Consider the following 72089-nt stretch of genomic DNA (forward strand, 5'->3'; position numbering starts at 1 on the left):
ACTGAATTACTGGCAAAAGAAATTCTATAAATTTAAACGATGTGTCATTTTTATTTTTTAAAAAACAAACAAATACATTAATCACGATTGACAATATGGAACAAGTATGGCTGGAAAGAATATAAATTGGTGTAAAAAAAGTTTTCAAGAGGGCAATTTTGCTATAATTACGAGTTTAAAAAAAAACAACTAAAATATCCATAGTGTTTGACTCAGACATTCCACCTGTAGAAATTTATTTAGCATGTAGAAAAATATAACAACTTTAATGGAACAGCCTAAAAATATAAAATTTAAGGAATGGTTAAATTGATTATAACACAGTGCTCTATTTCCATTCCAGTCTATTTAAAATATTCTTTCCGTGTTTTCGAGTTCGGAAAGGAAGAACTACATTTCCCAGACGCCCTCGTTGTTAAGGTTTGAGGTCAGTTTGGGCCCCATCAGTCAGGGACCCAAATCCCTAGACGCGGGACCCGCGGCAGCCCGGGCTTCGGTACGGTGAATGCAGGCGGATCCTTCAGTGTCCAGCCCGCCACAACCTTGCGTCGGTAATTCTGCTTCGGATTCTCCGGATTAGCTGCGTGATTCCAGCGAGTGGAAGCTGTTTGGGAAGTTCACTTCCTGCCGTTCCTGCAGTCTCGAAGAGCTTAAACTATCTAACACCCACTCAAAATTCATTTCTCCTTAAACTAGACAAAACAGTCTATTGGACCATATACAATAGCACATCCATACAATGGAATATGACATTAATTTTTAAAATCATATGATCAAAATTAATATTTAATCATATAGGATTAAATTCTGTAACTTTTTTTACTGGGTATCTTATTTTATGCTGATTTATAATTTAATCGTTATACCAAAAACTTTTTTTTACAGGGTCTCTGTCTTATAGAGAAAAACAACAGAGCATATGTAAATAGTTCAAGGTAGTGGTAGGGAAAATTAAAAGTGAGTTTTTTTACAATAGAGTACTAAAAAAAGTCTTCTTCTGCTTTTCATCTTAGCTATTCTGTTGCTATACCCCCTAATTTCCCTCAAAATCACATGCTTTTAGATGTAATCCAGTTTCCAAATAAAGTAGTATTCCTTTAGTATTCAAGCAAATTTGACTCAAACCTATATAAATGGTAGATGTCCTGGTTTCAATTGCTCAAGTAATTCTTGGGAAAGAGAAGGAAATTAGAAGGGTGATTTCAATTTTTTTTCTGAACAATTAAATCTGGGGGGTTTCTGCTTGTAGCTATTCTTTACAAGAGAGGAAAGGAACAGTACATAATTTTTTACCCTTCTGATAGGATTTATACCACTTCCCTTAGCTATGTTAAAATAATTAAACCAGGAGACCCGTAGACTGAGGTGGCCTGTGTAAGCAAACCACAACCGAAGCCTGTAAATGCTTCAAGGTTACCATATCAAAACCTAAGTACAACCAATCTACGAACAGCCAGCTAGGCTTCAAACTATAGCCAACCAAATAATTTCCTTTCCTTGCCTTGTCTCTTGTTAAAGAGGAAACCACAGGCCCAAAATGGCATCATTCATGCTAAAAGCCCATGATACCAAGCCTAGATTTAATACCTGATCTAACTGCAATTTCAAACTCTCCCAGAAACAATCTTAATCAGCCAGTCTGGAATTTTCTGATCAAACTCCAATAATCTGTTACATGGGCCCCCTAAATCCCCCATAGTTAAGAGGCCATTGGCATGATTAAAATCCCTTCTCCAATTCCCTTCCCCCCAAAGAAAACATGTCCTGAGCCCAAAGGTAAGCCCTTTTATTCCCATTTTTTAATTTGTTTAAGCAATGGGAAGAAAATTTCAGAGCAGCAACAACGGTAGCAGCACATACTACCCAGGAATTTAATAAGCCAACACATGGAAAATGTGAAATAAAATTATTAATATATTTTTTAAAGATTTTATTTACTTATTTTTAGAGAGGAAAGAGAGGGAGATGGAGAGAGAGAGAAACATCAATGTGCGGTTGCTGGGGGTCATGGCCTGCAACCCAGGCATGTACCCTGACTGGGAATCGAACCTGCGACACTTTGGTTCGCAGCCCGAACTCAATCCACTGAGCTATGCCAGCCAGGGCCTAAATGGTTAATATTTTTAAAAAACAAAATTTAACTGAGTAAATTTGAAGATCTAATTGACTTTAATTGATTCATGATCCAGGTGGTATCCCATTTAGCAACTTAAAAGGGCAATCAGATGGGTTGTACAAAATGGGAAGTTTTTGTAGGAAGCTGGGTAGAGCAAGGGGGCTATTAGTGAAAGAAAAGAAATTATTTAGGGGCCAGGACATTTTTTTTTGAGGGAGGGAAGGATATTTATCATACAGATTGTCTCTTCTTTCTACGGGGAATAAAAAGATTCTACCAGCAGATTACCTTACTGGTGCTTGACCAGAAAGTTCCAGACTGATTAATCAAGATAACATTTCTGGGAGAGGATGAAACTGTAATTAGATCAAACATTAAATCTAAGGATTGGCATCGTGGGCCTTTACCATAAACGATGCCATTTTGGTTTTCTTCTTAACAGTACTAATGAAACTGGAAAAGACACCGGAGTTCGGGGTGCCTGTCACTACCAAACCCAATAAGCAGAGACAGGGATTGAACCTTTATGGGCACTTTATTCAGATGACCAGTGATCTGAGGAGATGGCAGGTTCATATGCTAACAGACCCTCTTTTCTTTCCAGGCCAGGGTTTTTATAGCAGGGGATAAACAAGGTGTCATGAGGGGGGGTTGAAATCCAGGGAAATGTTAATGGGATTAAAAAAATGATTTAAGCATTCTTGTCCTGGGCGGTGGTCTTAAACTGTGTCTTGCTTGGCGGTCATCTCGCCCTGGAGTACAGTAGCTCAGATATCATCCTGAGTTGCTTGCAGCCCTCCTGAGGAACAAAGGTGGAACTGCTTATGGTCTCCTGGAGTTAGGGCTGGTCATACCTTCAGTTCCTGGAGCAAAAGCTTTTACATGCATTGAATACTAAGCTTATTAGCTATTACTTAAACTAAAATGTTCCAACTTTTAAGTACCCTATCACTAACACAATGACCTCTGTCTGCTCTCTAGATAATAAGAGCTGTTAGAACTCTCTTAAAGCAATCCACTTTCTAGTCACACCCCAAAAGCCTGATCATTTGTTGTTAGTAAAGCTTTGTCTTATTCCTCTTCCATCTAAAAGGAAGCCATGGTAAAACTACTACCAATAACAACAACAACAATGACAATAGCATATTTTTTAGCACTTACTGTTATGTGCCAGATACAATACATGCTTTACTTGATAAATTTGCACATAACTCTCTGAGGTAGAAATTCTGACTCCCACAGACCCTCATGGACTAGAACACACAGAAGTGAGTGGTTAATCTGACCAACAGCCAGCAGCAGTCTAAATAAGAACAGAGGGCCTGGTTCCAGAGTCCTTAAAAAGAGATAAAAATCTGCAGTCAGAGCACCCACAAACCAAATTACTAAATGCACGGAGACTGACAGAGTTATCTTTTTAAAATGTAAGTCCGATTATATTATTCTCTTGAATCACTTGAGATGCTGGTTAAAATGGCAGGTTCCCGGGCCTATAACAAACCTGTGAACCTGGCTCTGGATTAAGACCAGGAATCTGCATTTTCAATACATGTTCCTGTTGGCTGCGAAATGACACCAGGCATTAGACTGTTGAAGTCAGACGAGACGTGGGTTCAGCAACCTCAGTTCTTGAATTCTGGCTAAGAAAGAAGTCAGAGTTAAAACTCATACTATAAGAGAATGTTTATTTTGTCAACATGAGAAACATTCAAACCTGTAAGAATTTTTATGAGTTTATTTGAGTCAAACTGATAATTGCCAGGAAGCAAAACCTCAACAGATTGAAAAAATGCTCCAGAAAAATGGCAGTTTTGTACTTTAGTTTATACATTACAAGCAAAATAGAAGATGTAAGTGGGTTACAAGAAATCCATTAGGGAGGCAGGAGAAAGCACAGTGGGTGGAGGACCTCTGGGGTGGATAAAAGGTAAAATGATAGACAGATACTTTTTTGACACAGGTGTGTGCAGGATAGTTAACAGTCTACAATTAACGTGATAACAATAACAATGCTCTCATTGTTATTGTCATCAGGAGGATTTGCAGCCTCCCTCAGGTACGGTGCTTGTGCTTTGAGGGATGGGGGTGGGGGGTTGGGAGGGAAATTTAACATTCCAAAGGTATGCTATTATAGATGCAAAATGATAATAAACGGCTCAATTAAGGTAAAGATTGACTTGTCAGGGAAGATTCTAGCCTACGACCTTACTGCCTGCTCTCACCTGCTTTTAGTTAGAAAGTTTTTAAATTCAGACCATTTTATATGGTTACTTTAGGTCTCTGAATTTGTAAGGCCATCATGCAGCTGCTCCCCACCCCCTACCCCCTACCCCCAACCCCCAGCCTGAGCTGTCAGGTTTTGTATGTGGTCCCCTTTCATCCACAATGAAAGTCACAGAGGCAGAATAAGTGAGCTATAGAAGAAATTAACTCAGGAAACAAGTTACAGAAGGGAAGAAAGGGCCCTTGAAGCTAAGGAGAAAGACAGAGCCAAGGGAAACATGGCTAATGAAGAGGGTGGAGAAAGAGCGTGGGCATGTGAGAGAGAGAGAGAGACAGAGAGAGAGAGAGAGAGACAGAGACAGAGACAGAGAGAGAGAGAGAGAGCGAGCAGGAGAAACAGCGCTCCTACCACGCTGGGTCATTTAGGCAATGCAGTTGGTGCTGAGGTCAGCCATGGTGTCTTTTGTATAGTTTTGCTGCTTCTCTGGGCTTGGAACTGGAACACAAATGAGGCCAGATGTATTTGATGCAGGTCAGAACTTCACTGTCTTGGGAGCTTAATGCTTAAAAGCTATTCTCCCACCCCTTTGTTTGGTCCCACCCCCAACCCCTGGAAAAAAAGGTCTAATCGTCAAGACAAGCAACATGCCAGGAGAAGAAAGGTCGTGGGGGCGGGGGGTGGGGGGGGTTAGGGGAAGAAGGTCTGAACCACAGGACCAGCAATTTGAAAGGTCAGGGGGTCTAAACTGCATGACTAGAAATATGCTAGGGGAGGAAAGGTCACCCTGGGGCTGAAGTTCTTGTTTTTCCAATTCTGCTGGTTGCTATGCACCCAGGACTTTCTGCTCTGTGACCTTCTGCACCTGGTCCATTTTCCTTGCTCTGCTCACGTCTGTCTGCCTACCATACTCCTTTAGGAATCTTAAGCACAGTACAAAATGTGGGTGAGAGAACGCCAAATGAAGAGAATCAAGTTTAAATTCGTTAGTTCAGCACAGAAACCAATGTCTTGAGCAGTGCTTGCCATGGAATAGATGTTAAATACTTCTGGAAGAAAAAAACAACGGAGACAGGGAGGGGAAGAAGAGGCAGGTAGATCAGACTACTTAAGGTTTGGATAAAATTAAAGTTTAAGATGGAGATAAGGTGTGCAGACTAAATACCCTACAGAAATCCTGCACATATTAATTTCAACCTTCAGTATGCTTTCTAACTTGTTTTTCTTCCTCCAAAAAGTTGAGTAGCCCTTGAAAAACAAATGCAATGATTAACTAAGTATAAAGTTAATTACCCAGCTTTTGAATGCCTTTCATGTTTCTCCTCTTTTTTTATCACACCTTTCTCTACTTGCAGTGGCATATGAGCTGATCTGGTCAAATGAGTCAGTTTAAATGGAAACATTGATTTACAGGAGCACAGCTTGTGTTGAGGTCTTTCTGAAGCGTGATAGTCACACATGCATATCTGTGTTCCAGTGAGCCCACAGAATTTCTACAGTGCTCCTGGAAATGTGTCCAGAAGCTTCTTCAGAGTCTGGCACAATTTAAATCCAAACTAGCCCAAGTGAAAATTCTCCTACTTATGTTTTTTCAAGGCTATTTTTAGATCAGTTTCAGACTCACAGCAAATTTGAGAGGCAAGTACAGAGACTTCCCATACACCCTTTGCCCCCACACATGCAACACCCCCAGCAAAATGGGACATTTGTTACAATTCATGAACCTTCATTGGCACATCATAATTACCCAAAGCTCATAGTTTATATATAGGTATGGACAAATGTATAGTAATGGCACATATCCATGATTATAATACCACGTAGAGTAGTTTCACTGCCCTAAAAAATCCTTTGTGGTCCACCTATTCATTCTAACCCCACCTCCAACTCCTGATTTTTTACTGTCTTTATAATTTTACCTTTACCAATATATTATATATTTGGAAACAGACAGTATGTGGCCTTTGCAGATTGACTTCTTTTACTTAGTGATTGCATTTAAGTTTCCTCCGAGTCTTCTCGTGGCTTAATATAGTTTATGTCCTGATAGCACTGATTAATATTCTACTATGAGGATGTACTACAGTTTATTAATCTATTCACTTGCTGAAGGATATCTTGGTTGCTTCCAAATTTTGGCAATCATTAATAAAGCTATGATAAATATCTATATGACGGTTTTTTATGTGGACATAAATTCTCAGCTCCTTCGAGTAAATATCAGGAAGTGTGGTTGTTGGATCATCTTTTAGTTTTGTAAGAAATGGCTAATCTGCCCTCCAAAGAGACTGCACAACTTTGCATCGTCACCAGTGTTAAAAGATAAACTCAGGCATTTAAAAGATGTTGAGTTTACTTGGACAAAAAAAGATTCAAAGGGGCAGCACCAAACCACATGTGAGTAGGAGCCCTCCACTGACAGGAGCCGTGGGAAAGGCTTACACAGTGTAGAGAAAGTGCAGCAGCAAAGACAGGGAATTAATTGTTTGATGGGCTATAGCTTAAATCCTAGTTGGCTGCTTATGACTGGTTTTCCTTGGGGGTTTTGATTTGGCAACCTTGAGAAATTCACAGGTTTAGGTTTTGGCTTGTTTACATAGGCCACCACGACATTAGAGTGTCCTCAGTTTAATGGCTGAGGACGGCATGGTTATCTGACTAAACAGGAGGCAAGGTTACCTGTCCAAGTCCAACGGCAAAAATGTATCCAGGCTTCCAGAAGAACTACCGTTGAAAACTAGAGTGCTGTTTAAGACAACTGAGATGTGCTTTCCTACTTCTTTTCCTTTTGCATTTCTTCACTCTTCTTCACTGGGAGATCAATCTTATCTGCTACTCAGTACACATTTTGGTCCAAAAGTGATTAGTTTCAAAGAGATGTTAGTTGTAGCTTCAGCCACACAGAGAAAATGATACCTGGTCGGATTCCATTTCTAAATTCTGGGATGAAGGACTTGGGACTGACTCTCATCAGCTGTGGCCAGGAGATACCATAACATTATACAAATATAGCTCCTGGAAGCTGGGGACCTGAGGGACAGCTAAGGCAGCGGTGTGCTGGAGCTCGCTCGTAGTGACTTATAAGACCCCATTGACAGAGTTTCAGAAATTTGCAAACTGGTGGTTAAACACTGTGATTACCAAAAATTAAATAAAGTTATAGTTAAATAAATTATATTAATACAAAAATAAAAATTTCAAAACTTATTTTGTCCTAATTCTTTCAACAAAAATTTAATATTATCTGTTTTTGAGGTTATATACACTTACATCTATTTTGAAATTATGTGTGATGAAAATACTACATAATCATATGTTACTGTACAATTTTCAACTCTGTTCAGTGAGGCAATGTCACATCAGTAACTTAAAATAGGTCATGGTGGGAGTATTTATACCACAGAAATTGGCAAGTACTACATAGGAGGTTTTTTCTTCTGGAGAGCTAAAGGAGTCAAAACACCCTCTTCCCTACCATCTACTACTATGGTAATAGGAGATAAGTTTCTTTTCAAACTAGCTATAACAATAAATTCCAATACAATTGTTTATTCTATAATTTTTGACATTCTAATCAAGTTATTTTAAAAAGCTGAGTGTATTCCCTGGTTACACACTCAGAAATTAATCGTCAATGAAACTTCAAAGACAAGCACTTACAAATGTTTTTCAAGTGATTGATATATAACATTTTTCTAATCTTATTAATAAAGGATTGAGGTTAAGTTCACAGGCCTTGGAATCAGAAAAGGCAAGTTCAAACTCTCATTCTGCATTATACTAGCCATGAGCTTCTATCTTGCAATCTGTAAAATGAGTATTAATTAAATAAAGCACTTTTCACAGTGCTTGGCATTTAAAAATGAGTAAATATTGACTAGTTACTTTAGGACCTTATCTGCTTCCTTTACCTCCAGTTTGCCTAACTCTCCCACTACACATATGCATGTACATAAAACCCCCACGCATGTATTACCCATAGCCTAAATGTAATGGTGCTGTTCTCAATTTAGATTTTAAAGTCAGAATCTTAAACATTTACCAAAAAGGCATATTTTATTTCATTTTCATGCTTGCATCAACAAATATTTGTAGAACAGCTATCACCTTGGTTGGTTCTAAGGGTGAATTGAACAATAGATAGTGTAAGGATCATATATTTCTAACTTTTCAAAAGATTTATACATTTTTTACCATTGTTTTATCATAAATACTTTATAGAAGTGTACCATTTGGGCACTGAAGTTATATCAATCACAATTCTGCTTCAAAAAACAGGAAGGTGGTTTTAAGAATAAGTTACTATTGCCCTGGTAGGTGTGGCTCAGTGGATTGTGCACTGGCCTTTGAACCAAATGGTCACCCATTTCGATTCCCAGTCAGGGCACATGCCTCAGCTGCAGGCCAGGTCCTCAGCAGGGGACATGGGAGACACAACCACACATTGATGTTTCTTTCCCTCTCTTTTTCCTCTCTCCCCCTCTGTCTAAAAATAAATAAATACTTTTTAATAAAGAAGTTACTGCTCATCAGAAGAGGACAGTGACTTTGGGCAGATAGACACCGGCTTGGACAGCCATGTAAACAGGCACCCATGAGAGCAGGGTATCTGAGGGGAGCAGACAGGCAGCCTCATGCAGCTACAGAGCAGGCAATGGGCACCTGAAGCAGGCTGGATGATACCTCTTTGAAAAATGCAAATAATTAAAGTTTTTTTAAATACAAGGTGTACATACTTATAGAAAATTGATTAAAATTAAAGTCAATTAAAGAAAAATAGAAAGAGCTTTTCTTCACAATTGAGGGTCATGTTGGACTCCTTATAGGGGGCAGTGAGGTGCCCAATTCACAACCTTTTAGGCAAGTGCCATGAAAAAATAAATATCTAGGAGCTAATTTAGGATGTAGAAATAGCTCCAGTTAGTTCACAATTTTGCTAAGTAAATAGCAACTCTAGCAAATACTTCTAGCAAATATTTTCTTAGTTCCTTCTCCTGGAATCACTCCATCATACAGTGAGTTAGCTTTGATTGATTTTTGAGTTTGGCTACCCTTTATGTCACTAACAACACTTTAGCCTTCTGCTCTTAACCCCATGACTAGTTTTTATGATCTCTGACTTCTCTTCCTCCTTCTCTTCATGTTTGCCTGCCTTACTATTTACTGGCTCTCTCACACGAGAGGGGATATAATTTGGTAGGCCAGTAACCATCCAAAACAGAGTGTTCTTAGAGAACAGAGCTCGTGTTTTAGGCCAGGTCATAGGTTTCCTAAACAGGAACCTGTCCCTAATCTAGTCCACTATGGCCAGGGCAGGCAGATCGTGTAAGTAACATGGGTCACATATATGGTACAGCTCAAAAGGAGCTGTGAGCACATGGCACGGACTACCTAGAGGAAATAGAGATTAATAAGAAACAGAAAACAGTACAAATGAAATTCTAGGCAGAAGTAACATGAGCAAGTTTGTAAATATGGTAGAGAATAGTACAGTGTATTTGGCAGAGAGCAGAGAGACAAATTTAATTCAATAAGATCATTTGATTAAGTGTAAGTAGGGCATAAAAATGAAAAGTTAGGTGGTACCAAATGTGGAAAATCTGTTTAAGGCTGGATCATTTATCTGGACAACCAAAGAGTTACTCATATATATTGAAGAGGAAAGTAACATGATTGTAGTACTTCAGGAAGACTACCCTGGTGGTTTTAGGCATGATAACCTGGACCAAGCAGGGAGATGATCAACCAGTTGGCAGGAAATCAATTAGGGGTGGTGGCAATGGAATTAGAAAGGAAAGGACAGTTAAAGCAAAAAGAACTAGTGACTGATTCTATTTCAGAGAAGATAATGATGTCTTATCAGAAGAAGCAAAAAGTGTGAGGTAACACTGGTTTGGAGGGTCTTTAAAAACCTGTCACTATTAGGATGATACCCATGTCTGGATTGAGCCTTACATTGATTCTTTAATTGAAGGAGACAAGTTTCAGGACAGAGACCTACAAACAGATTTTACTATCTTTTCATTCTCTATAAAAAAGACTAAGCATTGTCAGCACCCCTCTGCACCCCCCTCCCCGCCCCCACCACACACACACATTTACTCTAACCCCTTCCTCAATGAGAGTTTCTTGAGTTCAAGCACTCTGGAAGCCAAAGCTGGTATGCCTTGTATACCCCTGGTCAGACACAGAAGGCCAAGGCTGTCACCCAGCAAGTTTTGTGGACATGACCCACATGGCTGTTTCAAGGGTGTGGGAAGGTATTCTGTTCTTATGATAAGGAAGAAAATGCTTTCCTGAGTGATAACCTATTTTATTTTATTTTTCAATTATACCTCAATTTTATATTTCTTAATTTTAGGTATATTTTACTGATTATGCTATTACAGTTGTTCCAATTTTTCCCTCTTTACACCCTCCACCCAATACTCCCCTTCCTTCCAGCAATCCCCACCCTCCTTAGTTCCTTTAGTTCATGTCTGTTGGGAACCAACCTGCCTGGTTTCAGAAGCTGTAACCCCCACCAAGGCTAAGGCTGAGGGAGTGACCTTGGACCGTAAGCTACCAAGGAGACAAAAGCTTATCTCCCTGGCAGGAGCACTGCTTCTGCTGCTTTTACTTCATCCATAACTGGCCCCCAATGCTTGGTCGGTTAGCCAATGATGGGTAAGATTCCCAAAGGGGGGAACGACCTAAGACAGGCACGATCACATGAAAGGACCCAGGGAAGGACTTGGGGGGCTACAGCAAAAGGGGGTGATGGACCCTCGCCCCTCAGCTTTGACAAAGCCTGAGTCCTCATTCTGTCTGCAAGAAGTCTCCTAATCTCTTGGCTGCCTTACTTCCCCTGCCTGACTTAAGCCTGAAACAATGATAGAGGGTGGTGCAGCCCTGTGCTGGAAAGGGCAGGTTCCCCTGGTGATCAGGCCTAAGAAAGAATATATAAAGTCCTGTGAAACCTGCTTTGTTTAGAATTCTCTAAATTAAATGATAAGGGTCCAAGCAAGAAGTAAGTTTGTTCCTCAAAGTTTTACAGCTCTTTAGCTATCTGACCCTGACTCAAAATAGGCCCTCAGAGTTCTTTGTTATCTATTGTTTGATCCTTACTGCCTGACAATGATTAATGAGCTTTATCTGTATTCCTGTGCAAATGAACCCAATAAAAGCCCATTGAGGAACAGGCTTCTGGTCCTTCTCCTTTGAGAGATTGGCCACCTTTCCTCTCTAAGCAGATCATGTCTCGTTAGACTTATTTTCATCTGTGGCCACCAGGGTGGAGGGGGCCCTGCGGGCAGAGCCCCCCCCAACATGTCCATGGGTCATGCATATAATAAGTTCTTTGGCCATGTCCTATACTTTTGTCCTATACTTTTCTTAACCAATCATGCTCCTTAATCCCTGTAGGTTTTCCCCCATTCTCTCCCTTCCCTTTCCCTGCTGCTAAGACTCCAAATGATCTGCATATCTATGATTCTGTTCCTATTCTAGTTGTTTGCTTAGTTTGTTTTTGTTTCTGTTTTTTAGGTTCAGTTGTTGATAGCTGTGAGTTTGTTGTCATTTTAATGTTCATAGTTTTGATCTTCTTTTTCTTAAATAAGTCCCTTTAACATTTCAAAAAATAAGGGCGTGCTGATGATGACCTCCTTTAGCTTTGCCTTGTCTGGGAAGCACTTTATCTGTCCTTCCATTCTCCATGATAGGTTTTCTGGATACAGTAATCTTGAATGTAGGTCTTTGCCTTTTGTGACTTTGAGATAAGTCGGCTATCTCCATTTTGCTTAGTTCTTTTTTGGGCATTTTGTTCTGTTCTTTCATTTGGGCCATATTTCTTTGTCTCCTCAGTTTGGCAGCCTCCCTATGTTTGTTTCTGTGTATGAGATAGAGCTGCTTTGAGTCCTTGGCTTAGTGCCCCTGTTAAGTTGTATGGGGTGGACCCTTAGGTGTTCATCAGAGCAGGGCAACCTGCTTCACTGCTTTCTGGTTCTGTATGTGGGGGAGGGGTTGGAGAGGGGACAAGGCTTGCTCAGCACTAGCCCCATTTCCAGTCACTTCACCCCATTCCCATGCAACTGGCACCCCTATAACTGCTGCCCAGGTGGTGTTTCCCAGAGTGGATGAGTTTGCATTCATTTTATGACCACAAGGGCCCTGTAAACCATGTCTCCAGAGAGAATGGCAGTTTGTTCTCCTGCCCCAGCCCTCACTAGTTTTTACAGCCAGAAGTATGAGGCTTTATTTTCCCAGTGCTGGAACCCTGGGCTGTGTGGTCTCTCCTGGGGCTGTGACCACTCGCTACCAAGGTATCCCTCCTGGTTTTATCCACCACACATGAATATGAGACCACCTGTTCTGCCAGCAACCTTGCTGCCACCACCTCACTGCCATCTCACCACATCTTCTCTGCCCTCTCACCACATCCTCTCTGCCCCAGCTCTCCAGTTCTGCCCCTCCTACCCATCTGGATGAATATGGCTTCTTCAAATCCTTGGTTGTCAGATTTCCACACAGTTCGATTTTCTGGCAGTTCTGGGTGTTTTTTGTTTTGCAGTTAGTTATGATCCTTGTGGTTGTGCAAGGAGGTGAAGCATGCCTACCTATGCCTCCATCTTGACCAGAGGTCCAATGGCCTATTTTAGTTTTTATTTTTAGAGTAATAAAAAGGCCAGTAAATGTGCCAGTCAAAAAATAATGATTTTAAGACATCAAGGACTGGGTGGCTTCATACTCAATACTTCAGCAATGTTTACCATGGTATACAGGTTATCCTTGTATAATGCAAGGGTTGGGACACCAACTCCTGTATATGAAAATCCAGGTATAAATTTTGACTATCCCCAAAACTTAGTCGTTCCTCCCTGTCTGTGGAGAATTGGTTTCAGGAACCCCATGGATACTCAAATCTGTAGATGTTCAAGTCCCTTATATAAAAATGGCATAGAACAATGCGCACATTCCTCCTCTCCCCCCGCCCCAACATCTGCACACTTCCAACCATGGATCAAAAACAGTACAGGATTTTATTTTTAAAAAATCATGTATAAGTGGACTTAAGAAGTTCAACGCTATGTTGTTCAAGGATCAATGATTTCCATCAAGTTGTCTTTAAGATCTTGTAGACCTATATCAGGTGGGTTCTAGAGGTTTCATTCTCTAAGGTTTTCCTTTTCTAGTCTTCTGCTCACCACCTCATGGTTTCCCATCAATTGGCCTCGCCATTTCTGGTGAAACCAGAAAAGCCGATTTGCCCTTGAGAAGTATAGGTCCTTGATAGATGTTCTTCAGAAAGGGAGCAGTTACAGTACAAACAATCCATCTCTATTCTTTTAATTGTTTTTTAGTCCTATTGAAAATAAAAGATGTATACACTTAAGGTGGAAAATGTGATACATGTATACATTGTGAAATGATTACCACAATCAAGTTAATATAAATATCCATCACCTCACATAGCTACCACTATTTGGATGTAACAAAAGCACAAGACTTACTCTTAACAAATTTCAAGTATGTAATATGGTACCATGAACTATAGTCACCATGATGTAAATTAGATTCCAAGAACTTATTCATTGTATAAGTGGAAGTTTTAACTCTCTTGCTATTATTGCTTTCCATTACTATGCTGGACCATTTGGTACACTATTTTACAAAAAGACCTCATGCTTACCAGGCATGGGTGAAGATAGGAAAGGATGCAGTGTCAGGAACAGCAAAGCACGTCCAACCATGTTAGCTTACACATTAGCTTCCAATGGTACACTGCCGGGCGAACAGAGGAGAGGCTTGTATGTGAAGGCTAGTGTTAGTACACACAGACCCAGAGAAAAACCCCAAGACTGAAAATCTACCTCTGTAAGTGTATGGAAAGGAAAGACTAAAGAAAGAGGCAGGCCACTCCAGCCTAGCAATTAGCAAAATTTATTAATGAAAACTTACATACAAGATATATCTTGGGCAGCTGCAAAACAAAGTGGATATCCTCCATGCCCCTTGACATGCACCAAAGAACCATATAGGGTAAGAGTTGTGGGCAGTGGAGGGAATAGTCATGGGTACTAGTATGTGAATGCTGTCAGGTTAGGGAAATTACATGCTCGACCAAATCAGGACAATGGCCTATTCCAGCAACCAGTGCTCAGTCAGAGGCAGGGTCAGGGTGCTGATGTATGTCAGAATAAACATTGATCATGATCAGACCATCTCTAATGGGCATTTTCAGGAAGCAATCTCGATTCTGGACCAGGTCCAATTTGCAGGACAATCAGTGGTCACCTCATGGAACAGACTCTCCTTCACAGCAAACTGGGCTTTCTGAGTCTGGAGGTCCAGAAAAACATCTGAATGAAAGATGCACAGTCCTGTCTTGTGCTCTCCTCTCAACTACACATGCTCAATTAGGATATTCTCTTAAATTTTCCTCATGCTGTTCAGAATGAGCAGAAACAAAGCCTGAGGTGGAGATAGCCAAGAGACAAAGAATATGGGAGGGTCATTTTTTTTTGCTAGTTTGACCAACTTTTTATTTTATTTTATTTTTTTATTTTTCCTTTTTATTGACTTTCTTGGAGTGACATTGGATAACCAAATTATACAGGTTTCAGCCACACTATTCCATAGCACATCATCTGTATACTGTATTATATGTTCACCACCCCAAGTTGAGTCTCTCACAATTTATCCCCCCTTTAGCTTCCTCCATCTACCCCCACCCCTGGCAATCACCACCCTGTTGTCAATGTCCATGAGTTGTCTTCCCCTTTTTTTTTTTCATTTTTGCTTGATCTCACCATACCTACCCCCACACCCAGCCCCTCTGTCAGCCTGTGGTCTATGATTCTGTCTCTAGTTTGCTTGTTAGTTCATTTTGTTTGACCAACTATTTTAGATACAAGTGCATCATGCAATAATGAGTTCTATTTTAAACTTAGAGTAGTATTCCTCATGTGCAAGTTAAAAAAATAAAATATTCCCCAAAAAACACTGAAAACACTATAATTTTATGTGCTCTAATCTTATTATTTTGCCATGTGTTTCTGGTCTTTTTGGTCTTTAAATAAATAAAGCATATTGATGAAAAGTGAAGTCCCCTTTGTATGCCTTCTCAGTTCTATTCCTTTTTGCATGTAACATTATATCTTCTAAATCTAACCATGTTGGTGCATATGGCTTTAGTTCATTTTTAATGCTGTACTGCATAACTGTATATGAATATAACACAAATTATCTATGCAATTAATGTTGCATTTCATGCCTACATATGAAATACTTTATTGACTTATCTATTTGTCTTATATTACTAAGTACCACACTGTCATATTTACTATAGCTTTATAAGTCTTGAAGTCAGGTAGTGTTAGTTCTCCAAAATTGTTATTTCCCCATATTGGTTTGGCTATCACAGGTCCTTTCATTTCTCCACAAATTTCAATTTACCTTGTCAATTTCTGTAAGAAAGCCTATTGTGATTTTAATTGGAATTGCTTTGAATCTGTAGATCAGTTTAGGAAGAACTGACATCAATATTGAGTCCTCAATGCATGATGAGCATCTCTTTATTTAGGTCTTTGATCTCTCTCAGCATTGTTTCGTAGTTTTCAATATTCTTGTTTGTTTTTGTTATAAATGTTTTAAATTTTTATTTTCCAACTCTTTGTTGCTATATTTAGACATATAGCAACAATTGATTTTTACATATGACATTGTATATTAGTTATCTATTGCTGTGCAACGAAACACTCCCAAAGTTTAGTGGCTTAAAAACAACATAAATATTTATTATCTCTCACAGTTTCTACCTGTCAGAAATTGCAGAACCACCCAGTGAGGCAGCTCTGGCTCATGAAACCGAGCCAGCTGTTGATCAAGGCTAGTCTTATGAAGGTTGATCACCTTGAACTTGTGTAGATTGGACGTTTATACTTAATAGGTGCAGATCTGTGGTGAGACGAAGTTGTTTCTTAACCTTAACATACAAGACTCAGCCTTCAAATTTTGTTTTCCTTGTGAATCTTGCTGGGTGCTGGTTTTAGTCTTAGAGTAGGTCATGATTAAACTTTACGTTAGGCCAAAGTCCTTATTCTTAGGCTATGGCCTTTTTGGTATCTCCGGTAGATATCAGGGGTATTATGAGATATTGATGTGGTCTCTCCTCAGAAAGGCTAGATCTCTGAAGTTCCTACCATTGTTCTTTCCCTAGCTTTCTTTGTCCTCTAGTACACAGGTGGCAAACACAAGGCTCTAGGGCAAAATCTGGTCCTCTACCTTGTTTTATCCAGCCCAGCACCTGGTTTCTACCTGGCGGCAACTCTGAGCTCTCGCTTAACTATTAAGGAGTAGTTACATTTATACAGTCCTAAAATTACATTCGGCCCTTTAAGGCAACCTCGAGGCTGATGTGGCCCCTGGTGAAAATGAGTTTGACACCCCTGCTCTATTATGTCTGTTCTGATGTCAACCTAATAATGGCTGAAATCTGGTCATCTTTTTATGGTTCAACTTTGCACACGCATTACCGAGCAGCAAGTGGGGTCCTGCTGCCACCACCACCCTCCGGGCAAAATTCCAGAGGCAAAAGTTTGGTAATAAAGGAAAGGAGTCTTTGTTCAGAAGCTTCACAATTTTGGAAGCTTTCCACATGAATTAGTCACTTAAGCCCATTAATTAAGGCTAAATTCTTTAACACAGGAGTTATCCTATCATTCCCCCAGTTAGTTTTAATTACCTTATTTCTATAGGGTTAGTTTACAAACTGAAACAAAGTAAGATACAAAAGCTACACAATTTTGGAAGAGTTCTTGACCTCATGTAAAAAGGATTTGAAAACATGAGTCCAGGTGACTATGAGGGTACATTTATTAAAGCTGGAGACAGTGAAACATGGAAGGGCTTAGCATAGAAGAAGCAACAGGAAAGACTAGACTGGGCTGCCTTAGCTCACTGGGAAGTCAAAACAAAGGGGGCCTTGGGCACAGGTTCAGGGGGGTAAGCCTGGCACCACCTGCTGCTGCCCATTTCTCCCCTTGTTGCAAGTCTCACAGGGACCCTTAGAGTTTAGGAGATGTGTGCCTATGGGAGAAGAAGAGAGATAAGGAAATGGTTCTGACTGCTCCCCAGAGGAAGAACATGTGGGCTGGGTCCTTTGTCTGGAGGTTTTTATCTTTCTTTTGCAGGCCAGAATCTTAGGGGAGGTCACAGGACAAAGTTTCAGCAGAATACTCATCAGTTTTCCAAATGTGCTCTTTTATGGTGGTGGTCTCCACTGATTGGTCAGCGTCAGTGCAGGGGGTTGTTAGTCACTGCAGTTGGTCCTGGTGTGGCTCGCCTGGTTTCAGTGCTTGTCTGGGCCTGGAGCTAAAATACTACTGAGGCCTAAATACTGTCTCTAGGGAGGTTACCTTCTGTGTCTGTCTGTAAATAGTTTGGCCAGTTTGTTTGGCGATCTGTCTCAGTTTCCACATTCTACTTGCCAAGGATTGCTCCTAGCCTCTTGCTATCCTGTTTTATCAGACACTGACTCAGTGTTTGAAGCTTACTGATGTGTATAGGTGTATGGGTGTGTGTGTATTCATGTATATAAATTGGTATCCAAATAAAGTTCATAGTATTAGTTTCAGAGGGCTACTGTAACAAGGTACCAGAAAGTGGGTAGCTTGAAAACAATAGGCATTTATTGCTTTACAGTTCGAAAGAATAGAAGTCTGAAATTGAGGTGTTGACAGTACCATGTTCCTTCTGAAACTTGTAGGGAAGAACCCTTCTCCTTGCCTTGTGTAGCTTTTGGTTTTTGCTGTCAATCCTTTGTTTTCCTCGGCTGCATCACTTTAATCTCAGCCTCCACTGTCACTTGGCTATACTTTCCTGTATTCCTCTGTCTCCCTTATAAAGACACTAGTCATATCAGATTAAGGGTCTTTTCTGCTCTACTATGACTGTTATCTTAGTCATATCTAAAACGGTTCTATATCCAAACAAAGATACGTTCTGAGGTACTGCAGGTTAGGTCTTCAACACATTGTGTGGGATACAACTCAACCCATTATATTCATGTACTGCAATTGGTTTATAATTTTTATACTTCTCATAAATTTATTTTAATATGTATTTTTTACTCTCCCAGCTTTCTTTCCTTTCTTGCAATTTATTGATTTTTCTTTATTTTTATTGTTGACATTATTACATATATTCCCATCCCCCCTTGCCCACTCCTCAAAGCCTCTATACCCCTTTCCCTCTGGCCATCACCACACTGTTGCCTTTGTACATGGGTCATGCATACATGTTCTTTGGCTAATCCATTCACCTTCTTTAATTCAGTCCTGCATACCCCTTATCTCTGACAGCTGTCAGTCTGTTCCATGTATCTATGCCTCTGTTTCTATTTTGTCAGTTTATTTTCTTCATTAGATTCCACACATAAGTGAGATCATATGGTATTTATTTTTCTCTGACTGGTTTACTTCACTTAGTATAGTAATCTCTAGGTCCATCCATGCTGTCATAAAAGGTAAAATTTCCTTCATTTTTATGGCTGCATAGCATTCCATTGTGTAAATGCACCCCAGCTTTTTTTTAATTAAAAATTCAAAAAACCCTCACCTGAGGACATACTTATTGATCATAGAGACAGGAGAAGGAGAGAAAAGGAGAAACGTTGATGTGAGAGACAAACATCTATATGAGAAAGAAATATCAGTTGGTTGCCTCTTGCATGTGCCCCAACTGGAGACCAAACACACAGCCTAGGTACACTACATGGGATCAAATCCACAACATTTTTATTCAAGGGCCTATACTCCACTGCTGAGCCATACTGGCCAGGGCTGCACCACAGCTCTTTTATCCACTCATCTACTGATGGGTACTTGGGCTGTTTCCAGATCTTGGCTGTTGTAAGGAGTGTTGCTATAAACATAGAGGTGCATACATTTTTTTCAAACTGGTGTTTCAGGATTCTTAGGATATATCCCTAGGGGTAGTTACTGGGTCATAAGGGAGTTTCATTTTTAATTTTTTGAGGAAGCTCCATACTGTTTCCCATAATGGCCACACCAGTCCGCATTCCCTCCAACAATGCGCTAGGGTTTCCTTTTCTCCACAACCTCTCCAACACTTGTTGCTTGTTGCTTTGTTTATGATGGCCATTCTGACTGGTGTAAGGTGGTATCTCATTGTGGTTTTAATTTGCATCTCTCTGATGGCTATGATGCTGAGCATTTTTTCATATGTCTATTGGGCATCTGTATGTCCTCTTTGGGGAAGTGGCTATTGCAGTCCTTTGTTCATTTGTTAATTGCATTGTTTGTCTTCCTGGTGCCCAGTTGTATAAGTTCTTTACACATATTGGATATTAGCCCTTTATCAGATGTCTTATTGGCCAATATATTCTCTTATAGAGCAGGTTACCTTTTCATTTTGTTGATGGTTTCTGTTGCTGTGCAGAAGCTTTTTAGTTTGATGTAGTCCCATTTGTTTATTTGTGTTTTTTTAATTTCTCTTGCCCTAAGAGACATATCTGCAAAAAGATCCTACAAGAGATGTCTGAGACTTTACTGCTTATAATTTCTTCTATGATTTTTATAGCTTTATGCTGTACATTTAATTTGTTTTTAAAGACACTGGCTTGTTTTTTCCATAGTTTCTTATTGTATGGATTTTGCTAATGATATATTATGTGTCATTGTTCAACATATTCACTTGTGCTTTGACTGTGCCCCAGGGTCCAATAGCATGAACACTATTGGAATTTGAGTTGAATCATTCTTTCTAATTGAGATGGGGCTTTCTTTGTGGTATGTTTACCGGCATTCCTGACTTCTACACAGTGTGTGATAGTTATATTGTGTTGTGGCAACCATAATTTTCTCCAAACATTTCTGAATGTGCTCTGGAGACACAATTACCCTCTCTTGAGAACCACTGATTGAGATCCAGGTCTTGTTGAGATCCAGGTTTAATTTGGGGGCAAGATTTCTTTATAGATAGTGTTATGTACTTCTACCAGGAGGCACATAGCATCTGGTTGTCTTTTTGTTATATTAATTGGCAGCCATTAATAACCATTGCTTTGATCCATTTATTTAGTTAATGAATATAAAGTGATGATGTCCTGGTTCTATCATTTCTTCACCCTGGCCATGTTATTAGCCAGAATACTTTCATAAAAAGAAACTTCCCTTCGTCACCTACTTGCTTTTTTTCTTTAAAGATTTTATTTATTTATTTTTAGAGAGGGAAGGGAGGGAGAAAGAGAGAGAGAGAAACATCAATGTGCGGTTGCTGGAGGTCATGGCCTGCAACCCAGGCACGTGCCCTGACTGGGAATCGAATCTGCGACACTTTGGTTCGCAGCCCACGCTCAATCCACTGAGCTATACCAGACAGGGCCACCTACTTGCTTTTTAACCTTGAGATATAATTCTAACTTGAGAGACAAGGTAAATAATAATTTCTTTTTGTTTACCAATTTTCAAAATAATGAACTATTCCCTAGCATCATTCAAAGGGGGCTGAAAAAATTTTTTCAACTATTATAAATCCATGGAATAAAACATATTTGTTACGTTTCAATCTAATGCAGTTTTACCTTTACAGAAGCTCTAAATATCTCATATGTGCCCAGTGGGAGATAGTTTAGTTAGCAACTCTTCTGAGTCATTTGGTTCGCAATTTTGATTACTTCTTACCTGTATGACAAGACATTCTAAGTTCAGATTGTACATTTGCCTTTCCTACAGTGACATTCTGTAAGACTCTGGACTGTGTTTCCTTTGCTCCTCACTCTAAATAACCTTTACAGAGCAACAGAATTCAACTATCTATTTTTTTTTTCTGAATCTACACGCTTGATAGATATATACTTCAATCAGTAACATTCACCATGGATAAGGCAATTGAGAGGGGTGGTGAAGGCCAAGACTCATTGAAAAGGGCATGAGCTCATCAAAGGGATTAAACTTCAATAAAAGCACACAACATTGCTAGTTTAAGGAAAGTCTTACATCAGTGAAAAACAGTTAGCAACCTGCTTATATTACCTGGCCCTGGCCTGATTAATATTGAATATTTTGAAAATATGTCTTGGAGACTGTAGATTTTGTTTTTTTCCCACGAGGAAAGCTGATCACTTTCAACTTGTGTAGGCTTGCTTTTACATTTTACAGGTGTGGATCTGTCGAAAGCCCAAGATGATTTCCATTCCCACCCTCCAGTGGGCTTAAACTGGAAATCCTGTATCTGCAGATCTTGTACTGCTTTTGCTTTAACCAGGGTCTTAAGTAGGTCCTTACTCCAAAGATGTGGCCTGTCACTCAAATATTATCTCAGGCACTTGCCCTCTAATTCATGATCTGGGCTCCAGCTCACTGGTGTTCTCCTTAGTTCCTCCACCACACCAAGATCTTTTTCTCCCCCAGAGCCTTTACATATACTATGCTCTGCCTGGTTCACTCTTACCTTCCACCTTTTCCTTGGTATCAGTCTCAACCTCACCTCTTCACAGAGCCTTTACCAGGTTTTTTGTTTTGCTTTGTTTTGTTTTGTTTTTACATTAAAAGCACTCCCTCCTTCCTGCATTGTCTTATTAGCCTCTTGTCTCTTTCATAAAATTCATCATGATTTTTAATTTGTTTATGTCTCGTCAGCCTAACTAGAGGGAACTCAAATCTTACTGTATATATATTAACCCCAGTGCCTATAACAATATTTGGGATTTGGGACCAAATAGGAATTTGATAAATATTAGTTGACTGAATTAAAAATGAATACATTATAGAACAATTTTATTGATTTTGCCTCTTCTTACATAACCATTGAATGAATAGCAACCTGAAATGAACGAAGGGCAGATATAGAACCCCCCCCCCCCCCCCCCCCCCCCCCCCCCCGCACCTTTTGTTTTGTGCTGTAAAAAAAAAACAGTTCTGCTCATCACCTTTGTCCTGTCTCCCCTTCACCTAAACTAATAGTGTTTAATTCTCAACGAGGCTTTATTTTTCCCTTCCCTTTTCCCTCGACTCTTTACTGCATTCTGGCCCCTCCCCAGTCTGAGTGACATGCCCCTAAGGGTTCCAGTAACTTCCCCAGCTTCCTTTGTGAGGCAGTGTGTATTTTCCAGTGGGCAGGCTGGGTGGAGCCAAATGACCTGTATTTGAACCTTGTTACTTACACTTCTGACCTTTTGTGCTTAATTTCCCTTTATGTAAAATAGAGCTAGTAATATAATTTAATTAGGTTTTGGATGACCAAATCATATTGTGTAGGTCAAATGCACACAATAGGAATATGTGGTTTTTAGCTATTCTTACATAGTAATTTTCTGTTAACTTATCCCTTCTCTTTATTATACTAGAAATTTCTTGAAGGCAGAAATACTGTTCTGTTAACCCTTGATTCAAAAGTATCTGATACGTAGCTGGGTTTTATATTGAGTTGGCCAAAAAGTTCATTTGGTTTTATTCTTAACATGGCTCTAGTAGTCCTTGGTTGTCTTTAACTCCATTCAAAATATTTGTTGTATTGTGACAGCTGCCCTATAACATACATTTAAAAAAACTTATTAAAATTGGTGAATTTTTGTGTAGCTATTTTAATATAGAAGATGGATGTAAATATGCAACATTTTTAGCATATTATGCTTTATTATTTCAAGGAAGTAAAAACTCAACTGAAACTCAAAAAAAGGTTTGTGCAGTGTATAGAGAAGGTGCTTGACTGATTGATTATGTCAAAAGTGGTTTGCGAAGTTTCACGCTGGAGATTTGTCACTAGACAATGCTCACCATTGGATAGACCAGATGAAGCTGCTAGTGATCAAACATAGACTTAATTGAGAACAATCAATATTACACCACAAGGGAGATAGCTGACATACTCAAGATATCCAAATCAATCAAGTTATTGGTAAAAAAGAGAAATATGCCTTTTAGTTTACGGAAAAAAAAATACGGAATTTTTGGCCAACCCAATATGTACTGAATTTTTCCTTTTTTTCTCCTGAAAACCCAGCACATGGCTCCAATTTTCCATTCTTGTTTTTGCACTCCTTAAAAATCTTCCCATGGCCTTCAATTTGGTCTCAACTTATTACAAAGGCCATCAAAGAACAAGATACTGTAGACTCTGTCTCTGAATATACTATTTGTTTTTACATGTTACATTTTTTCCTTTCATATCTTCTTTCCTTTGTAAACACAGATATGAAGCAGTGTAACAAAGTTACATTTTCATATCCTTGGACAATATGCAGTATGTTTCCTTGCATATTTTAGCATATTATATAGTTAAGAAATTTTTGGTCACTTCCGTAGTTTCAGTTTTTCACTAGTCTTCTATCAACTGTGTACCCCAGAGCCTTGATAATTTTTTAAATCAAATTTATTATGTGAACTAAAATGCAATATTTACACGCAGTATACGTCCTTTCCCCAATTAAAAACAAAACCAGTAGATTTTTGTGCAAGTGGGCTGATTGCATCCTGCGCTGCCTTTGGTAAGCCTGGAACACAAACTGAGAAAGTGCCTCTGGTATCCAGAGTAGAAAGTGGTGGCAGCAAAAGAGAGGGACCTGCCCAGACTTTTTCTGAGTAAGTAACCGATCTCCAGAACTGAAAATCGGAAGTCCTGTGGAGCAACAGGAAGTATCTTTGTCCTGAAGCTGGAAAGTCCGCCCGTCTGAGCCACCCCGGGCTATTCGGCGCTGCAGACTGCCGGTATAACCTCGGGCCACCTAGTCAGCCGAATACTCGTTCGAGGGACCGCCAGTCTGCAGGGGCGGGGCGACGTGCCGACGTTAGGTCTCGTTCCCTCGCCCGTTTTGCTTCCCCACCCCTCTCCGCACTGTGACGTTGCCAGGGAGGAACGAAGCGTAAACAGCGCAAGGCATTTCGGGAGTGGAATTGTTTAATGCAGGAAGCAGGCTCCATTTTAGCACCGCCCGCTGTCGCCATCTGTTTCCCTTCCCTCCCACTTATCCCCCTCCCGTCCCTAAACCCCAACGGGAAGACTGGGCCTAAGCCTCCGGAGGCTCCAGTGCAAGGAGGGAAGGGGAGAAGGGAGAAAGGGAAAAAGCGAGGAGGAAAAGGGTGAGTTGAGAAAGGTGAGTGGTAGAGGCAAAAGTGCTTGAGCACGCAGCCCGGCGGACGGACTGACGGACGTTCCCGTGCTACTGCGGCCGCGGCTGCGGCCCACGCGCGAGTCGCGTCGAGGCGGCGGCGGAAACAGGAGAGGAGCAATGGCGGCCGACAGTCGGGAGGAGAAAGGTTAGTGCGGATAAAGGTGACGGGCGGAGGCGGGGCTCGGGAATGGGTCGGTGGAGCGGTAGTTCTCCGTTGCAGGGTGGGGGGTTGGGGAGTTAGGCTGCCCCGCGCGGAGCCGGTGCCCCCACCGAAACATTTGCACACACGGGAAGAGAACGGGCCTGCCCTTTCGTTCTGGATCTCCATGAGACCTAACCCACTGGCCTAGGGTTTTCCTTTGATCCTAATTTTCCTCTTCACTTTCCGTTTAGCTGCCCTGGGCGGGGCTAAGATAAGGCCTTTTCTGAGTTGCAGGCGCTTAGGTTTATTTCCTGGAAGGATTAGGCCCATATAATGCACAACCACCTTTATCTGTTACGCTAAATTTCGAAAACCCTGAATACCGCGGTTAAAGATGGTAGTCTAGTAAGTGAGCATGTTTAAAAAGTCGTGTAGTGTAGGTAGGTGGATTATTAATCTTGAGAAATATTTGCAAGTGAATCCTCCTGGCTGTTCTTGTTAATAGGCAAAGTGGTAAAAATCTCCAGTTTTCTTCCTGGAATACTTATTTTGGAAAATACGATGTTTGAAAAGATAATTATGTGACTTAAGCCGTACAAAAAATTTCTGGCCACTATTTTGATAAAAATATGCTGTGCTTATCTCTCAGAGGGTACAACCAGGAACAAATGGGTGTAATTTATAGAGAGTTGGAGGGGTTAAATTACAGTGAAAAATAGGAAGAACTGATGATGTCAGAAGGAATGCCAAGTCTTGGGAAATGCCAACCGACCCCCCAGGCCCTAGGATGTTAATGTAGATCCTGGTGCCTTAAGTTCTTTTCTAACCCTAAGATTACCGCGATGGTTTTGGAAAGGTTCTAGTTGATAAAAATATGGAACATCTGCTGTCCTGTATTCCACAGATCTACCCTTCTGTGTGCCTAATTAATTGGGGAGGGGATTTGTTAAGTGGGGTCTAGAGTACAGTTGCATTAGGCTTGTAGTCTTTTCTTACCTAATTTTTCTTTTTCAGAGAGAGGAGTCAGTCATCTGCCCTAGGAAAGGGACAAGCTTGGGAAGTGGGGTGGGTGGGAATATGTTTAAGATATTGCTCCTGTCCTAAAGCAGTTGAATGATAAGGAATAAGGATTAATTTTCCTTCCTTAAATGAATGCTAAAAAATCCCCATCCCTACTGTTTTCAGAAATCACATTTCGGAGGAATGTGAATATATAGGATTGCATGGTGTTAGTGAAGGAAACTGCTTTTAATTAGTAGTAAAGTCAGTTATTGAACCAAATGATTTTAATCAGTAATTAAGTCAACATTTGATTGTGTGGAAGTGGATGGCACTTGTGGGTGAGATGAACCAAATGCAAAATGAGTAAAACTCAGTACTCAAAAATTCACTGTCTGTTGAAACATAGTGGCAAGTCAGTAATAGAGTAGACACAGTAATGTAGGTTGGGGGGGGAGTGGGTGATGTTGTAATATTTTTGTTTTAGAAATGGAGTTACTGATGAAAATGCAGTCCAAATGCATAAAATTTGTAACTATAATTGGGAAGCAGTGTGCCACCTATTAGGAGTACTTAGGATAAATTGTCCAACTTTTCAAAGGCCTCATCACATTTGTGAAATTTTTTGTAAAACTTAATTTCCATAATTAATTTTACCCATTAAATTGGGGGGGGGGGCCTGGCTGGCATAGCTCAGTGGATTGAGTGTGGACTGGGAACCAAAGTGTCCGAGGTTCGATTCCCAGCCAGCGTACATGCCTGGGTTGCAGGCCAGAACCCCCAGCAACTGCACATTGATGTTTCTCTCTGTGTCTGTCTATCTCCCTCCCTTCCCCTCTAAAAGTAAACAAATAAAATCTTTAAAAAAATAAGTAAAATCTTTAAAAAATATATTTTTTGTCATTGCTATAGTAAATGGGATTTTATTCCTAGTTTCCTTTTCTGTTATTTCATTGTTGGTGTACAAAAATGCCATCGACTTCTGAATATTGACTTTGTATCCTGCTGGTTTTGCCAAATTCACTTATTAGGTCAAGTAGGGTTTTTTTTTTTTAAGATTTTATTTATTTTTAGAAAGAGAGGAAGGGCAGGAGAAAGAGAGGGAGAAACTTCAGTGTACGGTCGCCTCTCACATGGCCCCCACTGGGGACCTGGCCCCCAACCCAGGCATGTTCCCTGACTGGGAATCGAACCAGCAATCCTTTGGTTTGCAGCCCGCACTCAATACACTGAGCCACACCAGCCAGGGCTTAAAATCTTTTTATATGTACTTTATAGTTTAGATTGTCTGATGTTTATTAGGAAAGCTAGCAAATACAAACCTATTGGAATTGCTTATTTAGTTTGGAAATAGGAAGATTTCTAGAAGTCTTTTTGCAAATACGGAAACTGAGCCCCAAGGTGTCTTAACTCACTTGATCATTGTCACCCAGCTAGAGTAATAGCCAGAATTAGAATAAATACTTGACCTTTTCTTCTCATACTCGAACAAGAATAGGTGGGAAGCTGAGCATTTACTATCATCAGTTATATGAAATATTGGAAAATTATGAGGATAAGTTTTGCAAGAATCTTAGATGTGTCACAACCCTTAGGTCCCTTGTGAGTGCTTTCCTAACAGAACAGTTAAAAGATTTTTGGTCCATAGAGTCCTTTGATTATTGGGTTTTTCACATCAGCTGTGTAATACAGGGACATCAAGATCTATAATGCTTCTGTAAGAACAACACTTAGCAGCTAAAGCCTATATAATTGGACAGATTGCCAGTTCCTTTGATTATTTGTCCAAAAAGTAGATTTGAAAGAAGTTGGAATGTTGACGGTGATAATCATGTTAAATGCCATTTTTCTGTGAGGCAGTACACATCTTTTATACTATAAACACCTTGTATAAATTTTATTTTTTAAGCTCTTAAACAAGGTTCTTTCTAAAGAGTAGTTATATTGAATTACCCCTTTCATAAGTAGTGTGTTTTTGCATTACCACACTGGAAGCTCCATGAGGGCGAGGAGGAGTATGTCTTGTTCCCCAGGTACCTGATATGTGGTAGTTGTATTGTAAACCATTACAGGTTGGAGTTCATTAATAACTGACTAGTTAGGTGACATGTGCTATTGATGCCAAAGCCAAGAGTTTTAGAGTTTGAATTATGTATGTACACACAGTCATGCAGGCAAGTGCATATAAATGTGTATAGGCAGTTACATGTACACACACATATGTATATACATACGGTAGCCCTCCCTGTAGTGAATATATCCTTGGGATAAGATTGACTTTCTTGGGTCCACTTTAGTTAAGGCCCTATAAAGTATAGAGTAGTATTTGGTATTCTAATGTATTTTACGCATAATAAAAGTGGAATAAAAAATTGAAAGTGCTCTTCTTAGACGTCAGGTTGTAATTTTTTTTTTGGAAGGCAAGAAATATGGATGGGATGGGAAATCCAAATTTCTACACTTCATTTAGAGGATTGAAAGTTTTGAATGACAAAAGAAGAAACTAAGAGACTAATGTAAAATGTAACAGAAGAGGAGGTTGTAGGAAATCTTGCTCCATTGCCCTACCCCAGTAAAACTATGTTAATAAAACAAAATGTATAATGTTCTCTGGTGCGGTTTGGAAAACAAAATGTGTAGTATATTTACGTGACAGTTTTCTTTATTTAAATACTCTACATCTTAGTCTGATGCTGGACCCTGAAATAAATAGTATTTAGTATCTCTTGACCTAGAAGCTTCTGGGGTTTAATAAAAAAAAGGACTGTGTCTCAGATAAAGGTTAATTTTCTACGCTAATCATCCCTGGAGTTGGTGGCCTTACTGGGCCAGGAATTGCAAGAGTAAAGTGGAAAGAGTACATTTGGATTCAGAATTGTGAGATTTCAGTCATTTTAATTCTGGGGCTTCATTTTGTTGCATACAGAGCCAGTTAGATTTTTAAGTTTCCATGTTTATCTCAAAACAAAATCCCCCAATCAAGCAACAAAACACAAGCCCTTTTATTGCTAACGTCTTGTCAGTTTTTGAATAGGCTCTAAAAACAATGATTATTTTTATTTCCTTATTTTTGCCTTATGTACCCCTGAATCTATACAAAATCAGTTTGCTAATAGTTTGTGATAACTGAGATCTTGCTGGCTTAGCCTGCACCAGTGAGCATTAAATGAAGTCCATATACACCATACATTGGGAAAGCATAAGGTTCACAGATGATTACACTTCCACAGAGGGCTCAGGCCAGCAGCAGCCTGTTTTGTTTTTCATTGAGGCAACAGTTAACAGGCCGTTACAAATAAAAATTGGAATTTGGGAATTCTCTTGAAAATTCAGAAGATCTGACAACATGATGCTTTACATCTTGTCAAGGCAACTAATCCATGAGAGTTGAGTAAAATTATCCCCTTTATTTAGCATTTCTACTCTTTTACAAAGTACCATATATACCAAAAAGGAGTGTGGTATCCCCTGTGCCTCAGGGTTCATTGAACTGAACCTTCAATTGATTTGCAGTTATTTAGTGTCAGTGTTATTTAGGAATTTCAGGCTTATATACATACTAGCATCAGGCAGATAAAGTACTTGTTTAATACAGTAGGTGATGGTGAGTACACATTAAAAAAGAAAAGAACAAGCATGGTCCATGTTCAGGCAGTATTAGTAAGTACACTGATTTACCAGGCATAAGCCCAGATTTTCTCATGCCAGACCTTCACATATGTTACCTTCTTTATGTCTTAAAAGAAGGCTATTAGGACTGCTCCAGCTGGTTGTTTTCATGTGAGAATCTGGGCCCCTAATGATCAAATAGTTCTTTAAAAATACAAGGTTTGGATTTTTATATTAAATCTTTAGTTGTCAAAAACAAGGCATCCAAGAACTAGATTTATCTATCAGTCTAATTAGTGTATAACTTTTGGGTGGATTTGCATTTTAGCCATAAATGGAAATATACTGTTTAATAAAGCATTTTGTGTATCATATGAGCTAATACATCTCACGTGTGAAAAAATCCATTTTGTTGTGGCATCTTAAACACGATTTTTGAGGTTTTAAAATGATTTTTAAAAGTCTATAGTTCTTTATGTAGCTCTAACACCTCCCCCCAAGAAAACATAGTGAGAAAGTGCTTTATCACAGAAATAACTGCGTTAGAGTTTTTTCATAGTACATGAAGTGTGTGTTCCTAGAACTTTTCTTAACCTGGCATTTACTTTCCTTTGCTCATTTATCTTAATATTTTTAGGTTGGGTTGTTTCTGTCAAACTACTGTGAAGTAATTTAATATAAGCATATTTCTATACAGCATAATGTTAAGTTTCAAAACAAAGAGAGTGATTTGGAACATATACTAAAGTAATTTAAAGTCACCAAGGAGAACTTGTGAATGTTACTTTCTCAGTTAATTTTTCTTTTTCTTTTTTTCTTTTTTTTTCCCAAAAATGACATGCCACTGAGGATTGGTCTCTAATAGCAGTAGCTTCTGAAAATATTAAAATAATCTTTTTTTTTTCACGACTAATTCATTCTAAATTGAAAAAATGAATTAAAATATACATTAAACGTACATTTTCTAGCCAAGGAAAGAAGGGGTCAGAGGAAGCAGCTTAAGTTAGCTTTACAACTCGGTACTATAAAATATCACCTTTTGGGGGGCTTTAAAAAATACACCTTACACTTATAGTTAAAATCCTTAAGTTTCAACAAACAAAGTAGATGGTAGTTTTGAAAACATCTACCAGGATACCAAGTATTTGACACGTTTCCCAACAAAAGGTAGAGTCTCAGGTCTGTCTTCTCTGTTTGAATTTGGGTAGACTTTTGTGGTTGCCTCTGAATAAAGTACTGTGGTAATGTTGCTGAGCTTTTGCCTGGCCCTTTATCTGTTGGGACTTGTACATCTTTAGAGCCGCCCTAAATTGTCAGGTAAGAGGTCTGCCTATCCTGAAGCTGCCATGGTAGAGAGTGACCACAGAGAGAAAGGCCCTAGAAGCCTCAGCTGTTTTTGAGTCTTCCCATCCTAGGTGCCAGCCAGAAATGTAAATGAGCAAGCCTTTGGGTGATTCTAGTCCTGGACACCATCTAACTGCAGCCATATGAGAGACGTACCTAGGTTGAGCTTCAGAACCATAAGCAATAATAAATGATTGTATTGTTCTAAAACACCAAGTTTTGCCGTGACTGGTGTGGCTCAGTTGTTTGGAGCATTGTCCCATGCGCCAAGTATGTTGCAGGTTCGATTCCAGGTCAGGGCACATGCCTGGGTTTCTGGTTCAGTCCCTGGTTAGGAAGTGTGTACAGGAGGCAACCCATTGATGTTGCTCTCTCACATTGATGTTTCTCTTCCTTTCTCAAACGTCCCTTCTTCTCTCTCTAAAAATATATAAAATCTTGAGGAGAAAAGAGCCATGTTTTGCGGTTGCATGTTATACAGCAATAGATAATCAGAATATATATATATATATATATATATATGTATGTATTTTGTCTTACTGAAAAAAAATTTGTTTTATATTTTGGACTGAATTTTGTATATCATGTCCTCTAGTCATTAACAAAAGGGTTATGGCAGGCAGTTTATTAGAATCTGGTAGTGTAATAGGAAAAGGCTTACAGGTTGAAAAACTCATCAGAATATTCAGATAATTGCCTTCCCTCTTTTCTTCCCCAAACACTGATATTTTTATTGTAAATGCCTCTTACCAGAGGTGAAGAAACTGGAGCTCAGACTGGAATTTTCCCCAAGAATATCTAGCTCCTAAATGGTAACCTGGAATTTTTTCTGTCAAATTCAAATCTCTCCTTTCTGTCATATTTCAGTAAAAAGTATTTAGTTCCAGTGATGGGGGAAAGTAACTGAAAATGTTGTAATTTATATCAGGGCTGGCAAACTTTTTATAAAAGACCAGATAGTAAATAATATTTTAGGCTTTATGTGGGCCACATATGGTCTTGGTCATGTTTTCTTTTTTTTTTTTTTTTTAAATACAACCTAAAAAATCCAAAAAGCTTTCTTTTCTTGTGGGTCAAAGACAAGCTCTTGTGCTGAACTTGTTCTGCAGGTCTTAGTTTGCCAATACTGTAATAAAACCACAGTTTGCTTATTGATATCTTGGATTATAATACAGATAAAATGTGTGGACTATTAAGTGAGGATGCTATGGTTAATCTTAAAAGCACATTTAAGATGTTATAATGTTGATAATACAGAGCATTCTGGTGCACTAATATGAAATTAATCTAGTGCACACTACCTTTTAATCACTTACATTATTGTTTGTTTCTTGTACTTTGTTTAAGGTGTTCTCATGTTTTCCATCTAATTTAACCCTAGATTTAGAAAGCCTGAACTGTAGACTCATATCTATCTATTTCTACATGAGTAGTTTTGTGTATCTGCAGAGGAATGTATGATAAAACATACCTTACATGTTTCTTGTGATATGAACATATGACACATGTGAAAGTTCTAAAGTGTTTTTAAAAGTAAGCATTGGTTAGTATTTGTCTTAAGAAATTATAGATGCTTTTTAAAACTAATCTCTGAATTTTACTAAGTTACTAGTTACAGCTTTTTAAAACAAAAATTCACTTTTTAATAACGGGAATCATGATTTAGGCATGTCTGAAATTTAGATTGATTTAAATGAAACTATGTAGTTCTTTAACCTCTTAACACATAAAGTGTATGATTTCATGTGAAGGTCCACATTTTTGAGTTGATACTTCTAATTAGAGCTAATAATTTCATGAAAAGAAGTAACACTGTATTCACTTAATTCCTTACTTTGTTGTGATAGTTTTAAATTTGTGTTTCTATAAATGTATTCTGTCAAGATCTGTTGGGACCCATTTGTTTTTTTTCCTGACTAGAGAGCTTTTACCCAAGGATTAATAAATATCTGTAAAACTTAGACTTTCTTCTATTAAAATTATGTTATTTATTTATAATATAAAGTCTAAAATTAATTTTGTTTGCCATCATTCAGATCTTGAGAGAATTTCCTCCTTAGTGAAAATACTGAATCCAGAAGGTGAGAGAAGCCTTTTTGGTTTGGCATAGTTTGATTTTAAGTAATTCTTAAAAGAATAAAGTAAACAAAAATTTAAAAATCCATATAGTATATATTTTTAGAAAAATGGTAAAGTACAGATAACATTTTATCACCAAAGAAATCAACTGCTGTGCCATACGTAATTTTCAGATGTTCTTAAATAGCAACTGTATCTAACTCTAAATACAGTGGAGGGTGTTGTGTTACCTTTTCTGTATCCTACCTAACCTTGCTTTCCTTCTTATCACACCTGCATTAACTGTTTTGTTTCTCTTCAGTCACTGATTTCTATTATCCTTGGTGGAAATTTGAATCCCATCTATTCTGCTTATAGAACCCAGGTTAATAACCCTTGTTATACTTTGAGGGGCTTGCTTTTTGGCCAGAGCCATAAAAATAATTGTCTTGTCTCAGTTTCATAACTGTATACTTCTCTTTGCCACATCTTAAATTTGAAAAACTCTTTGTTACTGGACTACTTAGCGTTGAAAACTTTTACCATTAAATTTAGTCTTTTATAAAAAAATTAGTTGAAAGTGGTAAATAATGTGCATGTATTTCTAAGATTTACTTTGTCCCATTAGAGAGTGTGAGGGTAGGATTGGGGTGACAAAACTGAATTTTAAGTTTTCATGATCATTGAACATTATGTCAGTTATAGCATTGGTTTGCTTGTCTGGACAAGTTACACTTTTATAGTCTGTCCCAGCAGCTTGAAATGTTTTGGTTATATAGCACATCAATAAATTTTTCTTTTTACTTTATTTTGCTATTATTTCAAACAATAGCCATAAGAATAGTACATATACTTTACTTTTTAGCCATATTCTACAAGTGTTAACATTTTACCACATTTGCCTTTCATATTTTTTATTTCATATTTTCTTTTAAACACATTTTCTCTCTCAGTGTATATTTGTACATATATGCATGCAGACACACTTTTTTCCTGAATTGTTCATTAGTCAATTGCAGACATGATGATTCTTTGCCCCTAATACTTAGATCATGTATTTCCTAAAAATTAAGACCACGTTTTACTTAACTGTAATACATACTATCACAATCAGGAAATTAGCATTGATACTTACTATAATCTATAGACCTTACTTAGAGTTTGTTGGTTTTCCCAATTATGTTTCAGATCAAGTGCTGTATTCACTTAGTCATGGTCACTTTAGTCTTACAAGACATTGACATTTTTGGATGTTCCTTAATTTGGATTTGTTTGACGTTTCCTCATATATACATTCAAATTGGCATTTTTTCATAGGAATATCACAGAATTGTTCTATTCTCAGTGTAAGAGGTCTATGATACTGATTTGACCCACTATTGATGATGGTAACTTTGGTTGATTATGCTAGAGTCTGCCAACTTTTCTCCTTGTAGTTAATAAGTATCTTACAGGGAGCACACAATCCTTGGTAAATGTGTATGTATAAGTTATACACGTTTCCATACTAATTTATTGTGCATATTTTAAGCAGTTACAAAATGTAGAAATTAAAGTATGTGAGATGCACCTTGTGTGTCCTTATAGATCCTTTCATACCCTATGGGGTGTCCTTTCATACCCTATGGGGTGTATGCACCTGACTTTGTACACCAGGGCTCTGTATCATCTTTACTTTGTATGACTTTATAGGAATTAACTCTTTTGTCTTCATCCTGAAGTAAAAGTTTTCTGAGGGTTATGTTCTTATAATTCCATAACCTTAATGATAATAATTTCACCAATTTTAATTTTCTTGCTTTCAGATGGAGAACTCAATGTTTTAGATGATATTTTAACTGAAGTACCAGAACAGGATGATGAACTGTATAATCCAGAGAGTGAACAAGATAAAAACGAGAAAAAGGGTAAGATTTCTGTTATTTTTGTTAAAATAACTATATAGAATTTAATTTTTTAAGAAAATGACTTTGCTTTTGTACTTGTTTCTTGAGACATTAATACCAAAAGCACAGTCATAAACAGTGGTACCTAATTCCACATAAGAGTAATTTTTTTTTCAGATGTGTGAAACATCTCAAATAGATGAATTTATTCTCCTAGGTTTGAAAGGTATATTTTCTTTATGATTAACTTCTGAATAATTTCAGAAGATATTTTAAATAAATGAGGCTTTTCCCCTGTCTGATACACAATATCTGTTAATCTTTGCTGAAATAAGTGGAATACCCAAACACTTACTTATATGTTATTTTAAATCGTGTTTTTAAGGATCAAAAAGAAAAAGTGACCGAATGGAATCTACTGACATCAAACGACAAAAGCCCTCTGTTCATTCAAGACAGTTGATTTCTAAGCCACTGAGCTCATCAGTTAGCAATAACAAAAGAATAGTTAGTACAAAGGGAAAGTCGGTAACAGAATATAAAAATGAGGAATATCAAAGATCTGAAAGAAACAAGCGTCTAGAAGCTGATCGGAAGATTCGTTTATCAAGCAGTGCCTCCAGAGAACCTTATAAGAGTCCACCAGAGAAAGCTTGTCTCCGTAAAAGGGATCCTGAAAGGAGGGCCAAATCTCCTACACCAGATGGTGTCGAGGTAGTAAATATTATTGCAGCTATAAAACAGAAAGCAATTTTTTTCTGAGGCTTTAGAACTATTTATTCACTCTGACCTTGTCTTTTATATGACTGCTGATTCCCTTTTTCTTTAAACATCAGAGAATTGGGCTTGAAGTGGATAGACGTGCAAGCAGATCCAGCCAGTCTTCTAAGGAAGAGGTGAACTCTGAAGAATATGGCTCTGACCATGAGACTGGCAGCAGTGCTTCTTCTGATGAGCAAGGCAACAATACTGAGAATGAGGAGGAAGGGGTGGAAGATGTGGAGGAAGATGAAGAGGTAGAAGAAGATGCAGAGGAAGATGAAGAGTATAAGATGGATCGACGGAAAGATGAAGGAAGCTCTGAACAGGATGAGAGAGATCAGAAGGAAGAGGGAAATGATTATGACACTCGAAGTGAGGCTAGCGACTCTGATTCTGAATCCGTTTCCTTCACAGATGGGTCTGTCAGATCTGGTTCAGGCACGGATGGATCAGGTACTATTTATACGCAAAAGTTTGCCCTTAAAAAAAAAATCAAACTTGACCTGATTGGTTTTATTCTTGAACATGTTTAAATTATAAAATTTTGAGGAGATGGAGGAGGTCAGTAAGATTGCCTTGTGATTATTTTATAGTTAATTATAGGTTTTGAGTATTGTAAAACATGAATAAGATTTACATACTTTGTAAAGGCATTTACCTGCTTGAATGTATTATAAATGAACATAAGTTTGTTTTGCTATAAGGAAATGTGTTTCAGGTCTTAATGTTATGAATTTTCAGCTTTTATATTAGCAACAGATTTTTTTAAACACTGATGTGCTTGAAGTATGTGGCACCTGTGCCACAGGTATTACAATATTTCCATGTTAAATGCCTCTAGATTTTCATCATGTGGCAATAGAAATTGAAACAACTCCTTTTCTTTCTTTTGGGAGCATAAACTTTTCTTTCAATTCTCCGTGTGTGTTGACTGCTGGTGCAGGGTCTCCAGAGGGCTGGGTTAACGGTACAAAATGTAAACAAGAGTGTATAAAATTCTTGTGGAGAGATTGGGTAAGCCATCTTTGGTTGTTCCTTTATTACTACATGTCCCACCCATTTTATCCCTGTTTGATCCATGAGATGTAAATGTAGGTATGTTAGATGATTGCAGTCACTAGGTTGAGGGGCCCCTTTTGGTGGAGAAATTCAGAGGGTACAGCAAAAGAAGGTCAGGGTACTTAAAGATCTTTGCCCATTATATAAGGATTATGCTATCAACAGCAGTCTTATGTAAAGATGCAGACAGATCTTCTTAAGCAAAATGTTCTAAGCATTGGAATACAAGAAAAATACTAATCTTTTGATATATATAGGATAGTTACCTATTTATTATTATAGAATTTTATCATTTTAGTGATACGTTGTTAGTAAATCATGCTCTTGTTAGAGTGTGTAGATTATAGAGTAAATGGCCAGGTACTTTCTAGTGATTGACAACTGAAGTGCTTTCAACCTTTTGCTCTCTAGAGTGTTAAATTTGAGACTTTGAAAACTGATGGGGTATATTTTTTATAGTTTATAATAATGGATAGAGAACAATTGCATTGGCAATATCAATGAATGTTCATTTATTGGGGAAAATGTGTACAACAACCATGGGGTTAGAAATATTTTATGACATGAGTCTTATTGGTATCCATAGTAGAAACCGTTTCTTAGACTTTAGTGTTTGTCTTGTTGAACTCATACCAGAGGGACTTATTTAAATAAGTAGGACCAGAAATCTGCATTTTTAACAAGTTTTGAGATGATGCTGATACTGTAGCAAGGTACTTAATTATACTTTGTATTTTTGTAGATCAGATAATTCACACCGAATGGTATCCATTTTTTAAAACCTTGATATCAAAACTTAGTATAATACGTATTTGTTTTAAAAGATACATGTTTTTTTCCTTAACAAAGGACATTTTACAGATTTTCATTTAAAGGTCCCTTATGTGGAAGATGTTTTAGAGACTACTTAGTATGTATTTAGTATTTTGTCATGGAGTAGTTTATAATAATGGAAATAAGGAGGTGGATTTGGGGCTCTTTGATTGGTAGATGTAAACTTTTAAATGTAAGGGATTAATAATTTATTTTCTGTGGCATAATTTCTTTAGATTTCAGTTTATTTTTTCAGTATTTTCAGTAACTTTCTTACAGAAGTGACACACTTTAATGGATGTTAAAGGTTTGTTTGTCAGATGATTTTCATTGTTCTTTTGACTTGAGAATAACAGATGGGAGAGGAGGTCATAAACGTAAGAGCAGTGGAGTTGTGCAAAAAAAAATGAAAAATGCTTGTAGATTTCTCATGGTAATGGTGGATTTAACATTACATAAAAACAGGTGGATAGGATTGCATTTGTGCTTTTATATTTTTTTCTGCATTATCTTTGTGAGAGATTTCTTCAGTACATTGAACCATTAGGTTTTTAGAAAATTAAATTTATTGAGTCCTGGCTGGTGTGGCTCAGTGGATTTGAGTGCTGGCCTGCAGACCAAAGGGTCGCTGGTTTGATTCCTGGTCAGGGTACAGGTCTGCTGCTGGTCAGGTTACCAGTTGTGGGCATGAGAGAGGCAATCAATTGATATATGTCTCCCTCTCTTCCTCCCTTCCCCTTTCTCTAAAAATAAATAAATCTTTTCAAAAATTAAATTTATTGAGTAACATTGGTTAATAACATTGTAGATATTTCAGGTATACAACTTTGTAATACAGCATGTGTATACTCACCCCCCAAGACTAGTCTGGTCTGTCACCATATACTTGATCTTCAAAGTATTGTTTTTAAATAGGAGAAAGAGATGTATCATCTTCAGTGATCACTTTATAATAGACTCCTAAATATTTGAGGAAAAATTAAACGTAGGATTTTTGAAAGAAAAATTTTAACAAGGTTTTTTTTTTAAGTCTCTTTCATGTGGATGTCATATTTGATTCAATGAATCTGGTGTATACTATGTGCCAGGGATTATATAGGAAGGTAGTCAGTGAACAAAACAAATGCTTGTAGAAAGAGATTTGGATTTTGACACAACCCCTGGTTTCTTAACCTATTTGAGTGAGATTTTCAGTATTTTTTATTAAAAGTTTCAATCTGTTCACAAAGTTAGGTATCATTATTCAAAGCCAGCAAGTCTGGAAATAAATGCTTTTCTCAGAATACTACTGGTTATTTGAAATAATCATTTTGACCACGTGGTTGCTTGCTTTAAATGGTCTTAGCTTTGTAATCGTTCAATTATGTGCTTCTTTGCTCTGCCTTTCAGCTCCAAGTGACATTTACAAGTTTCTTGTTACATCTATTTAGAGAAGCAGTTATTAGTCTATTGACTAAGGTGGAGATGCTTCAACTAAAGAAAAGGAACTTAGGAAGTCCTTGGAGTTTTCCATCTTGGACCTAGAATTCCTTTTCAAGAATAGTAGTAAAATAACTTTTTCATTAGCTCATTAAGAATAGAACTCAGGGTTTGTACTTCAAGTTACAGGTCATGCATTTGAAACCAGATTCCACTGCCCAGAAACTGTAGGACACTCGCCAAGTTGTCTTAATCACCCCTCTAAATAGAGGTTCTTTTTCTGTAAATGAGAATAATGGCATTATGTATCTTGTGAGTTTGTTCGGAGGGGAGCTTAAGGGAGGTAATTTGTTTAAAACTTTTAAAATAGTTAACTCTGCAGAGTCATTATATAATAGGAAATTATATGCAAAATCGATGAGTATGTTTCAGCTATATATACATATATGTGTGTATATATAATATGTGTATATATGTGTGTATATATAAATGCCATTTTTTCCCTTCTTATCCATTCTTATTTCCTAGTGAAGAAAAGTAAAGGAGCTTATAATGGTATAATTAAAATACAAGTAAATAGAGACAGGAGAACCTTGTTCCATCTTAGGTCCTCATTTATTTATAAAGTTTCAAATTAAGCTTGAAATAGTTTTTATGTGACATGTAATGCAAACCTTTCTGTTTACTGAAGATTCCATCTCATTAGAAATACATAGGAAATCATTAAGATTTTAGTAATACATTCTAAATTGAATTTGATAGGAACAGTAACCTAGGAAGGAAATGAGCAAGAGGAATGGAAGACACCAAATAAGCGTGGCCACCAGAAGGGAATCACTAATTTACTATACTTTCTGTTTTTTTTTCTTTTTTAAGTAACAGTTGAATAGCTTTCAGTCTGGAGTTCATTAGACATCTAGGAATGAGTTGGAATTGTGATGAAGACTCAGTATACTTTTTAAAAGAGAGGACCTGGAACAGTGGAACTGATACATAGAGGGAAATACAGTAAAATTTTATTGACGGGAAAGTTGAGTTTTCTTTGCAGATTTTTCCCACCTTTTGGAAAACTTTATTCAAGACACCTTTATATACAGTATAAAGAACTCACAATTATGGGCATGCCCTTAGTTTTTGAATAGTGTCTTTGAAATGGAATATCTCATTCTGAGGTAATGAGAAGCAAGGAAGAGATTAGCAATGATTAATATTTAGGTATTATGGAAAAAAACAGGATACATGTTATGTTCTTGTTACCGATACCTGTGTTTGTAATGTTTTTAAAATCTTGCTTAATTATTTTTAGATGAGAAAAAGATAAAAAGGAAAGAAAGAGAGCTAGAGGTATTTCTCCAATTGTTTTGATAGAAGTGGAAGCTCCTGCATCAGAGTCATATGCAGGTATTATCATTTACCTTTATTTACAATCTTATGCAACTGATTTTAGTGTAATCTGTAGAAAGTGTGTGGAGGCTGTAATTTAGTATGAACTTGTTGATGGCATGTTCAGTGTAATAATTCTAGAGAAAACTAAGCTTTTTCTTATTATTTCAATCCTGTTCTGTTACTGCTTAAGTGGAATTTCACTTTTTTTTTTTCTTGGAAGATGATGATTCAGTGACTAGTTTTCTGAGTGGGAAACTGTTCAAATATACGTATCTTTAAAAATCCAAACAACCCAAAAAGCAAAACACTCGTACACATTGAGAAGTATTTTTTTGTGTATGTGGGTGCGCCAGGAAGAATAATTTGTCTTGAATGAGAACTTGATGTGACAAGACTGTAGAAATTTTGTCTTATCTCTATTAAAGCTCAATCTGAACAAATGTACTTTGGCTAAATACAGGTTCAGAAAAGAAGCATGAGAAATTATCATCTTCCGTTCGTGCTGTCCGAAAAGGTATCATTTAAATTTGAAATTGTTTTCATTGCATGCTGCATAAAGTCATTGTTTTGCCTTATTGGTTTTCCATTATAGTTGGTTTTAATGTAGTAATGTTCTGATATATTAATGGAAAAATAATGTGGTCTTACATAGATCTCCATGTTCACTTAGTGCATATCTTTTAGAGCAATAGCAAACATCTCAGGATATGTTACAGTTTTGGGGCACCATGGATGGTATATATATATATATTTTTAATAGCATAATAATCTGTTTTCAATCTTTAAAAGAATAATTTGATGGGAGAAATTGTAAAATTTGTAGCCATTTTCATACTTAAGTATGGATCTGATATATCGGAACATCACTGGATTAGGTTTACCTTCTTGCAAAATGCTGATTCTTTTCTTAGCTTTGCTTTATTATGTCTTGTGGCTTAGCTTTATAGGTTCAGTGGGTGATTATGAACTTTAAAAATTGGGCTGCGGAGGGCTAATTTTAGTACAGCTTAATGTCCCTTTTATGTGATAATGACCTCTCTTTAATCAATTTGGATTTCTTTTTTTCAGATCAAACGAGTAAACTCAAATATGTCCTACAAGATGCAAGATTTTTTCTCATAAAGAGTAACAACCATGAGAATGTGTCTCTTGCCAAAGCTAAGGTATTAGTGTCAGTTCTGTTGAAATTATCCTAATTTTGAACATTTTAAATGGGAAGGTCAAACTGATTAGCATAAGATATACTATCATTTTTCATAAAAGCTTGAAAGATTCAGAGCCCAGTTGCCACTTAGGGTCTGTTTTCTGCTTGGTTAGGCAACCTTACAGCAATCCGGGTTTTCTTTTAAATCTTTTAAAGATGATTTTTGAAGTCAGATATTCAATATTAAGGAATATATGTGTATGTGCATTATACTTTGTATTGTAAAGGATGTATTTCTGTTGATTTTTGTGTTTCTATATTTGATTGCTAATTTTTTGTACTAATAATACTTTTTAAAAAGTTTTGTTAATTAACCAATTTTTGCTTTATATTGATGCTTGTTTTATACCTTGAGATCTTGAATTCATTTCTTTATGGAGAGAGTTTTATTTTTAAAAGTAAAGTCACTTGGCTTTGGAAGAAAAGGAAAGAATTAGCTTAAAGTCCAACTGCAGGCTTCACAAACAGGATATGCTCAATTGCTGTAGGATGTTGTAAGACAATAATTTTTGTGTTTTTGCCACAAAAATACACGTTTGCTACCCCAGCTATTATATCTTTCTGTTCTTGGTTTACAATGAGTAATTACAGTTTCTGCTAATTTTTAAGAAATTAAAAACTAAAGTTAAACATTTTTTCTACTTATATTTCTATCAATGTTAATATTCTTTATTTGAGGATTACCCATCAAATTTTACATATGGAAGGAATAATGTACCAAATAGCTGTCTAGTGGAGGTTTATTCCTTTCCACTGGAGTGGATTTACACAGAAGTAATTAAGCACTTACTGTGAATGAGATCTAGTTTGTGTGAGCTGGTAAAACTGAGTTAGAGTTTTTGCTTTACCTACCTCTTCTGTCTCTCAGTCATTCATGAACAAAGAATTGCTTAAAATTCTTTGGAAATTAACTGTGTTCTGGTTCTATATAAAGAACACAAGCCTCTTCAGTGAAACTGTTGATACATAAAAATTTGAACTTAAGTAGGAAAACTGGGAAATGCTAGAAATTTGATAAATTCGTCACTTATGGATTTATTTGTACAGTAATTTTAAATTATTTTGTGAGTCACAATTTTTAAGACAGAAAAATGTATGTGTTGTGATTCACCTTCAAACATGTTTTTACCACAGTAAATGGCTATGATTTTAAAATAATTGTGATTGTTTTTATTATATAGAATTCTAGCCCATATGATTTGAATCCCGCCTCCCCCCCAAACATGTATTTAGTTGTTTTAATAATTTTGTTAAGGTTGGTAATTTTCTCCATATTTTTCCTGAGTTTTTAAAAATTATTACATTATTTTGACAGCTGATAGTAAGACCTGTGTCTTCATTATAACTTGAATCAAAAATTCAAAAGTATCACTAGATTTGGTCTTTTGCAAATGTAATTGGAAATATGAAAGATTGACATTGATTACAATTTGTACGATCTTTGCATTATTTGTATAGGGTGTATGGTCCACACTGCCAGTAAATGAGAAAAAATTAAATGCTGCATTCAGATCTGCAAGGAGTGTTATCTTAATATTTTCTGTCAGAGAGAGTGGAAAATTTCAAGGTAAGAATAAAATAATTGGGATATATGAAAACATTGATTATACTATATTAGCATTTTTATATTATGTTGTGATTTGATTCCCTTAGGATTTGCAAGGCTTTCTTCAGAATCACATCATGGAGGATCTCCTATACATTGGGTGCTTCCAGCAGGAATGAATGCTAAAATGTTGGGAGGTGTCTTTAAAATTGACTGGATTTGCAGGTAAGTTACAAGTGTAGATAATAAAAGTTGCCCTTGTTTTGAATGGACTATCAGTTGGGAATAATGTTAAAACTTAGAATTGTTTAGTTTTAATTTATCATTCTCTCTTTTTTTTTAATCTTATTTCTAAGCTGATTTGGATCATAAAATTTAACAATGTTAAAGTAAAAATAGCATCAATGTGCTTAGCTTGTCTTGTTTACTATCTTTTTTTTAAGATTTTATTTATTTTTAGAGAGGGCGGGAGAGAGACAGACAGACAGACAGACACCTCAGTGTGTGGTTGCTGGGGGCCATGGCCTGCAACCCAGGCATGTGCCCTGACTGGGAATTGAACCTGTGATGCTTTGGTTTGCAGCCTGCACTCAATCCACTGAGCTACACCAGCCAGGGTTGTTTACTATCTTTATAAACCAATATAGGATGCACAGTTCAAAGGTTTGTTTAGTCAAGAGTTGTATGCATTATTTTTATTTTTCTATATTAGTAATATAGCAGTAAATTTATCATGAACTAGACAGTTATTTGGAATGTTATCTAGCATATATCTATGTAGTATTAGCGATTTAACATGTTCTTTTTTTTACCATGGAATGGGAAATACTCGTGATTTTGCTAACATTTTGGGGGTGACTAATTCACTTGTGAACAAGTTGTATTTTTTTAAGAAGTTAGCAAACGATGTGTAGTTGACATTGGGATCTTTTGAAACTGGAGTAATTGTTTAAATATGTTATTTTAGGAAAAGATTTACTTTGAACACTGAGCTACTACCAGTCTTATGTTCTTCCTGGATGATTGTACATTGTTTAAAAAATGATTAAAGAAGTCAATTTAGTTGATACAAACAAAACTTTAACACTAAATGAAATGGACAGTCTCCTGTGGAGAATTGCAAAATGAAGTGGAAGGCAGAAATCTTTTATACAGTAAAGAATGAGAAAAAGGAAGAGACAACTAGGACATAACCTGATTGGCTGTGTCCACACTGTGAATCTTGTTAGGGGTGAGAAAGCCTAGAGTTGGCTAAAAATATCTATGTTTCAGTTTGCTGACATGGCGCCTGGGGCAGAAGTCATTCTATCTCGGGCCTAGAAAGTTATTTAAATACATATAGTTCTAATTATTTAAGTGAACTTCTTATGGCATGTACTAATCTATTATTTATAAAATTAATTTTAGTTAGATAAAAGTTACCCAGACGGGACCCACCCACTAGTGTTATGTAATTTATATGTTGGTTTAGGTGCTGAGTTTTGATAGGGATAGTGGAATTGGGTAAGAATAAGAAGGAAAAATGGAATTTATATTCAGGAAGGCAGATCAGCACAAGGAGAACATGAAAATAGAAACTGGGGCTGGGGGGGGGATTAGGAGGGTCTGTGGGTGGGATGGGGAGTCATCATTTTTTAGTGAAGCAGATAGTAAAAAGAAGACCAAAATGCAAAGATAAAGAGTAACGTGCCTAACCTAAGGAGTGAAGAAGCCTTTTACTATGGGATAGTGAAGAACTATCAAGATACATGGACAATGATATAGTTGGAAATAGTGTGTTAACTGGACTGTTAATAGAGTAGCAAAAAGCTGTATGCATAAAAATACATCATTACTCGCCCTGTCGTTACTTTCTATAGGGAAAAATGAGAAGTAATCTAAATTCTCCCATATAGCAAATTGGTTAGGTAAATTAAGATTTGTTACTTAATGTAATATGCAGAAATAATTGTTCCTGGAACAAAATGGATAGAAATAACACACAAAAAAAGAATTTTAATGTTGGACTGTGATGTTAAGGTGGTGAGAGAGTAGGTGATAATCCTCTTACTGTGCTGCACCCAGAGTTTTAAAATAAAAAAACTCATAATTCTTAGAATTAAGTTTCAATTATAATCAATAAAATTTAAAATCTGGCATTTTATAGGGAAAACAAGGTGCCAATTATTTCTTACAGTGATAGACATTTTTCATATGGATAAAACTTGCAAGGTCTTAGGACAGGCTTTTTAGTCTTTGTTTTTATGACTAGAAATATCATTGGTGTACTTGGAAAATATTTGGAGATGATGCTTTTCTTAGGAATAGGAAAAAAAAATAACTGCCCAGTTTTAGATTGGTTGCAGCAAATTTGTTTTGTGTGTGACTTCTTTTGACGTTATTTTCACATTGATAAGTAAATTTGTAAATTTTAGAAGGTAGACTTATTAGTAGATTATTGTTCTCATATTCCTGTTCATTGACTTACTGGTTAATTTACCAACTTGTTTGAAATGTATTTAGCAATAGAAGAGGTACAAAACCAAATCATTCATCTTACTAATATTTTGTGCACTCTTGAACCAGTTTTGATGTGTGAAGTAAGATGTATTAGACTAAGAGCCCTAGTCTTTCATTAATACCTAGTGGGCATATGCATCACTCACTGCCCACTTCCCTCATACATTCATATCACCACCACCACCACAGAGCATGCGACCTTATCACAGTAGTACTATAACTTTAGTTATACTTCTCTTTTCCTGTAAATGTTGGAATTTTTCCTAAGATTTAAAAATGTTACCCAAAATTTGAGCATTCAGTATTCATCTTTAAGGAAACTCATGTAAGATTAAAATAAGTGATTATATAGCTTGTTCACTGCACCAGCTTACTTGCTTGTGCTTTTCTTCCTCCATTTTGCTTTTGCTCTAAGCCCTTCTCATTGCATCAGATATTGTAACCCTGCCTTATCATTCTACCAAGGCATTTCCTGGGCCACATGACTTTCAGGCTTACCACTGTGCCACTGGATTTTCTGATTATTTTTCTCTCCAAAAGAGATATGACTATCTACATTAAAAACATAATGAAACTTCTGTATTCTATTTATTGTACCAACTTTTTTACAAAATAATTGTGTGAGCTTGTTTATTCTTTTTTGATAGCTATGGAAAAAAAGGGATGAAAACAGCTTTTTACATTATTTATCTGTGTATATCCTTTCGATGAGGAGTTTCATTTGTATTGTAGATATAATAGTTCTTAAAACATTGATTTATTTTGGTATTACTCATTTTATGTACAAATAGATAAAATTTAATCAAATGCTGTTAATTTTTTATTGCTCCTTGACAGCTAACAGGTATTTTTTTAATATTATGTTTGCTTTCAGTATTGTGCTAGGTTGATAAAGAACTACAAAAATACAGGATATTTTTTTTTAAAGTTGGTGAGACCATTTTACCCTATGGCTCAGAAGGAGTTAGAGTTTAAAATTATATATTAGAACATTGCACTATAGTATAAGTGGAAGGCATAATTAATACATACAAATACATATATTTATAAACAAACATTTGTATTGTTAAGAGCCATTCTGTGGATGATGGGTAATAATTAATTGCCTTATTGAAAAGGGGAAGACACTTGAATCTGGTAAAAGAGCCCTGAACCAAGGATAGGGGACATTATTTTTCATTTGGTATTAAGTACTCGGTTAAGATTTAGCTGTTTGTTTATCAGTTAATAAAAATTACAATTTTTTTTGAGTACACAGAATCAAGGAATACACTAAATATTTTTATATGTCATTTCATTTGCGAACTACTTAAAACAGATATGAAGTAGGAGGTGCTATCCTTGTTTATAAGGTGAAGAAAACTCAGAGAAGTTAAGTGAGCAAGGGAGTTGAAATTCAAACTCCACACTGTCTTCGTTTCCAAGCTCATGTTCTTTAAGCAGAGTGTTATTCAGTTTTTGGGGGGTTTTTTTGTTTTTTTTTTTTTTTGAGTGCACTCCAAATGGAGAATATGGAAAGAGCGTATCTCTGAAGGGGCTCCTTTTCTGGGGAATAGCACTACCAATCTAAGTGATTCTTAAATTTTAGTCACATTTAAATCATGATTAACACAGGAATTGAGTAGTGAAAGTAGCATAAGGTCCTTAAATTTATTCTGCAAAAGAATGTAATTACTATTACTTTGTATTTAGGCGTGAATTACCCTTCACTAAGTCGGCTCATCTCACCAATCCTTGGAATGAACACAAACCAGTAAAGATTGGACGTGATGGACAGGTTTGTTCTTTTAATTCTTTTAAAAACACAGTTAATCAACACTTTTTAAGACTTTATTGAAGGACGTTTTAAACTGTTTTGAAAGACTGTGTGTGCAGTATTAAGGGAAAATGTTCTTATTTGGAGTTTATGAATACTGTGATTAATGACTGACTAATAAGACCTCCACTAAGGTTGGAAACTTTATATGGTACTTTCATTAATACAATCAAAGGAAAAGTTTTGAAGAGAATTGGCCTGAGTTTTAATTATATTATTACTGATATTCTGAACTTAGAAATACCAATGAACATCCTTGCTTATGTTTTCTGAATACAAGGAAGCTTTATAAAAAGATCGATTATATGTACTGAGATTGTCAAGTCGAATGAAAAAAAATGTGCAGTTATTTAAACTCAAACCTTTGATTCTCCATTTCTGTAGGTAATTTTGAATAGGAATAATATTTTTTCACTGCTCACAAGTGAAAATGTTGGTAGTTGGAAAATAAAATTTAAGTTTTAAAATTCCATAGATTATTAAGCGTTTGTAGTTAATCTAATGGATTTCAGTGTGTTTAGCAATTTATAATTATCAAAGTTGTGGCACACACTAACATAACATTTTTCCTGCACTATATTGAGATGGATGGATACCGTTGTCCTGGTATTTCCGTATTTTGTACAAAGAAATAATCTGCAGAGGGCATTGTCTCAGAATTTTAAGCAATTACATTTGTATATTTAACTTTGGTGATTCTACACATTTTAGTTTTGCGCTTATCGAAGACAGGAAACAATGTTGAAAAGTTTAAACCTTTCAAAGAGCTATTTTGGAATCCCATGTAATCACCAGTTTCTGGAAGGAAACCTCCAAAACACATTTTGTTCTTGTATATCAGGAAAATACACGTTTATTAAAAGTTTCATCTGTCTTCATTTTGTACTTTCCTGTTCTAGGAAATTGAACTCGAATGTGGAACCCAGCTTTGTCTTCTATTTCCCCCTGATGAAAGCATTGACTTGTATCAGGTCATTCATAAAATGCGTCACAAGAGAAGAATGCATTCTCAGCCCCGATCAAGAGGACGTCCATCCCGTCGAGAACCAGTCCGGGATGTGGGAAGGTTAGAAACGTTCTTTGGACTGATAATAGGCACATGTATCAGAATAACATGATGGAGGAATGTGATTCGTCAAAAGTTTGTCCTGCGGTAAAGAAGAAAGAGAAAATCCTCAAATCAAGCTGCATGGACTAGTTTGTGGCTTCATTGAGGATTTCACATGGTCACCTTGATCTCAGTCATTTTTCAAGAGGAAAATGGGGATCTTTCCTTATGCAGAAAAATTATTTGCTAAAGAGTATTATCCAGTTTAGATTAGTTGATATTCTGATAATACAATGTATAAAATGGAAATGAGGTAGGCCTTTGTTGCTAAAAACAGGCTAGAAAAGAGGAAGAAGGAGGAAGTCTCTATTCACAAAAAAATGTTAATATTTTGTAAAAAGCCTTTTCTTGCAGGTGTGTCTCTGGATAAGCCTTATGAGATATGGGACTTTTATAAAGGATCACTAATATTTTTTCAGAAGATGACGCCTCATTTAGAGGATAAAATATTTTAAGTTATTTTGATATTCAAGAGGAGCATTATTGGGACTGTTTCAAATTTTACCACCGTGATGTGTTAACCCCATTGCCAGATATTCTCTAACCTGTACCCAGTGAATTCATACATCTTGCTGAGCTTCTGAAAATAGGTCCTTTCCAAAGGGGATCAAGTGGCCCTGGGAGACCCGGCAACAAACCAAAACGAAGGGCTGTTGCTGTGTCTGTTTACAACTTTTCCAGATGCTGGCAGTACCTGTGGACTTAAAAGTGTTTTTTAGAGGATCGCCATGGTTATTGATCACTACTTTATGAACTAAACATCATTTTCCAGGAAAAGGGGGTTTAACTTGTTACAGAATTGGAGAAGGCTTTGCAAAGGACTGAGTTAAGCCCTTCTACCCAACACCTTCCCCTGTATAGATTTGCATACAGCTAATCTAAAATATTCTACTAAAGACTGTTGGATGTGTGGTTGATGGGATGAAACCTTTGGTTACGTTTCCTTTTGATGGAAACATCCTGTGGTAGGTACAGATAATCCAACAAGAGTCCCCATTCCTTTGAGCTTAAAAAGGACACTGTCGAGTAGGTAGGAGGAAACCTGGCAGAGCCCCCTTATTTTCTGGCTTAAAAGGACTGAGCACCAAGATGTCTTTTGAAGTTTTAAGCTAAGAGGTTTCCAGTGCAATACAGTACATACAAGTGAAGTTTTTACCTCAGTTTTGCAATGGACTGCAAACTATACTTATTACACCACTACACCTTCTCTCAAGCCTGCCAGGGCCTCCATATATGTATGTGGCTTACAGCTTAAAGTCAGTAGTTGGACTACTGTATGAACTGTTTCTATCATGTTTTATACCGGTCGTAAATGCACTCCCCAAACTACAAGAAAGCGGTATGTTTATTTTTTAAACCAGCTTTTAATTTTCTTAGTCTTATTTATTGTAGATTCAACTGTTTTATTCTGTTGGGGGTGGGGCTTGGGGTAATTGCACTTAAGTTTATGTTGAACTTGTGTTGCAAAAGTTAATGAAAGCAATTGATATTCAGAAATAGCTGGAAAAGTAGTTATGCCAGGTTTGACAGTTTTTGGTATGGTAGAGTTTTTTAGACATTAAGGGTAAAAAAGATACATTTGTTACCTAAAAAATTTGAATATTTAGAAAGTTTGTGTAGCCCTTTCTTAAATGCTAAGTAAAAATGAAGTGTATTTAATTATGTATTACATTAAACATTAAGACTTATGGAAGACAGTAGAGGGCAACACTGCAGAGAGTAAAATTTTACTTACTAAAGAATACTTTGAACTCCTTTTATGAACTCTGTTAAAACTCTGCCCCATTACTTGCCAGTTTTATTTTAAGGCATTGTCTCTGGAAGAAATTCCCTTAATTCCTAAATGTTATTAAGCATAGACATTTATTTTTCATAGTATTAAGAACTTCAAAACTTTCTTGTAAAGTCACTTTTAATAAGTTACCAAATTTTCTGTATGATGATATGAAAGTATAATTTTGTGCAGAGAAAAGAAAAATACTTAAGACATTCTTAATTTTGTTGAGACTTATCCTAAAATGACATTAATAAGTTTAAATACATAGTTTTTAAAGTTATGTATTGTATAATGGTAGAGTATTTTTTTCTTTCTTTTTCACTTAAATGGAGATTTTATTTGGGAAAGTGTATTAATTTTTAAATTGGATATTTAAATTAGTTCAAGGGTAGGTCATTCACTTTTGTTTAGAGTACTAAAATGTGATTTACATATTTTGAGCAGATTCCTCTTTCCAGCTGTCTTATAGCATGAGAATTGCAGAGAATTTCTATTTCCAGCAGTATACTTAAAAGATTGATTTATAGTAACTTGAGAAATTAAAATTTAGAAATTTTAAGATTGTATACCACAAATTTGAGTGTTATTTTAGAGTAAATAACGGGCAAATTTTTGTACTTATTTCTGTCAGAAACTCTTGCTTTGCTGTTTGTTCTCCCAGAAGTTTTTGGTTTAATTTCTAATATGTCTAATTTGTGTAGGCGTCGACCAGAAGATTATGATATTCATAACAGCAGAAAGAAACCAAGGATTGACTATGCCCCTGAGTTTCACCAGAGACCAGGTTAATATTTTATAATCCTGCAGATATTTGCCTTAAAATTATTAAAAGACAACAAAAACACAAAAACTGTTGTAATTGTGTAAGTTATAAAAGTGAGAAATCTAGGACATGACTACTAAACTTTAGGAAATTAATAGTCCTCACCTAGTAGTAGCTTTCTTTCCTTTCTTAAGGTTATCTAATTTTTCCTAGTGTGACTCAGTATCATAAATACGTTAATTATCTGATTTTGCTAATTTATGATTATTGCAAAAGGTTAGGTATAGTTAGGGAAAGCAGTAATCTTACACTTTATACTTTTTTATTTCCTATGATATTTAGTATTTCGTGTGTTACATAGCTTTGATAGGAAGTTGAAATTATGCTATGTTTTTCTAAGTAAAAATCTTTGAGTTTATGTTTTTAGAGAGGAATGGGAAATACTTTGTAACCTAAAAGCCAGCTTCTCAGTTACTCTTTTCCTTGATGGATTAAAAAAGAAAGTGTATTTACAAGAAGATATTTATTTAATATCGCGATCATTTATAAAAATTAGTCAATTTGGAAATTGGTGTTAATAAGCATAACAGCACTGTTACATAACAAGTGGCTTAATAAGCTTTATTCTTCTCCAAAATAGGTGGTACAGGGAATGAAATTGGGTTTTCTCCAGTAACGGGGCCACTCATTTTTTATGTTTTAATATGCTGAGGCCTTACTCAAAGGTGGTGGGAAAATATTTTATTTCCATGGTTCTTTCATTTAAAATCTATACCTCTTTATTTTTGCAGTTTTGTTTTTCTTCCCTTTAAGTTTGCACTTTTAAAAAGTATCTATGGCTGACCTAGCAAGACTGTGTATATGTATACTCAGGTAGAAGGTAAACATTTGTTTTTAAAGAAATTCTATTGCAGTGTCCTCAAGATAATTCCTTTGCCCTTACTTTCCTTATGGTGCAGAATGAAGAAATTTTCTATCTAGCGAAAATTGGGGTGTGGATTTAGAAGATCCATATGAAAACCTCTACCAGTTTATAAGTCTGTGATACCAGTAAATTATTACTTCCTAGATTATCATGTAATCTGAGAAGAAAATCTGAAAATGGAATAATGCAATAATAGTATGACTTAATAGCATCACAGTATTCGTGGGAAGAATTGAGATGAGTGGTAAGGAAGGTTTAATTATGATGCCATAATGAAAACTATAAATTTCATTTACTAAAATGCTTGATGTTTGAACAGGGTATTTAAAGGACCCACGATACCAGGAAGTAGACAGGTAAGTTTGGTTCACTCTTGCTTAGTTTTGAATTATATTCTTGGAACTAGTTTATGAATTACCTGAATTTAGTTTCACAAATCTTATTCCCAACAGACGATTTTCAGGAGTTCGCCGAGATGTGTTTTTAAATGGGGTAAGCATTTCATTTCATATGTTAAAAGTACATAAAATCAAGATCTGATTTATTTTGTAGTTTTGAGTTTTATTTCTATTTGTTATTGACATTATCATCTTTTGTTTTAGTCCTACAATGATTATGTGAGGGAATTTCATAACATGGGACCACCACCACCTTGGCAAGGAATGGTTTGTATTCTATTTTTGCAAATAATTTAACCTTGTTTGCTGTTCTTCATATTTTGATCGCTAACATGAAATATTCTTAACAGTTGCCTATTTAGAGACTTAAGTATCTATCTTTGGTAATAAATAATGACATGCTGTTTTTAAAACTAAAGACTAATGAATAATTTGATTTGTGTTGGTAACAGGCTTAATTGATAAGGGTTATGGCTTATTGTAGGTGGCTAGTGGTAGAAACGCTGCCTGGGTTCATATCTTAACCTTTTCAGTTCTGACCCCGGGCAAGTTTTATAAGTCCATTCTTCATTTCCTTGAATGTAAAACTCAATAAACATTTGTTCATTCTCTGTCTCATCAAAGTAATATTTAGTACCTACTCTCTGCAGGTCACTGTGCTTGTTCTGATTATCCACTGGTGAGCAAAATGGGCATTGTACCTATCCTTGTATGGCTTTAACGGAATAGTGCCAGCCTCATAGGGTAGATGAGAAGCTAAACTTAAAAATACGTGCAAAGTTCAGCATAGTGCCTGATCCTAATACTCAGTATATTCTCTATAAAATAAGGTTAATTAAACCCTGTTTCTAGTTTTTAATATTTCCCTTTAAGAAAACTGTGTATTCTTCTTAAAGTACATTTTAAGGTATTGAGGATAACTGAAACATTAATTCCCAAGAAATAAAACACTTTGAAATTTAAAGTTACTATTTTTTACTCTTTAAAAAAAATAATGCCACCTGTAATGTGGCCTCTTTTTCTGACTTTTTTACTTAAGGGCCTATATACAGATAGATGAATTACAATTTTTTTTTTTAGATTTCTATGAAATTTAAAACATTTAATAACATCTTGGCACTAACAAGGGAAGTAACCTTTGAATTGCCCTTAATTCACAATCAATTTAAAAGTTTATTGGCTACTAGAAGGCTTTTTTGTATTTTTGTTTGTTTGTTTGTTTGTTTGTTTGCTTTTTAGAAGAGATTTTTACATCATGGTTAAGAGGACTGGTCCTAGAGCCACACTGTTGCATGTTGTGTCCCAGCTTCACCCCCTTATTAGAACGTGATTTTAAGCAAGTTCCCTAGCCACTTGGTGCCTCAGTTTCCTCTTTTGTAAAAATAGGAATAATAGTACCTGTTTCAAAGGGTTGCTGTGAGAATTAAATGAGACATGTAAAGTGCTTACGACAGTGCTCATATATAGTATGTAAGGATTTGCTATTTCTATTAGTATTTAAATGATACTATATTAAAAAATAAATATGTTAAATCTCAAAAGATGTGCAATTAGAGTTTATTATGGACATATTCTCAACAAGCAAATAAAGGATATTTTGAAGAACCTTTATGCCATCAAAGTAGATGGCTAATACAGATTAAATATTTGTTTGGGATGGGTAGTTTAGGTAGGGGAATTCTAAAAGTGGTTTGTTTATAAGGATATTTGGTATGTACTTATGGAAGAGGGCTTTTGTTTTTTTGTTTTTTTTTTTTTTTTTTTTTTTTAGACTCCTTATCCGGGAATGGAACAACCTCCACACCATCCTTACTATCAGCACCATGCTCCACCTCCTCAGGCTCATCCCCCTTACTCAGGACATCATCCAGTACCACATGAAGCAAGATACAGAGATAAACGAGTAGTAAGTGTATGAGAAGGCAAAAGCATGGGGGAACTACTTAGAATTGTAGATCATTTAAATGTAGACGCTACCATGTTATTTTGATTGGTGGATTGTTTTGTGTTCTTACTGCAAACTGTTTTGGAGTAATTCACAACTCGTTTGTTAAAAATGGCTTATCCCTTTGGATTATTTAAATAGACTAACTACATTTCTGTTACTGATCAAACACTGCTTAAATTGAGGCAACTCCTACATATAGCTATTAGGTAACGTCCTAGGGGTGTGGTGTACTGGGATATTTTGTATCTTCACTTATTATGTAATTAATATTATTGCAAATAGGTATTTCTAAGATTTGTGTATGTTCTGACTGACTCAATTAATGTTCATAGGATAGATGGTGTATATTCAGGTAGTTAACAGATAAATTTCCAATCTCACTTTGTCATTTGTTTCTGCCAAATTTCATTAAAACTAGTAACCAGGAGAACTATTTCACCTCCCTATCTCTGATTTGTAGGATGATGCTAGCAAATGACAAACATGTTATGATGTAGTAGAAGAGTAAATTGTACTTAAATAGTTACTGATTCTAATAATTTGATATTAAAGTTTTTTGTCCACTTGAAAAAGAGGATGAATGAAGGATAATCTCTAGTTTGAGTTTTTTGTTTTTAAACTAGTGAGACTGACTTTATTAAATGGTATTCAATTTTTCCCTAACAGTACTTTTTATTTTTAAAAATGAAATTGTCTCCTGGCACTTGTTAGCATAATTCTTTTGTGTATAAGTTGGGTAGCCTTTGAAAGGTAGTTTGGTTGTTAAAATAGGATATACAGTTTGGAATTTCACCCACCAACCCCTAAACCCTGGTGTGAGCACGCACATATGTGCGTGCTCACACACACACAAACACACACACACACACGAGCTAGAGTTTGTGCTGGGTCAAATAAACATCCTTTTATCTTCCCACTTAGATAAAGAGTGCATATTTGAGAGGGTCATTGTGCCCAGTAGTTTCCTGGCCTGTCTTTGAGATACTTTCATCTGTTGTCATTTATTTCCTTACCCCAATGATTTTCAACCTTTTTCATCTCACGGCACACATACACTACTAAAATTCTGTGGCAACCAAAAACATCATAACAGCTATAATTTTGATCAATTTATAAAAAATAATAGTAATTACCTACCCCTTTTGCTCCAAAGTGACTTTTTTAAAAAATTATTTTTTAATTGAATTTACAAAGTGACTTTTTAAAAAAAGTCGGATACCTGTACTTGTATGTAAGGATTTCTGGTACCAAGAAATAACCAATCAGACGCAACTTTACAATGCAGTGTGACCAATAAGGTGCAACTCTATTATATAATACCTACATATTTATGGTTCAATACAGGACATTCACACTGGACAGCTATTTTGTGTTGGCTGTTGTAATTTTTTTATTTGACAATATTGGGGGAAAAGCTCAGTGTGCCTGACTAAATAGTCAGGTATTGCATGTTTTAAAAATTCTGGCAGTACATCTGTTGTGAAAATCACTACCTTATCCTAACAGAGATTAATCCTTCAAAATCACATCATATTTGGACCTTTAATCTTTTTTTTTCCCCCGTTAGATTTTATTTATTTATTTTTAGAGAGGGAAGGGAAGGAGAAAGAGAGAGAGAAACATCCATGTGCAGTTTGCTGGGGGTCATGGCCTGCAACCCAGGCATGTACCCTGACTGGGAATCGAACCTGCGACACTTTGGTTCGCAGCCTGCGCTCAATCCACTGAGCTATGCCAGCCAGGGCCCTGGACCTTTCATCTTAATTCAGTAAAAACAGTTTGAGAATCCTGACTAATGCTTATATGATACATATTCATTAAATAAAAAGTAATGTGGAATTGTGTTTTTGAATCTTTTATACCATATGCTTATGCTGACCTTTGAAAAGAGACTTGAGTTCACTAAGTAAAGGTGAGTTGAGAATTAAGAAAGCTAGAGCAGGGGTCAAGCTTAGAATTAGTGACAATGACAGCTTGCATCTCACTTAGGCAGTTTATTCATCCTTGTCCTCCTCAGCCTTTTGTGTATTACTGACCAGCTCTTGGTGGAATCTACAATCTTACCCGAAGTTCATATTTTCTTAAGCTTCTTTCAGATTTCATAAATTTGTCATCAACAGTGGTTTAGTTTGAAAGAAAATATGGGAATTCTTAATTTTACCTTAAAAGGATAAGTTGTGTGTTGGTTTGTAGCATCAAAGGAGAAAGTTACCAGTAGGGTTTACCTGTTCCAGAAAAACATTGGTGACATTCAGCATGAATATCAGCATATATGCATGATGTGCTGGACCGTCACTAGTAGGTGATTAGTTTGACCTAAATCTTATTTAAAGGGATTGGATGGCAAAGTCATTAAAGTTACATTAAGAAACTGCATGGAGTGACTTTTTTAATGAGATAGGTATAATCCTCTATTGTAAGTGTCTAATTAATTAAAACATTAAAATTCTGTTTTTAAATGTCAGAATTACTTTTTGTGAATTAATGCATTTAGTGCATTTTCTATATTCTTTCTACCAGATAGTACAGTATAGAGAGTCATACATTTTATCCAGTTTTTGACATACCTAAACAATTTCCTACCCTTTCCAGCATGATTATGATATGCGGGTGGATGATTTCCTTCGTCGAACACAAGCTGTTGTCAGTGGTCGGAGAAGTAGACCTCGTGAAAGAGATTGGGAACGAGAGCGTGATCGCCCCAGAGACAACAGAAGAGACAGGGAGCGAGACCGAGGACGTGACAGAGAAAGAGAAAGAGAACGATATGTGATCGTGACAGAGGACCGAGGGGAGAGAGGTTCGATACAGAAGATAATGTGCTTTTGAAAGCACTGATTGTTTAAAGATAAAAAAAAATCTTGTATTTTTTTTTTTGTGTGTGTTTACAAGTAGTAAATTTATTTTCAGCTGTCTACTTAAAGTTCATTGTGTAGAAGGATTTATTATGACCCTCTTTGTTCCAAGCATGCAGTATAATAAGAACTGGAAAAAACTCAGATCCTCCAAAAAATGCACAGTTGACAATTTGAGTTGACACTTACTGGGGCAGAATGGAACAGTCCACGGATGTAGATATTGATTCATTCTCCGTAAATGTTCATCTACTTACAGTGTGTTCATTCTAAAGTTATTTCTTTGTTTGCTTTTATTCTTTTGGATTTTGATTAATGACTGCCATGATATTTTTCTTTGATGTGTTTCTAACTGTAGTTGCACACGGTTCAGTAAAAATAATGCTGCTATCAAGTATGCAATTATTGAAGTATGATGGTTTGACTATATGGCAGTGTTGTAGCAGCCTCTCGGTTTCGCCCTTTCCTTTTTTTTTTTTTAATCTTAAGTGACTTTTTATTTTTCTTCAGTCTTCAATGATGAGAGCAATATTATGAAGACATTGCTATCTAATTTTTAATCTTTTTCAATAAAAAAATCCCATGTTCAGTAGCATGGTTGATGCTATTGTTTAGCCTTCCCTCCAAACTGTAAACATTGGCTTGGAATGTTCACAACTTGCGCGCGTGACAGCAGAAGATAATCCCCATATTCTACATTGCTACTGTTTTGTATAAAATAAATTGGTAAAGATTGACATTGGTTGTATTTTTTCCTTCTCTGGATGCAAATTTGTTTTCTTATGCATTGGTAGAGAACAGAACACTTCAGGTTTAGTTGTAGGAGCCCCAGTTGCCTTTGTTTTACATCTTTTAGCAGAAGTGAATGACCTACCCCAATTATATTAAAGGCTTACATCTATTTCTGATGTAAGAACTAATACACAGTGGAATTATATTGATATTTTGGTTAAGCATTTATTCCTCTGATAACATTTTAGGATCTACTTTGGTCAGTGGACTGTCTTTTCTTATTTCAGGTTTGTAATATCTGTGTTAGTGAACTAATTTATGGATGTTTCTACTTTTAAAATTTAACTCTCAGAATCAGTTACATATTTTAAGTTAACCATCAACTCCTCTCAGTAGTAACAATCCATATAAAATAGAGCATCACACCAGAAAACAGTTTAAGAAAGATTTTCATGCATTTCAGTTTCTTGGGTTGTACTTGTGTACCGAATCACAATTTTACATTTACTCTAATTTATTGGTCTGAACAAGGGAACATAGGAACTTCACTCTTGAGAAATGTTTAAAACTAGCAATGTACTGCTTTTATAGTCTCACTGTCAACTTTTCCCCATGCATTCACTATTAGTAGTTGTATTTATCTATTTGAAAAATAAAGCCTAAGATTTATTAAAAATCTTGAAGTGTGATGGAAAGGAAAGAACAATTAACCTGGTAGTAGGAAACTGGTTCTGTTTTCAGCATTGCCTTCAATTAAAGGAGTTGGTAGTGTAAGTCATTTCACTGACGTTTTATTTGTAATCAGTAAGTTATACAAGTTAATATCTAACTATTTCTTTTGGAGTTCTTAAACTCTGATGAATTTCTAAGATGTAGAGAAATAATCAAAATGTTAAACTAGTAAAGTTATTTTTCTAAAATAATAGTAATAAATTATAAATCATATTATACATTTAGTATGTAAAGGCACTTTGTGCTTCTAATACTAACTTTATCCTCTTAAAACATTCTACTTCCTTTAAAAAAATTTTTTTTATCCTCACCTGAGGATATGCTTATTGATCTTAGAGAGGGGGAAAGGGAAGGAGTGAGGAGGAGACTGTTTGCCGCTTGTACATGCTCTGACTGGGGTCCAAACCTGTAACCTAGGCATGTTCTCTGACCAGGAATCGAACCCATGAATTTTTGGCTCACAGGACAATGCTACAACCGTACCAAGCTGCCTCACTTCCTATTTTTAAAGACAGGAAGAAGAACCCAAAGAGGCTAATAACTTGCCCAAGATTATAAGGCAGCAACTTGATCCAAGATTCCAACGTATTTCAATATAATTTGATATTCTAAAGAAGCTACCTCATATCTGGGAAAAAATAGAATATAAATGTTAAAACGATATTCTAGATTCTACGGATATTAACATTTTCTTCAAGCTTCCTTACTAAGGAGAGGTTTTTCCTAAAGTGTCCAGTCATTTAGATGTTAACCTATGTTTTTTGTATTTTGGGTGTTAAGAAGCTTAGTTGTCTAGTTAACTTTAGCCAGTAATTTTAATTTTTTAAGTTACAGTTTACATTTGATATTTTGTATTTGTTTCTGATGTACAGCATAGTGATTAGATAATCATTGTTTACAAAGTGATGTGATATTTTAAGTTATTACATATTGGCTATATTCTCCATTCTATATTTTATATCCCTGTGACTTTTTAAACTACCAATGTGGACTCAGTTCCTTCATGTTTTTCACTCATTCCCCCCTCAGCTTCCTCCTCTTCTCAACCCCTCAGTCTGTTCTGTCTATGAATGAGTTTAAGTATTCGTTCTTATGCATGTGGTTATCCAGTTTCCTGACCCCATATGTTAAAGATACGCTCTCCCCATTGAGTAGCTCCTTTGTCAGATGTTAATATATTTGAGGCTTCTCCCTTACTGCTGGATTCTCTATTCTGATTCATTGGTTTATGTGGTTGTTGTTATGCTAATACCGTAACTTGATCAGTATAGTTTGTAATGCAGGTTGAAATTAGGAAGTATGATGCTTCAGCTTGGTTCTTTTTTCAAGATTGTTTTGGCTATTCAAAGTGTTTTTGTGCCTCCATACAAGTTTGGGGGATTGTTTTTTTCTATTTCTGTAAAAATGCCTTAAAATTTTATGTGGATTGTGTTTAATGTAGATGGCTTTGGGTAGTATATGGACATCCTAACAATTTTCCCCCCAAATGTCTTAATTTTTAAATTTTCCTTAAACCTTTGTTTTCAATTACAGTTTAACATTCAGTGTTATTTATATTAGTTTCAGGTGTACAGCATAGTGGTTAGGTAATTATGCTTTTCAGTGTTCTATGGTATTTACAGTAGCACCCTGGCACCATATGTAGTTATTACAATATTACTGATTATATTCCCTATGCCTTCCTTATATCCCAATGACTGTTTTGTAACTCCCAATCTGTACTTAATCCTTCCATGTTTTTCACCACTTCTGGAACCTCCCTCCCCTCTGGTAACCATTAGTTTGTTCTTTGTATCTATGAGTCTGTTTCTGTTCTTTATTTGTTCTTTAGATTCCCCATGTAAGTGAAATCTGTGGTATTTGTCTTTCTGAATTAGCATAGTATCCTGTAGGTCAATCCATGTTGTTGCGTATAGTAAGGTTTTATTATTTTTTAAAAGATTTTATTTTAGATTAGGGGAAGGGAGGGAGGAAGGAGAGGGAGAGAAACATCAACGGGGGTGGCCCTCTTGTGTGCCCCCTACTGGGGACCTGGCATGCAACCCAGGCATGTGCCTCTCTGGGAATTGAACTGGCAATACTTCGGTTCACAGGCCTACGCTCAATCCAGTGAGCTTATACCAGCCAGGGACAGATTTTTTTTATTATGCTGAGTAATCCATTGTATAAATGTACTACAGCCTGCAATGAAAATACATGTGTGTGTGTTTTGAGTTAGTATTTTGGGTTTCTATGGTTGTATACCCAGAGTGAAATTGCTGGGTCATAATGCATTCCATTTTAATTTTTCCAGGAACTTCAACGCTATTTTTCATAGTGGCTGCAACAATCTGCATTCCCACTAACTGCACTGGGGTTCCCTTTCCTCCACATTCTTACCAACAATTGTTAATTCATTGTTGATAGCCAATCTGACAGGTGTAAGGTGATATCTCATTGTAGATCTAATATGCATTTTCTTTTTATATGTTCTGTTGGCTGTGTGTATATCCTCTCTGGAGATGTGTCTGTTCAGGTCCTCTGCCCATTTTTTAATTGGATTTTTTTTTTTTGGTGTATGAGTTCATAAATTTTGTATGTTTAACCCCTATCAGATGTGTCATTGGCAGATCCTTCTTTCCATTCAGTAGGTTGTCTTTTCATTTTGTTGATAGTTTATTTTGCAGTGCAAGTTATAGTTTGATGCTGTCCCAGTTTATTAAGTATATTTTGTTGATTGTTATTACAGTGTCCCACTTTTTTCTCCTCTTTATTCCACTTGACCCTGCATCCCTCTTCCCACAAGCCTTCCCCCCACCCCTTAGTTCATGCCTGTGGGTCGTACGTAAAAAGTTCTTTGGCTTCTTCTTTCTCCATTTCCTATACTGTTCTTAACCTCCCCCTGTTTATTTTGTACCTACCAATTATGCTTATTCCTTGTAATCTTTTCCCCCATCCTTCCCACTCACCCTCCTTGCTGGTAACCTCCATGTGATCTCCATTTCTGTGATTCTGTTCCTGTTCTAGTTGTTTCCTTGTATGTGTTTTGTTTTTTAGGTTCAGTTGATGTGGGAGTTTGTTGTAATTTTAGTGTTCATATTTTTATCATCTTTTTCTTCGACAAGTCCGTTTAACATTTCGTATAATAAGGGCTTGGTGGTGGTGAACTCCTTTAGCTTGACCTTATCTGGGAAGCACTTATCTACCTTCCATTCTAAAAGATAGCTTTGCTGGATAGAGTAATCTTGGGTGTAGGTCCTTGCCTTTCATGACTTGGAATGCTTCTTTCCAGCCCCTTCTTGCCTGCAAGGCTTTTGAGAAATCAGCTGACAGTCTTCTGGGAACTCCTCTGTAGGTAACTGTCTCCTTTTGCTGCTTTTAAGATTCTCTCCTTATTGTTAATCTTGGGTAATATAATTATGTTGTGCCTTGATGTTTGCTTCCTTGGGTCCAACTTCTTTGGGGACTTTCTGACTTCTTTGGACTTCCTGGAATTCTACTTCCTTTGCCAGATCAGGGAAGTTTTTCTTCATTATTGGTTCAAGTAAGTTTTCAATTTCTTGTTCTTTCTCTTCTCCTTCTGGCAGCCCTATGATTTGGGTGTTAGGAAGTTTAAATTTGTCCCAGAGGTTCCTAAGCATCTCTTTTTTTTTGAATTCTTGTTTCTTCAGTCTGTTCTGGTTGAATGTTTATTTCTCCTTCTGCTCCATATCATAGATTGAGTCCTGGTTTCCTTTCCTGTACTGTTGGTTCCCTGTACATTTTCCTTTATTTTACTTTTCATAGCCTTCACCTTTTCCCCTTTTGTGACCATACTCAACCATTTCTGTGAGCATCCTGATTACCAGTGTTTTGAACTCTGTATCCGATAGGTTTTCTATCTCTCTTTTTTTTTTAAGATTTATTTATTTTTTTTTTTTAGAGAGGGAAGTGGGGGTGGGGAGAGAAAGAGAAACATCAATGTGCGGTTGCTGGGGGCTTTGGCCTGCAACCCAGGCATGTGCCATGACTGGGAATTGAACCTGCGATGCTTTGGTTCACAGCCTGTGCTCAATCCACTGAGCTACGCCAGCCAGGCTAGGTTTTCTATCTCTTCATTACTTAGTTCCATTTTTGGCTCTTTGATCTGTTCTTTGTTTTGGAATTTTTTTTTTTTTTGGTCTGGGTACACCTGTTATTTTGTAAGGGGCGGAACCTTAGGTATTTGCCAGGGAGGAGCAACCTGCTTTGCTGGGTTGTGCTGTATGTGAGGGAGAGGTCAAGGAGGGAACAAAGTTGCTTTCTCAGCTCTTGGCTGGCTTTCAGTCACTTCCCTGGCTACCCACAAGCAAATTGGACCCTTCTGGTGCTGATTCCCAAGTGGATGGCTTGTGTACATTCTAGGACCCTGTGGGTCTTTCCAACGAACTCTCCTGTGAGGTGGGATTTTCTCCTGCCGCCACAATCCCCACAGGTTTTTTCACCCAGAGATTTTGAGGCTTTATTTCTCCACACTGGAACTCTGAGTTGTACAGTGGATCATCTTCACCAGGTGTTCCATGGTGAACAAATGTTGGACCACCCAGTCTGCTAGCCACTGCCTTGCCCTGAGTCTTCTATGCGCCTGTCTTTCTCCATGCCTCCCATCAGTCTGAATGTTTCTCTAACTCCTTGGTTGTTGGATTTCGATACCATTCAATTTTCTGGCAGTTCTGGTTATCTTTTTACTTAAAATTGTGGGTTTTTTTAGTTTGCAAGAAGATAGTGTATATCCCTACACCTCCATCTTTGCTGGAGTTCTAAAGACTAATTTTGATATAAGTATAGCTACTCCAGCTTTTTTGTTTCCATTTTCATGAAATGTCATCCATCCCTTTTGTGTGTGTGTACGCGTGTGTGTGTGTCAAGTGGGTCTGTTGTAGACAGCGTATGTATAGGCCTTGTTTTCTTATCCATTCTGTTACCCTATATCTTTTGATTAGAGCATTTAAATCCATTTACATTTAAACATCATGATAGGTGCCTTTTATTGACATGTTTTTTTCTTAAACACCTTTAATGTTCCTTATATTACTGGTTTGGTATATAAACCAGGTGATATAATCCTTTAGCTTTTTATTGTCTGGGAGAACCTCTTTATGCTTCAATTTAGAATGATAACTTAGGCTCTGGCTGGCTTAGCTCAGTGGATTGAGCGCGGGCTGGGAACCAAAGTGTGCCCAGGTTCGATTCCCAGCCAGGGTACATTCCTGGGTTGCAGGCCATAACCCCCAGCAACTGCACATTGATGTTTCTCTATCTCTATCTCCCTCCCCTCCCTAAAAATAAATAAATAAAATCTTTAAAAAAAAAATAACTTTGCTGGGTAGAGCAGTCTTGGTTGTAGGTCCTTGCTTTACATCACTTTATTTTCTACCAATCTCTTCAGTCCTGAAAAGTTTCTGTTGAGAGATCAGCTGACAGCCTTAGGGTAACTTTACTGTCTTTCTTGCTTTTACCTTTGCCATTTTAATTAGATATGTCTTGGTGTGGACCTCTTTGGGTTAATTTTGTTTGGGACTCTTTGCTTCCTGAACTTGTATGTCTTTTTCCTTCACTAAGTTAGGGAAGTTTTCCATCCTTATTTCTTCAAATAGGTTCTCAATCTCTTGCTGTCTGTCTTCTGCTACTGCTATAATGCAGCTGTCCTTACACTTCATTTGTCCCAGAAGTCCCGTACACTGACCTAATTTTTTAAAAATTCTTTTTCCTTTTTGCTGTCCTTATTAGATGTTTTCTCTTAATTTGTTTTCCAAACCACCAATTTGATCTTCATTTAATGTGCCATTGATTCGTTCTAGTGTATGTTCATTTCAGGTACTGTATTCATTTCTAACAGGTTCATTTTTATGGTTTCTATGTCCTTTTTTATGCTGTTCAGTTTCTCACTTGCCTTTAGCATCTTTATGGTTATTGTTTTGAATGTTATATTTGGTAGACTGCATGCCTCTCTTTTAATGTTCATTTTCTAGAGATTTCTCCTTTTATTTGGGACATATTTCTTTGTCTCCCCATTTGGGCTTCCCCTATGTGTTTGTTTCTATTAGGTAGATTTGCTGTGTCTCCTAATCTTGATAGGGTGGCATTATGTAGTAAGTGTCCTTTGGGGCTCAGTGATGCAGTCGTTTGATTACCTGAGCTGGGTGCTCTAGTAGTGTCCCTTGTTTAGACTATTTCAGGCCCTGTTGTAGTTTAATCATGATTGCTGTTGACCCTTCTGTCGGTGGGGTTGGCCCTCAGTTTGGCTGAGTGAAAACTAACCAGGACTATAGTATACAAGCTGCTGTATAGGGACTTAACCCAGGAAGTGGAATTCTCTCAGCAGGGTCTGGGGTTTGCCAAGACCTCCCTTTGGCTGGGCTGCTCGTGGAGCTAATCAGGTCATGGTCTGCTGTTCGAAGCCAGCCACTGAGTGTGTTGGTTCTGAGGCTACTTCAGAGGGACTCAGTACAGGTCAATGTCAGACACTGGCTATGACTGGCTCTGGGCTACCTGTTAGGAGCTACACAGTGATCTGTGGTTGGTAACTGTGTTGGTCCTGGGTGCTTGTGGGAGGGGACAAGCTGTGTACTGAGGCCAGTTGTCACTAGTGCCAGGTCGAGTTGGTCAGCAAAAGGCCTAAGGTACCCCAAGATTTGCTACCACCTGCCGGCTGCCCTTTAGGCCTGGCCTCTGAAATGGCTTCAGGCAGTATACAGATTGTATGAGGCAGGTTCTCAACCCAGGTAGGGTTGGTTGGTATTTACCAGGTTAATTCAGTTGACTCCAATGCTGGGTCTGAGGCCATTCAGCAAGTCTGGGTAAACCAAGGGCAGCCACCACCTGCCTCCCTCAGATCCTTCAGCCAGATGTGAGCTTAGCAAAGTGAGGCCTTGGGGTTCTGCAAGGCAAGGCTGCTGCTAGTGCTGTGGGGAGGGGAGCACCCGATTCAGGAATCCTGGAGGAATCCAGCATGCTGGAAGTAATGTCCTTCCCTCGAAAGCCATGTAGTCTCTTCCTGTATGTCTCTGGCAGTTGCTGAGTTTGCCTAAAGTTCCTCAAGGGTTTTTGTTTTTGTTTTTCACAAAGACTGCAACATGGGCTCAAACTGTCTACTGTGATAATGCGTGTGGAAGAGAGGGCTTGGCCCAAGAAAGATGACATTTGTGGGTGGTGTGGGAGAAGGACTCAGTGCAGGAACGTTGGCTGTCCCTCCAGCCCTCCTCAAAACCACACAAGCCAATCTTTCCCTTGTATGTCTTCTGTTCCAAGTCACCATTCCTCTGCTGAAGACCAGGGTGAGTGCTGGTGAGTGAGTTTGTTGTGGCCCATTAAGAGCGGGTTTCTAGCAATCTGCTCACCTAGGTAGATGGAATTCCCACTGACTTCTATAGCCAGATGTTATTTGTGCCTCTCTTCCCAGCACCGGTGCTTCAAGCTGGGGAACTCAGCATGGGATTGAGACCCCTTGCTCTTCTGGTTGGACCTTTGCAGCTGAGATGTCTCTCCAGATTTGCCACCACCATACACTGGTGTGCAGGGTCAGCCTATTTCTTGTCTACTCCTCCTACAATTCTTGTGTGGCTCGTGTATATTAGGAGACTTCTGCTCAGCTAGTATTCAGATAGTTATCCTGATCGATTGTTCTACAATTTAGTTGTAATTTTGATATGGTCCTGGGAGGAGGTGGATATAACTTACATCTACTTTTCTGCCATCTTTGGTCCTAGTTAATTTATTCTGTAAAGCTAACATTTATTGGATACTTGCTGCCAGATATTCTATATACTTTAGCCCATTTAATCACAATAAGTGGTTTCTCCTTGTTGGTTTTTTGGATGAAAAAAATGACAGAAACAATATAAAAGATTGTATGTTTTTTTCCTATCAGAGGAATTAAAATAATAGGCCTATAAAATTGAATTTTTTTGGTTAGCTATCTGGAAGACATCTATGACATTTTTGCTTACTGTGAGAGGCATTCCATGTACTCTACAATATGAATTCCATAAATCTATACATCAACATTTGTTCAGGTCAAAAACAAAATTATCCAGGGTTTAGAAATTAATCAAGGATTTCATTGTAGAGTAAAATTCAGGAGAGTGAAGCTGAATTCAGGTATGTAAGTAATGATTTGGCTTTGATGATGGCTTTATTCTCTGGCATAGTCTGAGTGGTCTGAAAATGGCTGTCACCATCTTCAGGCGTCTGTTATTCACATAGTTTTCAGTGCCAGAGGAGAAGGCCATTTTCCACTAGGTTTCCATACCTCTTCCACTAGGTTTCCATACCTGTTCCACAATAGGGCTCTGAATACCATGCTAGTTTCGTAGAGCCACCTCTGATCTCATCAGTCTCCAGGGGAAGGGGATTCCTTGAATAGCCAGCATGGGAGGGAGGGGAGGCATGGGACCTTAGGGTGAGTGCAACCAGAGTTGCATCAGGAAGGGCAGTTTCCAAAGGAGATGCACAAAGTAGCAGATGTCTAATAACCATTAAATGCATGACCTCGTAAACAATTCTCTGAATGACTTCTTACAAGTGTTCCCATACAGTTAAAATCCATATTGTTCAAGAGGCAACTGTAATCTGTTTTCCCCTCTCTGAGTTCCATATCATGAATGGATATTATTCTGAGGATAAATTTTAATTGAATTTTTCTTCTCCCTGCTCTCCTCTTCTTTTTTCTTTATCTTCTCATCTTTCTCACCCCACTCCTCCTCCACCACAATTTTATTCATCATGTTCTCACTTTTTCCCCCAGTTTTCAATCATCTTTCATTCAATATTAACTAAGGTCTCATCCTCCAATACTGATATGATACTTCCGATCTTCCCTTCTTCCTTCCTTCCTTCCTTCCTTCCTTCCTTCCTTCCTTCCTTCCTTCCTTCCTTCCTTCCTTTTTTACTTTTCCTTCCTCCCTCCTTCCCTCCCTCCCTCTCTCCCTCCCTCCCTTCCTTCTTTCCTTCCTTCCTTCTTCAAGTACAGTTGTCTCCATTTCCCCCACACCACTCCCCCCTGCCCCACCGATATGCACCTCCCACCCTTCATCCTACCACCCTTTAGCTTTGTCCATGTGTCTCTTATACATGTTTCTTGATGATCCTTCCATCATTTTCCCCCATTATCTCTCCCCCTCCCCTCTGAACACTGTCAGACTGTTCTCTATTTCAGTGTCTCTAGTTATATTTTGCTTGCTTATTTGTTTTGTTGATTAGGTTCCACTTATAGGTGAGATCATATGGTATTTGTCTTTCACTGCCTGGCTTACTTCACTTGGCATAATGCTCTTCAGATCCATCCATGTTTCTTCTCCCCTTCCTCCCCCCACCCTCTTTCTTTCTGTTTAGGGTTTTGTTTTATTACAGTAAATTCTTCATGTAACTTCCTAAGAAAATTACTAGTCATTAGTTCTGTTTGCCATATATTTTTCTCCCCTACACACACCACCCACCTTCCAGGCACATGGGAAAGTTGTATATTTCTGCTGCCTTGAAGTCAATTTGCTTTCTTCAGTGAAAGTGCCTCTTATGCTATGTGACAATCACCCAAAATGTTTCAGATAGTGGCAATTCTGCCAACCTGGTTTCTGGGAGGAGGATAATTTGACACACAGGTCTTAATATACCTGCAATGGATATGCACCATGAGAGAGAGAAACCTTTTTTATTTTAAGTTAGGTAGATTTTTGAATTATATATCCTAGTATATTCTGCCTGATGTAGGGAAAATATGTATGTTTGTTTGATTACTAGAATAGTTGAAATTATATTATTTGCTGACACTCAATAGTTAATTTGGTGAGAGATCAAATTTAGATTAGTAATATTTTGCCTCAAAGACATAAACACATGGCTCTACTACCCTCCAGCATTCCTTGTTCCTGATGAGGAGACTAGTGGTGGTGCAATTCCTATTGCTTTCAGGCAATCAATTTTTTTGTCCTCTTAAGTCTTTTCAGATCTTCCATTTACCTTCATTTGAAATTTCACAATAATGAATATTTTATTGATCCAGATTGTGTCTCCATTGGCCATTTCTTTTTGAAGGTCATAGACCTGTCTCGTACACACTGGAAAACTTCATTGCATTGTTTTGCTAATAATTTTCTTTATCTTCTCAGATTCTTTTTTTCTTTCTTGAGTTTATCTTAGAGCCACTAGGTCAGTGCTCCCTTTATTTGTTTTATTATTATTTTTGCCTTTTTACATTTTAAGAGATTTTCTTTATGTTCCAACATGTCTTTTGATTCTCTGTATTTTAACTTCAGCAGCTATATTGTTATCTTCTAACGATGTCTCTCTTAGTTTTTGTCAGAAAGCTGAAACTGAGAGAAGGGCTTGCATGTTAGTATTTTATTTCTGGAACTGATCCTATGAAACAGAACTATGGAACAAGGAAAGTGACACAGGAAGGAGGGAAAGCCAGTGGCAGAGTGCATTACTGAGCTGGTAATTGCTGTGGCTAACTGGTCTCTGTCCTGGGACCCTCTGAAGTGGGGCATAGAACCCTCCTCAGATTAGTCCACCTGAACACTGGAAGAGGCAAGAATGCATTTTACTGGCTTTTAGCTCCCATTGGTCAAGGGCTGTATATGGTGCTAACTCTGCATTCACTGGATCTTCATTAGCTTCTCACAGATGTCCCTCACAGTAGCATCAGAGAAAGCCAGGGACAGAAAGTAGGTTGTACACTCCAGCTGAAAACTGATGGTGTTGTGTTATCTCCTCAGGGAATCTAGTTGACAGTGCAGTGACTGAAGGAAACTGGAAGACTAGGGTGTGAAGATATGAAAGGGCAAAAAAAGGGATTAATGTAATGTATGTTCTAAAACGCTCTTATCTTTGGGTGCCCCCACTGAAGTCCAATCAGTCACAGTTCAATATAGTAGACAAATTCAACATTTACAAGGAAAAGCTAATAAAAACAGGCTTGTATCCCCACTATTGCAACTCGTCCTGAGGAAATAATTAGCATTTATCATCTTATTCCTCTCCTACAAATTCCATATTTCTCTCTTGGAGTCAGTTACTGGTGTGTTCTAAACTGCTAGTCTGATGGGATGAATGAGCCTTTATTCTTAAGGTACCTTACTTACTCTTCTTTGGTCATGGTTACTAAAAGTATGTGCTTAGTTATCATTAGGCACTGAGTTACTACCCCTCTGAGTTTTAGGCACCCCCTTGCATCTCTTGGGTCTTGGGTAAGGCCCTTTCTTCCCTAGTATGTAATTGTGATCCTAGGTCCTTAATGTAGTCAGGTTCAGTACTCCCCACTGATGATAACTATTTTATTTGCCCACTGTCCCAGTGATAATGAGGGGTCCAAAATGACCCCGTGGGAGTCATAGTTTTACGTTTAGTGGGAACTTCACTGCGACTTCTGATAGAAATGTCTCCACTACCCTTTGCAGAAGGAAAACCCAGAAGAACTTGGGGATTTAAGATTTTCAGGCTCATTCCCCAAGCCCAGGTCTCAGGGTCTCCTTTTTTCTTCTAGGCACTGACTTTAGTACATGAGGCCTGTTGAAGTTGTGAATTGAGTCTTTTTTCTAGCTCTGCTATCTTTGCCATTAAATTCTAAACCTAGTTTTTTGCTACAGCAGAAGAAAAGAATCTTTTTAAACACTGTCAAAGAATATTTCTTGATTTTCACAGCATATTTTGATTTGATATTTCTTTAAACTAGGCCTGTTTTTATAAGGTTATAACTATTAATAAAATTTCTTTATAAACTATGTCATTACCATTATTCCCTCTATTGTCCATAAGTCGATACTTTACTTTCCCATGTACCTCACCCCAAGTTCTCACTCCCTTATAAATTGTGATTTTACAGAGTGCTGGGAGTTATCATCGTTGTACATATTATCAACAATGTGATTGTTATTGCTAGTTATTGGTGAATTATCCAATTCCCAAGTCTTATCTTGTAAGTCTATTAGTTAGAACCAGTTCTGGTACAAACTGTCTTAGTCTGTGTTCCCCTCAGAAAGCAAGAGTGTGATAAAAAAATGAGAATGCGATACTTTATTTTGAGAAAGCCTAGAGTATATGAATAGGGGTCAGGAAAGGGTGAAACCAGGAGAGAGGTAAGTCAATGAAGCTGACCATCATTGTGAACAACTGGAATTAAGCCCACTGGGACCCAGTAGGAAGCTGTATGGTGTATGCCTACAAAAGACCACCCGGGGATGGGATAGGACTCCTACTGGGCTTGCTGTCAGATTATGCACCTGTGGGCATTAGGTAAATTCCTTTAGCAATTACATGCAGTGATGTCAAAGAAGCCTTAGTGCAAAAAGTGAGAGGTGTGTACTCTCAGACTATAACTATGCAAAACCCTTTGCCAGCAAGATGTAGAGCAAACAACAGGAGGAAAAGGTATACAGTGGGGTATAATAGGTGTGAAGTAGACAAGATCCCCCCCTTTATCTTGTTCCATTTTGCAGTATATTGTTCTTTATATGAATGAAATATCTTTCATTACCTCTGTGATTACTAATAAAATTAAATGTATTTTTAAATTATCTTGTTCACTACCTCTGTTTATTCTGATGTGTATGTGTGTTTATTTATTTTGGCTGTACTCTGCCATTTTATTAGATTTCCCCAAGTGTATTCTGATCTGTGGTTGGATGTTTATATTTAAAAATAAGGCAACAGCATGAGTCATGGGGATCTCTTTGTATCTGTGAGGGACTCGTAACTGGCTGGCTTTGACTTTTATGCTGAGCATGTGATACTGGACATTAATTACATGAGGGGATCCATAAATGTCAGAATGAGAAAGACCTCACTTGGATGTTACATCAATTCTAGTTACGTTATTTCACACCAGATTATTTGTTTCAATTTCTTTAGATAAGGACTCTAACTTGGGGGGCAGGGGGCAGGGTACAGGTATGGTGTAGGGACCACAGTTGTAAAAGTCTAACCCAGTCTTTTCTATTCTCTCACTATTTTCTGTCCCAAATCCCCGGCCAGGATCATGTGTGTTTTGTTGTCATATCTCCTTAGTCTCTTTTAATTTGGACTAATTCCTTGGTCTTTTTTGTTTGTTTAGTCTTTCCTAATTTTGACACTTTTGATGAATTACTGGTCAGTTATTTTGTAGAATGACTCTTAATTTAGGTTTTCTTGATGTTTCCTTATAATTAAATTTAAAATATACATTTTTTTGGTAAGAATATCACAGGAGTGATGTGCTTTTCTAAATACATAATTTCCAGGGGCCTTTGATGTTAATGTATCCTATTAGTAGTGATTTTAACTTTGACCACTTAAGATGATGTCTGTAGTTTTCTGCCCTGTAAAGTTATGGATTTTCCTTTTAAAAAAAACACCTTTATTTATTGTTCAAGTACAGTTGTCTCCATTCCCCTCCCACCACTCCCCCCAACCCCAGCCATCCCCAATGAATTTTCCTTTTAAAATGATTTGTGAGGAGATACTTTAAGACTGTGTAAATATTCTGTTTGTCATCATGCTTTTGCTCTAATTTTGATATTCATTGATAGATAATTCTTGCCTAAAGCAAGTATTATGATGGTCTTTGCCTAATGATTATTTCTATATTCAAAATTTCTTCCATAATTTTAATTGAAACTCTACCATAAGGGAAAAATCCCCTTTTCTCCATTTGCTTATTTATTTTTGTTTTTATCACTCTAGATTTATGGATTTTAAAAATTAATTCTATGGGTTATAATCTGTAACTATCATTATTATTTTTGTTGCTCAAAGTGTTCCCCATTTGACTCATTGGGGTTTCCTCTCATTGCCCCCCATGTTCTTCAGACATTTTTCATCACCTTGTTTATTTCCTTATTTTTTGATACCACAAGATATATCATGCTTATCTTGTAGTTTTCTTACCTCAG

At 37.0% G+C, this 72089-nt stretch overlaps 1 protein-coding gene and 1 long non-coding RNA gene across 2 annotated transcripts; one reads left to right on the forward strand and one right to left on the reverse strand.

Moving 5' to 3' along the window:
- The first annotated feature begins 24220 nt into the window (after nt 1-24220).
- YTHDC1 (YTH domain containing 1) lies at nt 24221-57502 on the forward strand. Its single transcript, XM_028507586.2, is given in 18 exon segments — nt 24221-24592; nt 34405-34506; nt 34871-35199; nt 35322-35700; nt 39850-39939; nt 40385-40438; nt 40993-41087; nt 42587-42695; nt 42782-42899; nt 46866-46950; nt 47889-48055; nt 50576-50658; nt 51882-51918; nt 52015-52054; nt 52165-52227; nt 53732-53866; nt 56501-56672; nt 56675-57502. Coding segments are annotated over 18 exon segments (2166 nt in total). The 5' UTR covers nt 24221-24564; the 3' UTR covers nt 56755-57502.
- On the reverse strand, nt 55114-55798 carry LOC118499621. Its single transcript, XR_004902124.1, has 2 exons — nt 55661-55798; nt 55114-55448 (listed from the first exon to the last, which is right to left on the reverse strand). It is a non-coding gene; the product is annotated as an uncharacterized LOC118499621 (long non-coding RNA).
- Nucleotides 57503-72089: the final 14587 nt, after the last annotated feature.

The sequence above is a fragment of the Phyllostomus discolor genome, chromosome 1 (assembly GCF_004126475.2).
Source record: "Phyllostomus discolor isolate MPI-MPIP mPhyDis1 chromosome 1, mPhyDis1.pri.v3, whole genome shotgun sequence".
NCBI lineage: Eukaryota > Metazoa > Chordata > Mammalia > Chiroptera > Phyllostomidae > Phyllostomus > Phyllostomus discolor.